We start from the raw sequence: 72,089 nt of genomic DNA, 5'->3' as shown, positions 1-72,089 counted from the left end.
ATAAAGAATTAAATATAGAAGCCATAGAAAACATAATTTGTCTTCAGGTAACTATTAAAATATCTAGAATGTGAACCTAATTAGACCTAATAGAGGATTAACTTGTAACTTGGCAAGCTTTACTTTCTGCTACCTTATCAGTTAAAAAAAAAAAGTTTTATGTTGATGTTGGTAATGAACTATGTTTGTAATATAGAATATTTTTTCATTACTAATATTTAATTCAAATGACTACATTTAAGGATTTTGCATATTCATTTATCAATTTCATTAATTTACTATGTTTGAGAATCCTTCTATATACAATATTAATAATCATATTCCATATTGTGTTGAATATTTACTTCTTTGAAAATGAAAATATTTACTTTGCACAAACTCAATTTACATCACTATCTTGTTTGTTGTTTCCAATCTCATTCAGTACAGGTTAAAGGTGTGCTTTCCATCCAACTTAAAATAGAATGCTGGAGGAAATTTAACATTTTGTGAGTAAAATGAGTCTTCATCATAAATGCCTCATGCCATAAAATATTTAGAAGTACCAGAATATACCATTTTAACTACAATCCACAAACACAGGATGTAGTATCTCAGAGGTCTTCTTGTTTAATATCAACAACTGAAAAGTGAACCACACATATGCTGTTTGTGAATTTTCTCTCTGTAATGTCTATTTCATTGTTCAAACTGGGTTGTGTGGGAGCTGGAATGTTTCTTTTAAGATGTAGACTCTTTCCTCCCTCTTATTTTGGGCTGGGTGATGCTATGAATTTATATTTGATTATTGGAAACTAGTGGAAGGAAAATGCTAACATCTACATTAAGAGGAGTTAATAATAGGCTTTTGTAAAACCTTTCACTAAGAGCCAAGTATTTTCCAATTGATTTAATACTTCTAGCAGCAATCCAACTCTATAGCATAGTGACTCAATTTCTGGAAGTGTTCCTAATTCAATTTTCACACACACATGCACAAAACCATTGGATCTTTTCTTTAAAAAGATATAAAAATATGTAGAAAAATAGGATAACAGGTACATAACTAAGAAATAAAAACATTCTGTCATAGTGGCATCTAGTTATTTTGTTCTTTGATAATATACTGATACCAATAATATTGAAATTATCCACATTTCCCCTCTCCTGCCCCAGAAGCAATAATCATGATTAAATTTGAGGCTAACCATGCTTTTATGTTTTAGTACATATATTTATCACATGTATCTGTATATGTATAATACTTATAACTTTAATTGACATACAATTATTTTATAACTGTATAAAATGTTCTATACTTTGCTAAATCAGTATTAGGTCTGTGAGTCCAATCAAAGTTGATATTTATAGTTCTGGTTTATTCATTTTGACAGCTGTATAATATTTCATTGTTCAGATATTCTTCCATTTTTCTCCTGGTAGTTATTGAGTTGCAATGTTCTAATAAAAACTGTTGCATATGTCTTTAGTGGGATATATAATAAATATTCTTATAATATTTCCTTTTGGTATATCCATAAGTTTAAATTTTGAGTCATAAGGCATACACATTTTCAAAAACAATACATAATAAAAAAATCCTTCCACAGGATAGTTGTAGCCATTCACCAGTTCTTCTTTTCATTATTTATCAACATCTTGCTATTTTTATCTGGATATTGCATTGTCCAATTTTGCCTGTTAAGCTTTCTTTATATAGATAAATCTGAAAGATATAAAAATAAGAAAGTAATAAAGACTGTGCTTAACTTTGTAATAAGGAATTATATATTCATCTTTGTCTAGACTCACTGAGTATACTCATCTGGCACAATTGTTTTAATACAATCAGTAAGCAAATGACTCCTAAATTTTTATCTTAACTCTAGGTTTCCACAATAGCTCCAAAATTATATAAATGATAGACTGTCATACCCTCAACCTGAATGTCTAATGGCCATCTCAAACTTAACTTATCCAAGTCAGAGTTTCAGAGTTTTTCTCCCCACACCCACTTTTATAACTGTCTCCTCCATAGAGTCAATAAGAATCCCATCCTTCTGACCTTCTTGCCATCATTAACTCTTCTTTTTCTCTTATATTCCATGTGAAATTGATCATCAAGCCCTGTGGGCTCTACTTTCCAAACAGATTAAATATTCAACCACTTTTTATTATTGTCACCATCACCACTGTCACAATCCACTGTGGAAGGAAATACCTCTTTCCTGATTGTGGCAAAGGACTCCTAAATTTTCTTGTTGCCTCCATCTCTGCCTACTTACAGTCTATTCTCAAAGTGGGAGTGGTCTGCCAACATACAGTTCACATTACGTCATTCATTTGCTCAAAATCCTCCAACTACTCTAGTTAGAAGCCAGTCTTTGCAAGGCATTCAAGGTCTTACCTAATCATGCCCCTGTTACCTCTCAGATCTCCTCTATGACATATTCCCCTCCCCCTTTTCATGCAACTGCAGCCACGTCACCATCTTCACTGTTCACAAAATACAGGAACATTTCCCCGTGAGTGCCTTAGGTTGGGACACTCTTCCTCTAGACACATGCAATGTCTGCTCCCGTGTGCAACTTAGTTCTTTATTCCAGAGCCACTTTGGGGGTGCTTTTCAGCCTCTATAACTGAAATTTCAACAACTTCTCCACACAACATACCCAAAATGTTATATTCCCCTTCTCTGAAATATTTTTCCTCCTTACCACTTATCAATAGCTATTATGCAATATATTTTACTGCCCGCTTTACCCTTACTGCAGTGCCTACCCCATGATAGGCTCAATCGGCAAATATTTCTTAATTTCATGAAAAATATAGCCTAGTGAATGTTATAGTTTAACTGTAAGCTGTACACTATACCACATTTCCTTTAAAATATGTAAATTAAAAATAATCTGCCAATTTATAAATGTTCCCATACATTGGGAGATGAGTTTCTGAAATGATATCTTTATGGTATCTCTGAAATATTATTTTTAATGCAATTGCCATTTACTTTAATAACTATCAGATGTTTTGTTACTTTGTATCAGTTTATAATGCTGCTAAAAAGAAGATGCCGCCATCTTCCTGTTTGGTTATAGTGAAATATCCTTAGTGCATACTAAAGTAAATATTTAACTAGGTAACCATTCATATCTTCCCAAAATGCTGTTAGACAATATCCAACAGTATCAAAAGTCTGCGATATATTAGGCAAAGGATATCTTTAATGATGTCAAAAGATATAAATTATTATAGCCCAAATTATTATAGTCCCTTTCTGAAAAATAATTCTTATTCAAAGACATTTTCTTTTATATACATTTACATGATACAAATTTAGCTATATATATATATATTTTCAAGTGTTTGCCTCACATAAATTCAGAACACATCACTGAGAGATACATGCAAGTTAAATTTATTTGAGAATAAAATCACTTAATATACCTGCTGTGAGACCATCATTAGAGCATAGTAAGTTGTGGTCATTGCTTCAGGTTTGCTCACAGTACCTAACTCATTATAAATTTACCCATATTTTCTCTAATTTAATAGCATTCACTTGTCTCCATCATCTCCTGCCTAAATAAGTGAACCACAAACTTTTGATTGTGATCTTGCAGCCATAGAAAACTTACAAAATATAATCACAATTTAAGATTAACTCTTTGTCTTTAGGTTGAAAAAAGAAGTGCTTTGAATTGCATACCTTTTCTTAACCACAGGTGATATTTCATAAGTTTAAAGTACAGTTTCAAAAAAAAAAGGGGGTACTTTCAAATAATTTTCCATGCCTTCATTCAGCAGGTAACCCAAACCTTCATAATCCCCAAATGCTGCACTTCAAAGTTATGCTCAGGAAAAAAATATTGAAAAGAACAGCCTCTCTTTCCAGTTGATTTAAAACATCACTAGCTTATTTTCAGTACACATATGGAGTTACTTTTAAAAAGAAATTTTGGAATATTGCCAGACTGCATACAGGAAAGGCTTTCCTCCAGAGAGAGCTAAAATTCATTATCTGAGCTTTGGGACACCCATGTTCCTTCAAAATTTGGACACAGCTTTGTTCCTCCATTATTAGTGATAGGAATTTGACTTAAAATAAGACTACTCAATAGGTAACTAGAGTCTGAAGAAACCAGTTGATTACCTTGTTGTGAATTGAAACTGACTAGTAATTATACACTTAAATAAGATATTAGCTACATAGTGGTAGCTTTTGAAAAAACTAGAGTATCTTTTATCTGAAATTATTTACAAAAATTAACACATTTGTATATAAGTAACATAAGGTTAAATTTTGGACCCTTTATCTTCTTTCTCTTGTTAAATGGTTGTCTTCCCTCATTTAAATCCATCTGAATATTTTTAGAAGAAAATTACTAAATCCTAAAAATCTAGGGCAGTATAACAATTTTGTTATTGTTGTTAGTGACCATTTCATGGTGATAAATGATTCAAGAAATTAAATCTGTTTGTGATACCTAAACTAAACCTAACAAAGTGGGCAACAGTGTTACAAATTAGGAGAAAAAAAGCAAAGTCAACATATTAATTTCAGTGATAATGTGTAACATTTCACTGTGAAATACCACACAGTGATACTTATTTTCTGGATTATTTACATATTTTTTTTCCAGTGCATGGAATAGAGTTTTTTTTGATGAAATGGCAAAATCAAATCCTCATAATCGATGATGAAGAGCTTATCAATACAAAACAAAATTAATATACATTGATACAGAACAAATGAATAAACACAGGCCATCCTCTCTCTAAGGTACACAATACCAACGTGTGCAATGCATCCGTAAGATAGAGAAGGTGTTAAGAAGAAGACTATTGTTAAAACATCAATCTTATACATAAGAAAAAAATAAGTGCATTTTGTTGCTTGCTGAATAAAGAAGCTAAGGAACTTATTTATCCCCAATTTAGTCATTCAGGAAAGAAATACGTCGAATTTCAGAAACTGCTTAAATGAAGGAAGAGAAAGGTTTGACATGTTGGGAGTGCATTTTATATCACAAATGAGCATTACATATCAGAGGAGTTTTTAGCCACTGCAGTTTTGTCCACACACACACACAAAAAGGCCTGGACACTTTCTGTATCTGCATAATTTGATAAAATCTGGTATTATGAACTTAATGATGAATTATTTCAAATGGCACCAAAGCGCAAGTTCTATTTAAAAGAGTAATGGTAGGGCTGGGCAGGATTACTTCTGTAAAATGAATTAGAGCTCTATGAACTGCAATATATCAGTGATAAGTCGAGCATATTTCAGGGCTGCAGCTATAGGAGAAATGAATCTGAATCACTTGAGCATCACAAATCCTAGGCCATATTTTTATTTCCAGCCTCACCCTTTGTGATGCTTCCAAGTACACAGCTCTAGTTGATTTCAAAGGCAGTAGATGAGAGATAAAGAAGAGTAAGGATTGTTCTACCTCAGCAATTCACGATCCCTCTAAGGCCACTGATTTTGAAAGAATATGGAGAACTTGGCGTCTCAGCAGAACAGAACCGGCTACTCTTTTCTGTTCCCCTCCCATGAGGCAGCACAAGCGTTTATCCAGTTTACCATAGCAAATGATTCTCCACGTCCAGAAAATTACAACACTCTTCCTCTATTCACTCCAAGGAGTCGTAAAACCTAAATTAAACATAACTGTCCAAAGAATTATTTTCAGCTTTGCTAACATTTCAACAGGGGAAATAAATGGAACTATGTGATGCAAATAATTTTATAATATTAAGTATAATAATAATTTATAACATTTACACACCTCTTATTAATTTTTAAATTGTGATTTAAAAAATATTTTATGGGTCTAGTGTAAAGCTATATAGTATATTACTGAAACGTGTGTTTTCAATTTTAAAATTGTTAATGCTTTCTAAGTAGTACTACTTTCATGTTCTTTATAGATAAATCCCCTTTTCTCCTTTGAATATATTCTTCATTTCCATTTAAATAGAGTGTGTATTTGTATACATTTAAAAGAGCTGTGTAATCATAATATTCCAGTAATGTGTTTTGGCATTCAAAATATTCATAACTGATCTATACAGTTATGCTAATATTTACCACTATGAATAAACATGAATACTTGTTTTATAAATCATAGTAATTAAAGCATCACTTCCTTCAAAAGCAGAGACTAAAAATTATTGAAAGGAAAAATTAGGTTAGGAAACATATATATGTACTAAAAATAGTTAATATTTATTGAAAACTTACCAAGTTTCAGTCATTTTACTCTTATTATATACATCATCTCATCCAATCATTACAGAACCCTGTGAGTTAGCAGGATTCTGCCCCATTTTACAGATATTAAAACAAAGCATTGCGGAGTGTAAGTACATTTCTCAAGTTGGAGATGGGGCCAAGCTGGAGACTGGACCCAGATCTATCTGAATTGAGAATCCTATTTTTTTTTTAATTGAAGTATGGTCAGTTACAATGTGTCAATTTCTGACGTACAGCATAATGTTTGAGTCACACATATACATACATATATTTGTTTTCATATAGAATCCTACTTTTGACTATACTTTCTCCTTTTTCTGATCTGGAGACACAATATCCAGGGTTAGAAAAATTCTAAGGTTTTCTAAGGTGTGGTTTCTAGGTAGAGAGGGTGGGTTTTAGGATTATGGTTGTTCCACAAACGCTTGTTAAATTGAAATTATGAAATATATTTTATTTTGAAATGATTGAGTCTCTTTTGTGTGTCAGGCTTGTGTTGAGTGCCAACTAAGATACCAAGTATATGATCATGGTCTTAGAAGAATGAACCACTAAAAGAGAGGTCACTACACTTTTTCTGGAAAGGGCCAGATGGTAAATATTTTAAGCCTTTGTGCTCAAACAGTTTCTCAAAACTAATTGACTTTGTCATCCTTAGCATGGAATTTGCTACAGAAAAATCTGTAAATGCAAAAGCATGGCTTTGGTCCAATAAATCTTTATTAAGAGTACTGAAATTTGAATTTCATATCATTTTTCAATTGTCAATAAACATGATTCTTATTCTCATTTTTTCCAACACTTTAAACATGTAAAAATGCAGCTTAACTCCTAGGCAATACTGAAACAGGCATTGGCTGCATTTGGCCCATGAACCAAGGCTGGCCAACTCCTGTTGCTGCTCTGTTAAGATATGGAAGCCACATGCCACATGTGGTCACTGGGCACTTAAATTTAAGTAGTCCAAACTGAGATGTGCTGTAAGTGAAAAATACACGTTGGATTTTAAAGATGTAGAATAATAACATTTAAATGTCTCATTTATAATTTTATATTGATTTTATTTTGAAATTAAAAACTTTAAATGAGTTAATTATGTTCTTAAAATTAGGTTCACCTGTTTTATTTCCCCCCCTTTTCATAACATAAGTCCTAGAAAATTTTGAATTACACATGTGGATCCCATGATATTTCTATGTATTTCTAAAATGCTACTTTAGAGGTAACAATATTTGTAAGTAAATAGATACCTACCTATGTTTGTGAGGTACGGATTTGCTAGCACTTGAAGTAGGATAAAGAAGTCATTGGAGAAAAATTTTTAAAACCTGATGAAATTTTGCAAATAAAATGAGTATTTTCCAGACAGAAAAGGAACCAAGGCATTCAAGACACAGATATGGATATTATTAGGATATGTTGGGGGAATTAAAAGCCATTGATTATTGCTGGAAAATAAATTAATTTTAATTTATTTCTATTAAGAGCAAAATGGCAAAAGATGATACTGTGCAAGTTTAACTAAGAACAGATCATGAAGGGTTCTGTTCTCCTGTTGAGGATCTTGAGCTTTATCTGAAAGATGAAGTCACTGACAAGTGTTAGGCAGGGATGAGCACTGTAAAACTTTCAGAAAATATAATCATTCAGATGGTCAGAGGGAGGAAGTAGGCACAGATCAGTCTCATGTTACCAGCTTGTGTCATTGGAGGAAACGTAGTGTCACCTGATCAGAAATGAAAAATATAGCACTAGGAAGTTATTTTGTCTTTGGCGTGTTTGTACGTTTATTCATCTACTTGTGTATTTTGTGGATGGTGGTGTTTGGGGGAGTTGAGACAGTGAAAAAACGTTCAAGTTCACTCACATGAAAACTTAGCAGTGAAATAGTAATAGTTTTTCTCTATATGTGGACATTTCATCTTTGAACCCAAATAGGACTAAGCCCTAGACCCACAGATACTGAAAACTGCAAAATAACCTACAAGTAGAGAGCCAATCACTTTCCAAATGCTTGAGTACCTTGACTAATATGAATGCCATAGAGGCACCCTTATTAAGACTGAACGATCCCAATAACAAGGAATTTTTCACCTCTTTGATATAAAGGCACTTATGACTATTAGAAAGTCATTCTTTATGCTTAAAATTAAAATCATGAACTATTCACTCTCCTGCCACAAGCAATGCCCCCACCACATTTAATTTCAGAAATCCTAATTAGCTATTATATTTTCCAATGATTGTACTATTGTGTGGATGAGGTGAATCGTTGGTGATTAGATGTCCCCAAGGACAGAATTCATTATTGGAGGAGTGATCAAAAACCTTAAAGTTACGTATGTGAATTTTTCATTATGGTAAGCAAATCAGAAGGCTAATGATTAAATGTCAGTGGAACATCTCTGCCTGGCGTATCTTATAAGCTCTTCAAGCCTAATAGGCCAACACAAGATTTTTCTTCTCCATCTGCAAAAAATGTTATTTCTTTCCCTTTTGTTGGTTAATGACACAATTAGATCCATCTGGCAAAACAAGTTAAAAGAAGCCTGTGTTCATAGATGGATGAATGGATAAAGAAATTGTAGCATATATGCTGTATAATGGCATGTGCCACAATTTCTTTATGTATGTATACATATATATAATGAAATAGTATTTGGCCATTAAAAAAATGGAATCTTGTCATTTGTGACAATGTGGGTGGACCTAAAGATACTTTGCTGAGTGAAATTAGTGAGACAGAGGAAGAGAAACACCACATAATCTCTGTTGTATGTGTAAACTTAAAAAATAAAAACCAAAAAGCTAAAATACAGAGAACAGATAGGTGGTTTCTCCGAGGATGGGGGAAATGGGTGAAGTGGGTCAAAAATTAAAAAGGAAAAAAATGCAGTTCATGTAAAGCAGACATAGAAACATTGAATCACTCAAAAAATGGACTTTATATGAACATATATGTTTATTAAAAAGAAAAAAATAGCTAATAAAAATGGTACATTTAGATTTATAAGAGAAATGGAAATACAATAGAGTCAGAGCTTCAGATGTTGCTATTTGAAAAGTCCCCGCAATCTTCCAAGCCTCATTCTTGTAAAAGAAATAATGATATTCTTTAGCAATTATTTTTCATCCAAAATTAAACAGGGAAAAAAATAAAAATTGGCAACACATTTGAAATTGGAGGAGATGACATGGTCAAATTTTAGTAACTGGATCCCACCATGAATGTGTCACTTCCCAAAAGCTGCATCAAATTTTCTGCCAACATGTAACATATTAATAGAATTACAATGTAACTAAATGTCTCCACGGGGAGAAAGGGAGGAGCAGAGGAAGAAGACATGAATTTGAGGCCCAGAAAGATCTAGACATAAAAGATTTCTCTACTTCTCACGAAGAAAGAACAAAAAAAAAAAAAAAGCAGCTTGTCATTTGTGTCATTTTGCTCTTCTTACTAATTAAATAGCTAACTAACTAACTAACTACACAATACCCTTTTAAATCTTTCTCAAATCCTTTCCTTCTGCCTTTTCTGCAGCAATTTTATTATTTGTAATAATTGTTTTTGTGGTCTCATTCTCCCTAGTGTGAACCTTCCAGTTGTCCATCACACACGGTCTCCAGGAGAGGTCCTTCAATATGTACTCTTTTTTTTTAATTGAAATATAGTCAGTTACAATGTGTCAGTTTCCGTTGCACAGCATAATGTCCCAGTCATGAATATATATACACATATATTCATTTTCATATTCTTTTTCACTTAAGGTTATTACATAATATTGAATATAGTTCCCTGTGCTATTTAGACGAAATTTGTTTTTTTATCTATTTTTATATATAGTGGTTAACATTTGAAATCTCAAACTCCCAAATGTGTCCCTTCCCACCCCCTTTCCACCAGTAATCATAAGATTGTTTACTATGTCTGCGAGTCTGTTTCTGTTTTATAGATGAGTTTCAGTATGTACTCTTTATATCGAGTGGCTTCTGTGGAGGGCAGTGGTTTCATAGGCAGGGAATTAGCATGAAGGACAGCCATCTACCATGCTTTCTTCTTTTTTTTTAATTAAAGTATAGTTCATTTACAATGTTGTGTTAGTTTCAGTTACACAGATATACATATATGTATAAATATATATATTCCTAGTCATAGTCTTTTTCATTATAGGCTATTACAAAGTATGGAATATAGTTCCCTGTGCTATACAGTAAGACCTTGTTGTTTACCTATTTTATATATGGTAGGTTGTATCTGTTAATCCCAAACTACTAATTTTTCTTTCCTCCATTCACTTTCCACTTTGGTAACCATAAGTTTGTTTTCTATGTTTGTGAGTCTGTTTCTGTTGTGTAAATAGTTCATTTGTCTCATTTTCTTTCGATTCCACATACAAGTGATAGCATTTGATACTTGTCTTTCTCTGTCTGACTTACTTCACTTAGTATGATAATGTCTGGGTCCATCCATGCTGCATTATTTCCTTTTCTTGAGGGGCTTTCTGACTCTACTTCAATGCATGCAATTCTTCTTCTTCTTATTTTTTTGGACATGTAAGTAAGATTTTTATTTCATGAAATAGTTCTACTATTTAGAAACAGGGACAAATATTTCATTTTGGCTTCAAAATATCAACTTAATTTTCCCCTCTCTCACATCTCTTGCAATAACATGATAAAACAGGATATTCTGTGAAGAAAACAAAAATGTAAATGATTTGAAAGGCATAATGTACTACTGAGACAATTATGAGTTTTGTAACTCTAGGATCACGGGCCAGATCAGGGGAATAAGGAAGGGCTATCATTGAGGGAATGTTGTAAAGCCACATCTTTGCAGAGAAATGAACACTGCTGCTAGTCCCCTCTCCACATCCTTTGCCTTATGTCTTCTGAGGGACTACCCACAGGCCCACAGAGAGTATCTGATATGTGCCCTCTAAACCTCAGTGGGGCCAGGGAGAGTGGACTAGGGCCTGAGTCACCCCCGAGAAAGCGGTAGAATGGAAATGGTAGTGCTGACAGACCTGCACTCCATCATTGTGTCCTACCTGAGAAGAAAGCCTGGGTCACAAAGCAACTGCAGAGTAAGCCAGGAGTGAGACTGGGCTGGAGTCAAGAGTGTTGCAGAATAGGGGGAGGGTATAGCTCAGTGGTAGAGCATGTGCTTAGCATGTAAGAGGTCCTGGGTTCAATCCCCAGTACCTCTGTTAAAATAAGTACATTAAATAAAAATCCTAATTACCTCCCCCATCCCCCCCAAAAAAGACTAATTAAAAAATTAATCTAATTTAATTCAAATAAAAGAGTGTTGCAGAATGTGTTCTCTGGTGATGGACTCTGAATTTCCCACCAATGCACTCATGAGGGAGAAGGTCAATTTAACCAACTCCAGGCTCGGGGAGTATGAGGCCACCTAGAAACTAAAAATTTCCCTTCTGTCCCCAACCTCTCCTGCCTCCTCCTGCCATATTTCCCACTCGGCAATGGGAAACAGAGGAAATGAATGGGGAGATTGGACACTGACGGATCCCCTCCTTCTTCTAGAAAAGACACATCCAATTGTAGACCTGTCACAATTTAGAGAGGGGGTTAGTTTTATGTTTGACTAAGAATAAAATGTTAATCACTATATTGGACTGGATACATTCTAATTAATAAATTGAGGCTTTAATTTGGAACTGAAAATCTTAGGACTTTCATTGACCAAGTAACAGCAATTTCAGAGAAACTTTTTAATTTTTATTACGGTCCACAAGCCATGTATTTAATATGCCATTTATGTGTTATTTGCTTCAAGTTACACACACACACACACACATTCATATCTCATTTACCTTTTGGAAAATACATTATGCATTTCTATTCTTTCTACCATGGCACTATCTACATGCTATTTACTCACTTCAGAGAAGATGTCAAAGTGCTGCTAAGACCAGCCATATCCTCACTTCCTGTATGAAGGACCCCAGTTCCCAGACTGAGTCTCCGTGTCAGCAGCATTCTCCTAAACTGGGAATGTGGTTATATAAACACCAATACTGTAGTTAGAATTCTGAAAGGAATGGTCCATGGTCTCGCCCCTCCAGAAGCTCACAATCTAGCGGGAGATGGTGATGAAATACAAAGAACAGACTCAGGAGAGAAAAGTTTCTGCCATTTATTTATTTTTATCATTTCCTTATTTCCCAAAAAATGAGTAGCAAAGAATGCCTACAAAAATAGTGAGGCCGTCATCAAGAAATCTACAAAAAATAAATGCTGGAGAGGGTGTGGAGAAAAGGGAATCCTCCTACACTGTTGGTAGGAATGTAATTTGGTGCAGCCACTATGAAGAACAGCATGGAGTTTCCTTTAAAAAGTAAAAATAGACTTACTATATGATCCAGCAATCCCACTCCTGGGCATATATAGAGAAAATGCAAAAATTCTACTTTGAAAAGATACATGTACCCCAGTGTTCATAGCAGCACCATTTACAATTACAATAGTCAAGACATGGAAGCCACCTAAATGTCCGTCCACAGATGACGGAATAAAGAAAATGGTATTTATATAACAATGGAATATTACTCAGCTATAAAAAAAGAATGAAATAATGCCATTTGCCACAACATAGATGGACCTAGAGATTATCATACTAAGTGAAGTAAGTCAGACAGAGAAAGACAAACATCATATGACATCACTTATATGTGGATACAAATTTTTTAAATGATACAAATGAATTTATTTACAAAACAAAATTTTTTATAAGACCTAGAAATATTTTTTTCTATGCCTGTGAGTCTGGACTCACAGGCATAGAAAACAAACTTATGGTTACCAAAGGTAAAAAGGGGAGAGAGGGATATATTAGAAGTTTGGAATTAACAGATATGCACTACTATATATAAAATAGATAAAACAACAACAACAACAACAACAAAAGACCTACTGTATAGCACAGGGAACTACATTCAATATCTTATAATAACCTATAATGGAAAAGAATCTGAAAAAGAATACATATAAATATATATATATATATATACATATATATAACTAAATGACTTTGCTGTACACCTGAAACTAATGCAACATTGTAAATCAATTATACTTCACTTAAAAAAATTAAATAAAATGTGCACTGAATTCAACTTTAGTTCATTACAGTTATTTTGACTGGAATGACTTTTTCCTTTTATTTCATCTGGATTGTTCAAAAAGAGAAAAAAAAATTGAACTTAATTTCCGACAAAAGGAGGGAAAAACAAATTAATACATTTCAAATATAGCCTATAAATCCCTATTAATACTCCACTTCATGAAAAAGCAGATATTCTTTAGCTCCAAACAATATAGAGTATGATTACAATAACAATCATAAGAACAATTTAAATTTTTATACAAACCTTTCTTCAAAGAGTTAAAACACATTGGTATCCAGTGATAAGCAAACTTTAAATCTAAAAGCAGTGTCACATGATCCTTAGTTTTGATTGCCTATACTTTAAAAATCTGTTTTCTTTTTTAATTTTACATACTTGCAAATTATTTCCTTGTAATTCCATGCATTTATCTCATTTGAACCCAGATTATTTTAGAAACTCATACAATGGTGGGCTGTCCCAATTAAGAATAATTGTTCTCTGTCCAGTATGATAACACATATTTATTAAGGCATTTTTCTATGCTAATTTTTATAAAAACAAAAAATGTGTTCACAGAGACAAGGATATCATGAAGCTAAAGAAGAGATTCCTTTATCAGTTTATCACAGGCTTTTTTGGCTTAAAAAATGCCAGAGTCTTTCTTGTTTTCACTGGGTATTGGGTATTTGCATGCCTTACAGTTCTGCTTTTTTTTGGGGGGGGGGTTGAATTCTCAGATTACTCTGATGTCTAATTTTGCTCCTGCGACAACAGGTGCTGAGATAGTCTAGAAAATTCTGAACAACAAAATAATCTGAGATGTCTAATTTTTCAAGCCAAATAACAAATTAGATATTAAAAAGTTGACTTCGAAGTATTTTATTGTTTTATTTACTAACAGGGCCTTAAACTCTGAGTCTTAAACTCAGAACATCTGTTTTCTAGTTTATAAAAACATTAAGTAAAATTTTTTAATAGTAACATAATTAAAATTACAAGGGAGATCATGTTTAGTTGGGTTTTTTTTGATAGCAAGGAATTTCATAAATATTCTTATTTACAAATATTATTAGGACTGAATTGCTTAAAATACTCTCTGCAAATGTTTTCAAAGACTTCTGAACAGTTCCACCCTTTTTGAATATGGCTAATATAAAATTATTAGAACTAATACAAAACATACTTTTACCCCAAAATGATATTTTCCTTTTTAATTCATTTGAGCAGTTTTTGTTTAAAAGATTATTCTGAAAAAGTATGGGTGTTTTTTCATATCACACTCACACATACCCCTACATTCCAAAATCTACTAAAAAGATGTTATATCATATTGCTTGTCAGGGAATTCAAAAAATTTTTGGAATATTACAGTAGTGTAAAGAATATCTTTGAATATATTGAAATATTGTTAATATATTCCTTAGTCTCTGAGTTCATTCAGTAAATACTGGTTAAGTATACAGTATACATCACACAAATCTTAGTTGTGATGGACTTAAGGACAATATTACCTGCCTTCACAGCTCTTATATTCCAGTAAAAGATTATAGTAACACCTTTTAAAAGAAAACATGTGGATAACTACACTAGAAGCATTCATTGTACATTTCATGATCAAATGTTCTCCGTGTTTTCAGTGTTCTCAGAGTCTTCTTAGAATATCAAAAGCAACTAACCAGTTTTAAGTCTTCACTTTTCAACAGGAATGTAAAGGAAATAACTTGAAAACAAATATCTGTGCCTTTGTACACAGATGCTACTCAAACTGCAATGAAAGAAAGTTTTAACAATCATTTTAAAGTACCTGAAAAGTCAGCTTTTCACTGGCTCAATAATGTATGTTGAAATACTCCTGTGCTTGCGGGCATTCCTGTAATATAATTTCTTTGACTTCTCTTTGAGAAAAAGAAACCTTTTTTTTTTCAAAGGCACTTCATGTAGCACGTTAATTCAGCATTAATTATAGAACATGTCAAACTGTATTTCAGTCAAAGCTCCCTGTAAGTCTCCAGAGCTTTCTTAATGACAGTAATTATAGGTCATAAAAAGAGTCGTCTAAAATTAACATTTCTCTCATGTCTTGATAGGAAAATGTAAATGGCTGCACCGTACAGATGTTTTGATTAGTAAAATTTACACTTCCTTTTTGGTTTCAATGCTTGTCAAACTTCACAGTGTTAAACGTTAAGGTGCTGCGTTTCTCACATCTCTGAGTAGATAAAGGTGCATCAAAGGCAGTTGTAGGAGTTCTTCACATGCTATACCTTATTATCTTGTGCTGCAATTACACAAAAATAAATCAACAGCTTCTTCTTCCACATAGGCAAGCATGCTTTTAAAAAGTGAGCAAAATGAATTCTTTGCTTCTAGAAAATTCCACCACACACATTAAAAAAAGACTTAAAGAACTGTATTTGATGCCAGCTTAAAAAAATGATTTATTCAAATGTAGAAAACCATCATGCCCACTTATAGATCTAAGTCTCCTGGTAAACCATATTTTATCATATCCTATCAGAAAGAACACATAACGCTGGCTCTATTCTGAACTGTCAAAATTTACTTACTAGAAAATAAGAATGGAAACATCCCGGTTTAAACAATGTTAATATCATCAAACATCCAGGGAAATATAACAAATTAAAAGAGAATCACTTCAAAGAAGAAAAGGCCTCCACCTTCAGTAATAATAAATCTAATACTTGACATTCATCTCCCTGGAAAATAAAATTAGATAAACTTTTGCAAGGGCATTCAGAACAGCCAATCCAGTTTATTAATAATTTCCTGTTTTCATATTGGAAGCTCATATTATCTGGTCACGGTCACAGTAGACCTCCACAGATATTTAATAAAGCTGCCGTCGGTAATCCTCTCTGATTACCTATAACCTTCCAGCTCTAACACACTGCACTCCAGCTCCACGGAAGGACAGCACACTGTCACCTGCTATGATGTTTGACAGCTTATTCTGCTACATCAAGCTGGCACAAAATTACTTTTTCCAAATCCATCCCTAGTTAATAACCAAAAGTCATAATGGTATTCAGCATGCGTGATACTCTGAGAAGGCAAAATGAGGCAACAGAGGGGGGGATAAAAGATTAAAGAGTGACTATTACGGAAGGGAGATCAAAAAGGGAATCTTGTAACATACAACAATGTTTCAATTACATTGCCACGCTGAGAGTTCTACAGTATCACCCTACAAAATCCATACCACAGGACCAAGAAACATGGGAGAAATTTCCTATTGTATTTACACTAGCTGTATGATTATTCTAGTTCATACAAAGCAACACTGGAGAATTTTTCTTTCTAAATTATTCTTAGACATTCTCCTGGGAATATAAAATGACTTACAATTAGTGAAAACTGTCTAGTTAATGGAATGTATTGCTTTGATCTCATCCTAAGGTTTGCAAGAATAATAAGATATTTTGTTTATAGGATAGATCAGACTAACCTTAATCCAAATTTACAAGCACACCAAATCCTATTCAATGTATTTTTTTGAAGATGAAATACCAAATTAAAAGTCTAAACTGTCAATTGAAAAAAAAAGATTTTTTTTTTTTTGTCATCTAGGCAGGATCCAGTACATTACATTTATCTTCATTACAAACAGGTGAATGACCTTGGTACAAGGTTGAATCTGACTGTGACAATTAATGGGAAAAAGAAAATAAAATCATGGTTCCTTCCTTCCTTCCCTTTTACCTTCCCTTCCTTATCCTTTTCTTTCTTCTTTCCCTCCATTAATTTATCTTCTTTGTTTTTCCCTTCTTTTTCTTGGTATGTCTTCCCCCATTCCTTTCTTCCTTCTTTCTTCCTACAGTATTTTTGAGAAAGGCTTCATATACTTCACATTTTCTAAGTGGCTAATAGTAACTATATACCATGTCTATACACCGAATGAACACAAATGTAAGAAAGTCATTAATCAAGTATCAAAGACTACCTACATGTGTTTATATTTCATTCATCTATACAGGTTAATGGTGTTTCTCACTGATAATATGTGTTTTATATATTGGACATAATTGGAATACATAATTGATAACTTGAGTGTCTGTTAAGACCTCCAGAGCAGCCTTCCTTCTCATGGCTACATCTCCTTGCGACATGAACTTATATTCATGTTTATGACAGATATGGGACCACGGTCTTTGACATCTCTCCCTTCTCTTCCCCCATATCTAATTCTTCACTATTTTGGATCCAGCCATTGGCTTCTCTCCACCTCCTCTGCCAACATCAGCCAAAGCCACCATCATAACTCTTAGACCATAGCTAGACACCCTAAAAAGACCTATTTCTGCTTCCCTCTGGACTAAATGAGACACTCCAACCAAAGCAATCTTTTGAAATGTAGATATCATGTCCCTTCTTTTTCTGAAACTCTTTGGGGCTTCCAATTGCTTTCAGGATAAAGCAGAAATCCTTAATGTGACTATGAGGAAATGTATGACTTGGCATCTATCCATCTCCCCAGCCTTATCCTACATCACTCACCAGTGCTCACTACACCAGGGCCTTGTTGGTTCTCTGTCCTGCTCCCAAACCTTTCTCATTGGCTATTTCCCCACCCTATTCATCTGGTTGTCTCCTAGTCATATACAGGATTCAGTTTAAATATCACTTCTCTGCAGGTATTTTCCCCAACAGTCCAGTCTAATTTACCCCACCCCCATGTCTGCATTCGTAGATCCTTATACTTAACCTTCACAGAATTAATGGCATCTCTAATTATGTATATTTTGCATTTAATGCTTGTGTCTGTCAGCAGAATTAGAGCAGGGAAAGATCTTGTTCTCTCCTGTGTCCGAGGTTCCTTCTCCAGGGCTCAGTACCTAGTAGTTTCTCAATAAATATATCTTTACTGAATTCATTGAATATATACATTTTCTCTCACCAAAGATGTTATTACATTGGACAGCTCTAAAATAAATTAACTATTGTACAGGAGTATTTTTGCATAGTATCTCCCTTAGATTGGATTCCCCAGAAATGGACCTAAGGAAAGGATTTGTATGTAGGTGATTAATTAAGAAGTGTTCCCAGGAGAGACCAGTAAGGAATTGCGAGGAATGGAATTAAGAAGGGGGGTGAGGAGAAGCAACTAAGGAAGTGATTTCATACCAAGTCACTCCCACAGAGGCTAGCTTCACTCTGATCTTGCAAAGCACCTATGAAGTACACACTATACCTCAGAGTTGTTCAGTCTTGAGGCAAGTGAGCTTGTGAGGAGTGTTGTGAACTCACTCACCTCCAGTTCTCTGCAACTGTACAGGAAGTGCCTCCAGTAGAAGGAGGGAAATTCTCCAAAGAAGAGTGGTGAGTGTGGGCTGCTGGTAGCAAAGACACTCAAGGCCAGGGAGAGGGGGCAGAGAGATGGCAAAGGGCATTTGAGCCACAGCATCACAGGCAGCTGCCATTGTGTATAAATCTTAAGAATCTTCTTAGACTCATTTTTTTAAAAAGATGTGAACTGAGATGTCATTCATCGCTTTGGTGAAAAATAAATCACATAAGCTCTAAAAAACATTCTTTAAGACATGTCCCATCATCTTGTCCCTTAAAATTTGTCTTTCCCCTCTCTTGGGGAAAATTATTCTGATTTTCTAGTCTTCTTTATGAACATTGAAGCATATTTTAATACAATATTCTTGTTGACTGTTATCTACAACCAAACCTTTTGTTTGTTTTTTTTTTTTTTAGTTTCAATGTTTTAATGCATGGTTTGAAAGAGAGGAAATAATAAAAGATAAAGCTGGCTACAGGTCTGAGGGAATCTAGGAAGAAGGGAAAACAGAGGGAAAATAAAAAGGGGGACAAGTTTGGGGAAAAGTTAGTGGCCCAAAATCCCAGGTTCCCTTGACAGCCCAGCCATTGGAGTAGAGAATTAGATTAGTTTCATATAAGAGTTTTTTTGTTTTTGTTTTTTTAATTGTTCAAGGTTTATTTGGTGTCCTAGCTGGTAGGACACTTGGATATTTGACTGAATTACTTATATGTAGATTTTTCCTTTTTACTTACATGACAATGTGCACTATTGTGATGCATATAGTGCATAGAATAAGGTTCTTTAGAACAGTTGTGCTAAAGACATGCAAGATTGGATTTCTGCATTGAATCTTAGGATGTGATTGCTTGAGGGAAAAAAAGAAATTGGACTAGGCATGTTGGCTAAAGGAACCAGACATTATATAACACACAGTAGACACATATCTGATTTGAAAGGCAAGTGCAGCAGGTGTGACGTTGACAGTGGTGCCTCTTGAGGAAGTGAGCTCAGAGCAACCCCAGGCCCTGATAATGCAGATTCAAAGTAATGCTAAATTATACTCGATTTCAATCATCATTTAGAGCTTTGGAGAACTCTAATGTCCCCTGGCTGCTGAGTTCCATGTCACTTTTAATTCAAGCAATCCCCAGAGGTTTTTGGAACTTGACCCCCTGTCCTAAGGATGACATGGCTTCTTTGGGATTAATGGGCTTTTTCTTATGGGTAAATTAATATCACCTAGGCCATGCCATTCTGGACCATTTAGCTCAAAGCAAGCTTTCTTAGCAGGGATCAACCATTAAGTTAAACAAAGGGCAACTTAAAGATTCCACATGTCCAAAACTTAATTTCTAATTAATATAAGTTAGAAGGTACTGTAACATCTGAAACCAGGGACCTCTAAGAGTTTTGCATATGTTCCAAACTTGATAACTTTCTATACCATGTTATGTTAGAACTGCTATATAGAAGGAGGTTGACTGGAGGTTCTTAACCTCATTCTTTGTATAACAAGTACAGGTCCCATTCCGGGATTTTAAAACATTATTAAAAACCACTACCACTGTTTTTTATTCATTAGACGTAGAAAACCAGGTTTGTAGATTGAGGAGAGAAGTGGCCTCGTATGTGTCTTCCTATAGATTGCTTCATCCAAAATAAATGCTAACAACTGAAAAATTGGATGAAATACAATTTTTGCATGACATCCACTTTTTAGTCTTTCATTTCTATCTCTTTCTTTTGTATCTTGACTGGGAACAAAGAGACTAACTTAGGTTCACTGAATTGAAGTCTCATAGCAAACCAGTTTGGGGAAAACAAACCAACGTTGGTCACACTCTTACAATGTGATAGATACTGTGTTAAAGTCTGAAGGTACAAAAAAAAGCAAGATATCACCGGTCTTCAAGGAGATCACAGCCTCCAAATGTAGATCATTTCAATATAATGTGCTGACATTCCTTAGGCTTCTTTCTGCCCATAGAAGAGACTTACTTCAGGGATTTAAAAATGATTTGAAAAGTTTTTAGAGCCACCCACAACTCCGTTCTTACCCACAAAATCTGTCAGGAAGACTAAGTATGTATCAATGTTGAAATAGCTTTCTAGTTCCAAGAGGCAGTTTCCCCTGCTGGGGTCTCCCATTAGCAGTCCTAAATTTAGGTAACTTTTTTGTTCCTGTAAATGCTCTAATTGACCAGAAACACAGTTTATCCAGATAATGAATCCCCAAATGCCAGGTCAACTCTGGGCCTCCTGACCCCAAACAAGGTTAAGCATGTGGCCACAGCCAATCAGATATTTTCTGTTTTTCTCTTCCTCATTCTTTATTCTTTATCCTATCTATACAAGCTCCCTGCCTTCTGTTCCTTCTTGCGTTTGACTGAAAGGAGACTGTCTGCTTCATGAAGTATTAAGTAAAGTTTGTTTATGTCATCTAAAATGGCTTCTTTAGTCATTTTTAACACACAATAGTTGAAAAGATGCAAAAAGTGAAGATCAGAAATGGTGTGACTGGCTGTCCTCTCTTTCTTGGCCAAGACTCCTGAGAAGTGTCCGTACCCGTCCTTCCTCACCCCCTGTATACCTTTCAACACAATAAAACATGAATGCTATGCTCAGAATTCCACCAGCTTCCTTCACTAAGAACTCCTACCCTCTCTGTGTTACTAAATTTGCATGTTTGTCTTATTGTCTACAGTGTTTCACTACATTCACTTCTCTTGCTTCTCTAAGCTTTTGTAGTTTAAAGCTCTTTTGGGTTTCCTCTTACCTCTAGTCCTATTTTCCCACATTAATGAATTAATTAATTATTGTGTGTGTTTATTTATTTTTCTTGTTGTTCTTTTGCCTGTCTTTAAAATGAACTTTGCAAGAGACTCCTCCTGACCTCCATCCGTCTGGCCCAGTATGTTATTGTACAACCATTGCAGGGTTGATTTAATCACTGTCCATTGTTTTAACAATTATTTGATGAGTTAAATAACTGTAATTTCTATCTAGATATTTATCCTGGGATAGAAGTTGAGGGTTTAATCATTTACATATAGATAAAAAAGAAAGAGGGGGAAAAAGAAAGAGACAAATATAGGAGTCTAGCACATCCCTGAATTGTTGACGGGAACATCTCAGTAGAAGTTAATGGAATTCATTCTAAAGAGAGAATATTGGACGAGAAGAAGGTGTGCAGATGAGGTTTATATATTGAGTTTAATTTACTAAGTATGATGGGCTAGTAGGTTACCCTAATGCTGATAACTAGACCTCATAGGAAATGTATGGGAGGGAGACCATAGATTTGAGAGTCATTAGTAAAGAATTAGTAAAGAAAAAGGAAGCCTGGGGAATGGATGGGATAAGTCTCAGAGAACACATCTTCTGAAAAAGGAAGAGACAATATGTGGAAAAACAGATTTGAAATATGATTATGATTTCAATTTGGGATGTAGCTAGAACACCCAAATGCAGAGGTCCAGGACACCAATTGTTTTTACACTGGCTCCTTGGATCCCAAGAGTTCCTCAGGGATCAGAGTGAGGCACAAGAAAGGCAATGTGATCCCAGTCTATCTCTTCCCACTTTCTGCCCCCTTGGCAACCACAAGTTTGTATTCTATGCCTATGAGTCTATTTCTGTTTTGTATTTATGTTTTGTTTGTTTGTTTGTTTTTAGATTCCACATATGAGCAATCTCATATGGTATTTTTCTTTCTCTTTCTGGCTTACTTCACTTAGAATGACATTCTCCAGGGACATCCATGTTGCTGCAAATGGCATTATGTTGTCATTTTTATGGCTGAATAGTATTCCATCGTATAAATATACCACATCTTCTTTATCCACTCATCTGTAGATGGACATTTAGGCTGCTTCCATGGGATTTCAAAATTGTAGAATAGATAAACAAGATTATACTGTATAGCACAGGGAAATATATACAAGATCTTATGGTAGCTCACAGAGAAAAAAATGTGACAATAAACATATGTTCATGTATAACTGAAAAATTGTGCTCTACACTGGAATTTGACACAAATGATTATAAATCAATAAAGAAAATGTTAAAACAAAAAAAAAAAAAAGAAGAAGAAAGGCAATGTGAGCAGCATTTGGGGACTTTCGGGCTTTAGAGCTTTGGACTCCCACTCTCTGATTCAATCAAAGAAGATCCAGCACTGCAGAAAGTTTTACTCATTATGTATTGCTGACATAAAAGTTTGAAAACTGCTAAAGAAAACACATATTTATTTGGCTGAGAAAACTGAGGCTTAAGAAATGTTAAGGCATTTAACTGAAGCCCCACACCTTCTAAGTGGCCAAGAATTAATGTGGGTGATTCTGCATTGTACTATCTGCTAATATCGTTTCTCCATTCAGTTTCTACTGAAAGCATCTTTCAGTTCTATGATTTTCTTTGGATTCTCACTCACACTTTGTTAATGAATACTATCTTCAGCTGTCTCCCAGATTACAGAAAGAATTTCTTCTAGACTGATCTAACACTATCTCACTCGACCTCATTCTCAATTCATTTTGCAAAATAAGTAATCTTTCTGAAAAGCACATCTGATTATATAAATCAACATCTCCCTTTGTGGCTTAAGCAATATATGATATAATATATACAAATATATAATTATAATATATATATATATATATATAATATATCCACTGTTGCCAAGATAAAATACAAACACATAACTTACAAAAACTCTCCCTTATTTACTTTTTTCCATTTTCACCTCATATGAACTACTCCATTGGTTAAATATTGTGTATTTATTGTGTACCAAGTATTTTTCATTAATCGATAGACTTTCGTTCAGTTTAACATGGGTAAGGCAGGTATTTTAAAATATAATATCCAAATTACTATATGATTACATATGGTGATCATTGTCTTAAATGAAAATAAAGAGGTGCTATGAAAGAGATTAACAAGGGTTTAATTGAAACTGGATTTTCAGGGATGCATCTTGGTAGAATCATTTAATTGGAGACACACAGGATGAATAGAAGTTAGCTAAACAAAGCTTCCAGAGAAGACATTTCAGGTAGGGGAAGTAACCAGAGCAGAAACGAGATTGGTATCTTTAGAGGACAGAGAGGCAGCTAATGTGGTTGGAGCCCAGTGAGCAAAGGGGAGCAGGAAGGAAGGAGATGTGAGGCATGCAGACACTGCACTTCACCATAGCTAAGCAAGTGTGCTAGCTTGTGTTCTCTCTCCTTCTCTCTCTGTTCCTCCCTCCCTCCCTCTCCCTCCTCCTGGCCTTTGCACTTGCTGTTTCCTCTATTTTAAAGTAAATACTCTACTTCCACAGAAGTCATGCATCTCTTTTCCATTATGAACTTCTCTTCATTCTCTAGGACACAGAGTAACTATCACCCATTTGGAAAGTGTATCAGTCACAGCAGGTTGAATGTGTAACAAATAACTTCAAAAATCTCAGTGCTTAACATGAAGAAGTTGATTATCTCCCTTGTAAAAATGCAATGTATATGTCCCTGAGTAGGCATTTCTTCTGATGACCTTTCTTCTTAGTGGTGAACCATGGACTTGACTCACTTCAAATTGTGTCTTCAGGACAGTAACCATTACAGTATACATTTGAAGGGTCTTGAAAGTATTTACAAGTTAAATAATAGTATTTAAACAATTTAAAAACAAAATCATTTAACTCTGAACCTAAGAATACATGAAATCTCAATTCATTCGGAGAATAATTTCCAATTTTCAAATTGTTAATAGCATAGATGACTTAGGCATCACTTTCCATTACTATAACCTCATTATGAAAATATATCTAGTCACTACCTAATTTTAAGATTTATTTTCTTGAGATATTGCTTATAATGAATGGGTTCCCCATAGTTTACCTCAACATCCTAAATAAAAGCATCCTTCTTCCATAATTTCCCCACAGAAATATGAATAGTATTTCTGACTTCATGTAATAGAAAGCTCCACAGTGCTCTCTATAAAAAATTATGAAAATTTCTATTCTTAAAATGAGAATTAAGGCAATGCATTGAAACAGGTGTACTACTTTGTTTTGTGCAGTCCTAGTTATGAAACAGTAAGGATGAGAATGGACTACTTAAAATGACTTTCTACCATGTATTTTTTGAAAAGAACACTTACATTGGCAAAATGCTTTTGATAGTGGGTGGATTTTTTAAATTGAAATGAAAAAAATATGCTTTAAATTGACCATTGTCAGAAAGCATTATGCTCCCTGTTTTGTGACATTTTTTACTCAGTAGAATGCATTCTTTTTTCAATAAGCAAAGACTTTTTCCTAGTGAACTTGCAGTGGTATCTGAAAAGCATAATTACAGTTCTATTATCACACATAATTTTCCTTTTTTTTTTCAAAATAATGCACACAGTTCCAATAATGTTTCTCATGGATATATGCTTTCTCTGTATTGCATTACTGCAATTGGCTAGCAGCTTTTTCTTGGACTTTGAATTTATGATTTTGAAAAGGCAAATATAGCAATTAAGAGCCCAGTAGAAATCCCTCATCAAATTAAAATCAGCTGGCAAATTTGGACCTTAGCTAATTAACTGTGCTCTTAAGAATTTTTCTGAGAAATGAACTCAATTTAAACTTTAATTAATTAAATTAAAATATATTCTAAAATCTGATAGATCAAAACCCATTAATTTCAGTTTAGCTGGTTCAATCCAGCCAAGTCATCAGGTGTTCTGACATGATGTACCTCTCAGCCAAGCAATTATGCAGTTAACATTACAGAGTGCAAGGATTATGCACTAAAACGTGTCAGATATTATTAACTTGGCCTAATAAAATTATATGTAGTGTTGTTATAACCTATGCATAAATAAATGTGAAAAAAAGCCAAAGTAGTTCTATTCCTTCTAAAGCAGTGTCATTAAACAGGTGTAGAAAAAAATATTTCTACTTTCTCCAACTGAGAATTGTTTCCCCTTCAAGTCTTCACTAAACCGACCCGTATAGAAATTTTACCACGGTATATACAACAAAGAACATTTGGGGGCTGTGTTTTTTTCCTTTATGCTACACACTTCCTCTCCACATATACACTTTTTTGTCAGATACTTTTCTCCCTGTGTACATTTTAGTCTTGCCACTGTCTAAAAGAAGAGGAAAAAACCCACAGCAACCTATTTTATTCAATTCTTTAAAAAATTTTTTTTGTTATTATATGAAAGATTTTAAAAGTTCAGAAGGAAGAAAATAGTCATAAAATGTCACAGACCAAATCTTTTTAATTTTTTTTAATTGAAATATGGTCAGCTTACAATGCTGTGTCAATTTCTGGTGTACAGCATAATGCTTCAGTCATCTTTTTAATGAGGAACTTCGAGGGAGCTAAAAGACAATGGTAGGCTAATTAATAAGACATTTAAACAGCTATATACAAGCAACTTTCAGAGACATAAACAGCTTCAGGTGAGACCTAGTGGGAGAACATTTATTCTACTTACTCTTCATAATGACTGTTATTGGTCTGATAAATATAAGCTGCCATTTTCCCAGGAAAGCGCTGTTTGTGCCTGTTATCCTGGCAAACTTAGTATTTATTAACAATGTCTTGGTTTGGACTTAAACTTATGTAGCGTCTTAATCATAGGAGTCCTTTGGTGGGATACTGGTGCCAAGATTTAGACAAGGCTGTTCAGTTGCATGAAAGTCACATGTTGTGAGTTTCAAGAAAAAAGGAGCAATCGTAGGACACTCAGAAATATAGAATTAAAATAAAAATAGATTAAACCGGACTAGAATGAGTAGCTCTTGAAAGATAAAGGGAATTGCACTTACTTACAGTTTAAAAAAAAAAAGTCTTTCAGTGGAGTAAGTGTAGGTTTGCGTAACACTTCTATGGACAGAACAGAGCGGCTTCAGTAATCTAGCATAGTGGTCTACAAAGTAAGTTTATGAGAGAAAAGTAGTTCTATCGATGTTCAACATTATTTTACCTTTTCCATTGCTCTTTTTGTGTATGTTTCATAATGCATATACTATAATAATTAAATAATATTTAGTAGGTTTTTAAATAAATAACTAAACATGCTGGAAGTATGATCACAAAATCTATAACGATGAGCTAGGCAAAAAAATTGCACATCTAATATATGATGAATCTTTGTTAGTCACTGGCCATATTACGACACTAACTGATCATAATCTTTCCATAATTGACAATTTAAAGGCCCTAGAACAGTATCTATAACATTTTGACCATGTTCCAGTCTCATCATGAATAGTATTATGTAAAAATAAGAACACCATCATACACACAATTTTTTTTTTATCATTTGTGTTTGGCATTGCATCTGATATTCTTAGTTAAAAGTCACCTAAATAGAGGCTCCTGTGCAACAAAAGACAAATTTTGTCTCATGATCTAGCAAAAGGCTTACATGAAAAAACTTGAAAGGGTAATCATTGCTCAGAATATTAAATTAAGTGCTGAAAAAGTCATTAGCGGAATAACTAAAATTATGCAAAAGATTAGAAAATAACGTTACATTCGCACGTGTAACAATGCCGATTACGTTTGGCATACTAGATTTTTAAAAATTAAAAATGTGGAAAATGTTACAACTTTAATTTTCAAACGTCCCCAACTCCTGGCCATCTCAAATTTAAAGTCAGATCATACAAGGTTTGCAGTGCATTTACTGATAGATCTTTCAGGATGATGGCTCTTCTCTCTTTGAAATAGATGTTCAGACTACAGGGTTTACATATGTTGAATTTCTGGCTCTCCTGATGGAGAAATTACAAATTGACTATGTTTGGTGCATGGCAATTTTTTTAGCATGTGAAGTTTCTATTTTTACTTATAGAGGAATATAAAGTGGAACCCTTGAACACTTTAACTACAGATACGGTTCTTACTTTCAATTTATCAGGGCTAAATTTCTTTTAACATCAGTGGAATACTAGCACATAGAAGAGAGGCCATAAGTGCATAATCATTCACTCTCTATTGCCAATTTCATATCAAATACTGAGAACAAAGCAAATAAAATCACATGAAACCAAACTTAAGAACCCATAATTTAGTGCCTACCATTACAGGATGGTTTTATATGGCTGCAAAATTAAGCCTAAGTACAATTTTCATAGCTATGTAGGAATTCCTTCTGTGAAAGTGGCAAAGCTCTGTGACAAGGATCTCTGTAAGAAAACTGAGGTGATACAAGTCAAATTCCTCGTGACATCACGTTACTGATCCACTGAGCATAAGAGTCCAAATCTCCATTTTAAAGGCTGAAGAAAAATATATTTGATTTCTCTTTCTTAAAGGAAAATTGAATAAAAATACTATGAATAATTTATATCCATTTTAAACCCATTTTACCTTTCTTTCAGTGGTCTAAATGGATGAAAAGATCATAAGCACTTTGCCCAAGAAAATATAAATCCATGCAAAATTCTTTGAATTGCAATCAAATAAATTATTTATTTTACTCACAATGCTATTATTATGATTAAAGTACAAAAAAATGATAATGCAATTAATAGTATACAGTACCACTGTAAATACGTTCTTTTAAAAGCAAAGATATTTACAGTCTGAGGGAAAAAAAGAATGATTTTTTTTCTGTTTTCCTGAAACTGTGTTTTGCTGTGACCAGCGCTTGTCAATATAAAATGGTTTAATCATGCATTAAGAATGTAAATTGGGTAGTGAGTCTGAAGTCTATGATGTAAACACTGAGTTAAATATTCAGAGACAAATTGATAAACATTAATTTCCTGGATTTTAAGATATTGTTACTTAAAATTTTTGTTTAGAAAAAAACAAATAAGCAAAAAGTGCTATGATTGTACATATATTTACAGTAGTAAGCCTCAAAAAATTAAATAATCTTTTTCTTTGAATTATGGAAATAGCGTATATCTTTATATTTGTACTTGAGTCTCTACTTGTTAGAAGGTTCTTATATATAATGCTGTAGATTTGCATAGGGAATAGTAGACTATCCTTTCTTGGTGTGCACTGTGTATTTTATGATTTATTATTATTCTATTCAAGTATAACCAAGAGATGCGAGATTCTGATTCTGAGCTGCTACTGTCTGAGTGCGTGACCTCATGTGGTGGGTCTCTTGCTTTTTCTGAGTTACAGTCCCTAGTCTGCACTGAAGGAGCTGTAAAATTCTAACCTTACCTTCAGAGCAGGGAAAGAGTGGAGGTGACAGAATTTAGGGCTAGATTTGCTCCTTTGGGGAAGGAATCGATGTAATTTGTTGAGGGAGTCATGGCAGGCAAAGCACTGTGTCAGGCAATAAAAGAGCTCCTGGTCCAGGTGAGCAGTGCGTGCTGAGCGCCTGTGGCCAAGCTTTCAGAGCAGGGAACTGGCGCCCAGAGGAGGAGCTTGGCATAGAAGAGTGTAGAAGGGATGATGTGTACACTCTAAACCAAGCAAACACTCAGCCAGCATCAAGGATGGGTAAATAATAGCAGGATCCAAGCCACAGTCTGTTTCCTGCTATTGGGAGAATAGGAAATGTGATAGAATTGCAAGGACCCTCTTGCCTGGAAGCAACCCCTAACTCTAAACTACATCCTCTCCACAGTGATGAATGAAAATATAATTGCCACATACATAATTTGTGATATGATTTCAAATGAACAAAGCAAAAGCTAGGTATGCCTCATTTCATTTTAAATTGTCTCCTGCCCTGTTGTGAGATGATTCTCCATGGGTCTCCTTTGCTTCTGCAGGTCTCGTGGGTAAGGCACGACGTTTGTTCAGGAACATCTTTTGAAGGATGAATGTATAGCAGATAGTCTAGGAAGAGAGATAACAGTTTCTCACTTTGCAGAATAGGACAAGTTTTCTTATCTTGGGAGATATAGTGTCTATCTTTGGAGCCAAGGGCTGTTGTGCATACTTCTTAGTATAATAAACACACTGTCTCCCTCAATGTCAAAAGTTAGATGTGTTTACCAACCATCGCAAAAAGATAGTCTCTTAAACTCAAAGTCCCCTTCTATATCAAAAGTCTGCAGTTCAAATGTCATCTGTCCCTCTTTGCATTGCACTGTGGGAATGGGGATTTGAGGAATCAGTGCAAAACACTGAAGCTTTTGGCTGTTATTAACTATTCTTCATTTCTGACCCAAGAACCTCCTATATAATGACTGTATCTGGGTAATTTTGGCAAGTTAGCTGGTAAACTTGCAAGTAGGGTCATAGCTCAGACCATTCACAGTTCTCAATACCCCTTTCCATCAAAGTAGATGCAATTTCTTTAAAAATGGGAGGGCATTTTATGTATCAGTTTATAATGATCCCCATTAGAGGTAAGTCTCCCACAAATGTCTTCATGATAGATTCCTCTCTATATTGGAATTTCTAGGAAGATGCTGTGGAATTTTGCCATTACAATTCTTAATAGAGAATTTCTGTGAGGCATGCTCTTAAAATATTTAGAAAGCCTTTTTCTTCCTGTCTGAAGGAAAAAAAAATCTGCCTTAAATATTGACCTCTTAAGAAAGGATCTTACAGATCCAGAATAACCTGGTCTTTGACCTAAGGCTTTTTCTTATTTTAAAACCCATTGCTAGATGAAAAGGCAGTTTTGACACCTTTACAGGTACTTCCAATTTCACTTGAAAAGTGAGTAGCTCATTCTTTAATATAATTGTCCCTTATTTTATTGTACATAATAGAGGAAGCCAGAATTCACCCTCAATACTCTGCCTGAATCTCTTAGTTAGAGCGCTGGTTCATTACATGTTTTATATGTGTCATATTACTACAGGTAACATTTTACTAGGCTGTGCACAGTCAAATGACAAGGGTCTTACTTATCCCCAATTCTTCCAGTCATCTTGTTGTCTTTTTGACTTTTTCAGTTTCAGCTCATTGCCCAATCTCAAAGCCAATACGATATACTTTGGTTGCATGTTATAGCAGCCCTTGATTTTCCAGGTATAAAATAATTGTTTATCTTTCACTTTAGAGACATAACATAATAACTATTTTATTACACAACTTTAGTGGGACAGAATCTTGGAAAGGACACCATGGGGAACCAGCTTTTCTCTCTTTCATGGTGATCAGAGTTTCAGTTTTGAAAGTCTTGAAGATTATGGGTGATTTGACATGTTGGAACTGGAAACACATGAAGTTCCATTCAGTCACATGTCTGGGGCCTTGACTGGAAAGACACATTAGAACTGCTGACCAGAGCACCTACAGTGGCCTTTCTACGTGCTTTCACTGCTGACAGCATAGTGACTTCCAGGCCATTAGACTCCTCAGTGGGTGGTGGCTGAGGGCTCCAGAACTAAGTATTCCAGGGAATAAGACAGAAACAACCACTTTCTACTTCAACTTTGTAAGTCATGTAGTATCATTTCCACAGAATTCTTTTGGGTATAAGGAAATCACAAGTTCACCGTGTTCAAGAGAAAAAGATACAGATCCCACTTCTTAATAGTAAAAAATATGATGGTCACATAGTAAATTATGTGGGATGGAAACTATTGTGTGGCTATCTTTGGAAAATGCAACCTGTCACAGGGAGCGTGCTACCATTTGTCTCCTGAAGAGAGAGGCAGTACCACGTATGAGTGCATGCACTGTATTTACTAAAACTGATCAAAATCTGTCTTATTAAATGGATCTCCTTACATTTCAGCAGACTGAAAATGTACTGACTATCTGACCACAACAGTCAAATTAGAAATCAAAACAGAAAGATAAACAAAAAATTCCAAATATTTGGAAATTAAAAACATGCTACTAAGGAACTCATAAAGATTATTACACATTACCTGAAATGAATAGTAATGAAGATACATCATATCGAACAGGATTCTTAAAGAAATACGTAGTGCATATTAGAAAATCCTGCAGATTTTTCTAGATATTGGCAAACTAATTCCAAAATATACATGGAAATGTAGAGGAGCTAGAACATAGAGCAGGAAAGACAATCCTTAAAAGAACAAAACTGGAGCATTTACCAGCTATAGAACTTATTTTCAAACTACAGCAGTTTATACAGTATGATGTTTGTACAAAGATAAGTGTTTCAGTGGCTGAGAATACAGATTCCAGAAACAGACTCACATATATACGGTAACCTGATTTATGACAAAGCCACCTCCACAATTCAGTGGGGGAAATAATTGTCTTTTCAATAAATGGTGGTGGGTCAATTGAATATCCATATGGGAAAAAAAGGACCCTGACCCTATACAAACCATATACAAAAATTAATTCCAGATGGATCATAGAAATAAATATAGAATCTAAAATAATAAAGCTTAAAGAAGAAATCATAGGAGAATTTTTTTTGTGAACTTAGAGTTAACATCAAATAGTATGCTATAACATCACTAACAGTAAAAGAAATATTTTTAAAAATGTACCTCATGAAAATTTAGAACTTATTTTCATCAAATGCACAGTAAGAGGGGAAAGTTAAGCCACAGAGTTAGTACAGATTTTTGTAATACATATATTCAACAAATGATTCGTTACAGACTACGTAATAGGTCTTATAAATCAAAAATAAAAAGACAAAAAAGAGAACAAAATGATGGGTAAATGTCACAAAAAGGCACTTCATAAAAAATATTCAGATGATAATAATCACATGAAAAGTTACTTTCAAATATTAGTTATCAGTGAAATAAAAGCACAACCATAATGTGTGATCACAACAAACCTATGTAAATGGCAACCAGAATTGCAAATATTGTAGAGGATGTGGGCCAACTGAAACTCTCAAAAATTTCTGGTAAGAATATAGGTTGGTAATCCACTTTGAAAAATGATGTGGAGAGTATTTACTGTAGCTAAAAATGTGTTTACCCTGTGAGCTAGCCATTTCATTCTTAGGAATAACCTGAACAGAAATGAGTGTGTTATGTCCATTCCATGAAAATTTTATTCTTAATAACAAGAAAGTGGAAATAATTCAAATACAGGTCAGATAAATAAGTCATGTGGTTTTTATATAATAGTTAACAGCAATGGGTGAGGAAGAAAAACTGAAGTTACATGCGAGACATAGATGAATCTTTTAAATGTAATATTTAGGACTAGAGGCTAGATGTGAAAGAGTGCATTGTTATACATGAAGTTGCAGAACATGAATATAGAGTAATAGAACTCAGAATTGCATTCCTGGGGACAGGAGGTACTAATGACCTTCTGGGGTATTGGAACTATTCTGTATCTTGATTTGGACGGTGGTTACAGAGGGGTATACATATGGAAAATTCAATGAGCTGTACTCTTAGTAAAGCGTTCATCTTATTGCATGTAATAGGTGTATGCCCTAGAAAAATGTTTGTACATGTTCATTAGCAAAAATATACTATAATGTTCAAAGCAGCCTGAAATGTTTATCAACAGAAAAGTGACTAAATTGTCACTTATTTTTTACATGTACTGTAAATATAAAAATTAAAAAATGAGAGTTATGTATAACTAAAATTATAACTGTGGACTCCAAAGATGCAAATAAGAGGGTTACAGAAGGATACTTGTAGTATGCTACACTTGTGGTACCACTTACTTTATAAAAATTAGAACCCTGCAATGCAGAATTACATACTTATGTAATAAAATTATAAAGAAATAAACAATGAGTGACAAGATCGGATCTATGTTTTGGAAAGCGATTTTGTAGAAATTTAGGGTATGGGTTGGATAAAAGGAAGCGATATTACTAAAAGAGAACTGGGGAAGAGGTATTGAGTAAGAGGCTATTCTACTGGAAAAATTTGATGAGGAAAATAATAAGAACATATTCAATGGGAATGAAAAAGGTGAGACTCATAAAATATTTCAACAGGAGATCAATAGAATTTGTTAATCCATTTGAAATGGGAGGCAAGAAAAAAGGTAATATATATTTATGAAATATATACATTTTATATGCTCAGCCACTGTGCCAGGTGTTTTACATATGCTATGCCATTTAATCCTGATAATAACCTCGTGTGATACATATATTTATTTCCATTTTACAGATAAAAAAAAAAGTGAGTCTCTTGCAGGTTATTTAATTTGCCCAAGGTCAAATGGCAAGGAAATGGAGATGCCCTATTCGAAGCCAGGTGTGTTTGATTCAAAGGTCATGCTCTTTTCATTTCAGAATGAATCCTAATACATCACATAGATTTCGAACATTGTTGCCTTGGTGAATGGTGATGCCATTAACTGAAATAGGAAATTCAGAAAAGTAGCATGTTCTATAATATATAGAAGGGAAAGTTGATTGTTAAGCGTGTTTTAACTTTGCAAACTTAATGTCTTGCAAGAAGTTAAAAAGTGAAAGTCTAGGGCTGTTTTGTCCAATATACCAGTCCCTGGTCACATGTGGTTATTTAAGTTTACATTAATTAAGATTAAGTAGAATGAAAAACTTCAGCTCCTCCTTCACAATAACCATGTTGAAAATGCTTTGGAAGTCACATGTGGATGATGGCTGCCATATTGGATTGCAGAGTTGTACAGTGTTTTCATCATCACAGAAAATTTTATTGGATAATGAAGGGACCTATAGTGCTAACAGAGCTTGGATTCAGCGGTCATCACTATGTTAGACTAGGATGTAATACTGTGAACAATGATTATAATAATATCTCCCATTTATTAATTAAAGTTTCTTGGTCTATGTCAATAATTTTGTACACATTCTGTTATTCGATCCTCATTGAAAGTTTCTGAAGTCAACACACCTTTTTATATGTGAAGAATGTGAAAGAAACAGGTTACACAAACTTTTAAGAAAAAAATTTAGAAAGAAGAACCTACATGATAAGTTTAAATAAATAATTAAAAGAGAATATTGCAGATGAAGCTAAAAGAAAAGTTCTTTCTCAGCGAGGGATGGTCCTCAAGGTCAAAGGTTTTACAGATACTAAGGATTCAAGTAGGTTCTAGCTCGAGAAGGAGCTGTTGGATTTAGTACTGGGGGTCTCCACTGATCTTAGACAGGCTCTTTCAGAAGGAACTTGAGCAAGTGAGTGGGAGTAGGTTACATCTTTAAGAAGTTTTCCCATGATTACAAAACATATAGTGGCTAAGGTAAAGGGACAGTTGGGAGACAGTTTTGTTTTGTTTTGTTTTGTTTTGCTTTTTTAATGTATGGACATCACTGAAAATAGCTGTAGTTGGAAAGATAAAAACTTAGTGGAAAATGGGAGGATTAGCTATTCATGGTACAAGATTTTGGCAGAAGTAAAAACTGCAACAAGAGACCAGCTGTATGTAGAACAGAGTGGATCCATCTTCGCATGAGAAAGGGTGGGAAATGAGAGATGAAAGTATGGGTACATTGAGAAGGAGATGGTCTTGCTTTTTATTAGTGTTATTTTCACAGACAAAAAAAAAGTGTCTTTATTGGAAGTTTAGCAACTGTCTCCTCATTATATAATCTTCTCTAAGAAATCCCAAAACAACATTGACATTCTTCCTGGTTATTGCTGTGGCATTCAAATGCCCTGAATTGTATGGATAGCACCCCAATGACTCTCATTATGCCCAGCAGTAAGGATTAATTGAATGAAGGGAAGAATGAGTTCTCATGGAGACAGAATGAACTTTATTATTGTTGTCACCTCTAGGACGTAAAGTAGATAATGAAGAACTGCCTTCATCTCCCAGACACTCCAAGAAATAAAATGGAATGAGAAAGAACACAGTTTAAGTAGGGTATTATTCATTTGGCCAAAGAAAAAGAGTCTGAAATTTTTATCTTGGCTTGCTCTATTACCCAGGTTAAAACCAAATAATACTTTTTTTAAAAAATAGGAAAAAAAAAAAAAAGATGGCCAGTATTTGGTGGCATTTCTATTATATTGACCTCAATTTTCTTTTCTAAGAAACTTACTATTTTTGTTTCTTGTCCTTTTATCTTCCTTGCAGAGAAGGGTTAAAAGCAATAAAGCATAATTCTTCCTTTATGGACTCCAAGTAAAATAACACATCCATGTCTAAATCTTGATTTCTTGTTTAGATTTTAAAATCCTAGTTCTCTAACACATTAACATTTCTAAAGCAAACGTACTTGCTTCCAAAGTAAAATATGTTTTTAATAGTCTATGTACTTCATGTCAAAAATCATGTATTAGACCTAAAGTAAGGTGAGACATGGCTTTTTATTCCATTGTTTTATTGTATAAAGTGCTTTAATCAAAATAGTTCCTTTTACTTAATATTTTTGTGCATATGTTTTGTTATCAAATTAGACATTTTGGTAGAAATTTGTGTGTCCACCATTATATCCCTAGCCACCTATCTAATGAACCGTTTTATTTCAGTGAATATAGATTTTCATTATCACTTTTTTTCACTTTCTTAAAGAATTAGCATTAATCTATTATTCAATGTGACTTCACTGATGCAAAATAAAATAATACCAACTAGCCTACCTGTTCAACCACTTGCTTCATTGTCTTCTTCAATATTCTCTCTCATTAGTTTTAGAAAGTATGACTTACACTTTTTTAAAAAAAATTAATATTTTTAATATAAAAGCAAATTCACTGCCATAAACATGGGAGAGCAAATACCTCTTTAAAATCCAATTTTCAATTATTTTGGATAAATGCCCAGAAATGAGATTGCTGGATCATATGGTAATTCTAATTTTAATTTTTTGAGGAATCCCCATACTACTCTCCATGGTGACTACACCATTTTACATTCCCACTAACAGTGCACAAGGGTTCCAATTTCTCCACATCCTTGCCCACTCTGTTATTTTTTGCTTTTGTTGTTGTTGTTGTTGTTGTTGTTGTTTATGGCCAATCAATACTCTTCACCAGCAGTGCAAGACTTCTCATCTTCCTCCCTTTTCTTCTTGCCTGCCACATGCACCACTCGCCACCAACACCACTCAAGTCCAGAAATTGATCAGGATTGAGTGGAGGAAATAACACCTTCCAAGAATGAAGTTTATTGAAGTTCAGCGAAACCGACTGATCACATTTTGTGTAGGAGGTAAATTTTCAAGTGAGTGAAAACTCAGTGCAAAGAATCTGGAACCATCTTTCTCTCCCACTAGTCTAGTCAGAATGGGGACCCTCTGTCAACTTTTACTTGTCAGACTCATTACTTTGTCTTTTTGTACCTTCTTCCTTCAGCACAACAGTGGGGTGCAAAACAACAGTCCCAGCCTGGAAATTCACACAGCAGGCAGCTGAGACCAGATCGGCAAAAACCCTAAGGGCAGAGCCTAATTCTGTTCTTTTCTCTCTCTGTTTCCATTTCCTGTGATACTGGTGTTGCATTTTTTTCTCATTGGAGTGGTGAATTCTAGATGCAGAGTTAGCTTAACAGAAAGACTAGACTCCTAGCCTTGAAAAAATTGTGCTCTCCTGACTCAATTTTAGCCTCTTTAAGTATACACAACAGTTGCCTAGATAATACTAAAGCATTATTTTACTTCTTTTGCTTACATCTGAAGAAAGAAGTGCCCAGAACAAGGGTAGGTAGGGTCTGGTATTCTGATGTAGCCTGATCAGAATAAAAATCATATTATTATTCTTTAATAAAACTCCTTCATTGTGTGAGTGGACAAAGTAGGAAAACCACACTTGACTTAATTATACAACAGTTCTTATCATATTCACCTAACGTGTGCAGGATGTTCTTAAAGCATTTCATTCCACTTTGGAATGCCCTGCTTTAGTGAAGTTTGAAGTAGAAAGTGAATGAGTAACTACAGCTGACACTTGAAAAACACAGGTTTCCAATGCATGGGCTCACTTGTATGTGGATTTTTTTCAGCAGTAAATAGTATAATGCTGGTCCTACAGGATCTGTGATTGGTTGAATCTCCAGATGCAAAGCCGTGGATAAGAAGGACCAATTATAAGTTATGGATTTTTGATTGCCTGGAAGGTTAGTGCCCCTAAGACCCATGTTGTTCAAGGGCCAACTGTATATTACTACAATTATAGGAAATATAAACTTGAGGTAAATGTTTGTTATTAAACAGTTACCCAATTATATTGTCAGGAATCTATTTTGACATACTTCTCAATGTGGAGAGTTAAGTCAAAATTACTCTAAAAACTGATGGCTCTTTAATATATGTTGTGGGAAAAGATGAAGGGCATGTGGATAAAGTTTGAGATGTGAGTTTAAGATTAATAATTAATAAATTAGGTCTAATCAGCCTTCATAGATGTCACTGTCCAAAGCATAAGTGAAAATGAGGAAATATGGATTATATATTGGAAGTTCTCAAAGGGTGAAATTCATTTCTATCCCCCTTGATCTTTCAGGATGCACATTTACATAATTTTTGTGGGTTGGCATACACACACACTCATATGCACACACACACTGTATCATTTCCAAATGTGATTTGGTGGTTAGTTTTCATAACACCGCATCAAATGTTCTAGTAGGTAAATAATAACAAGGGAGTGTGAGTACATGCAATTAGCATATGAAAACCCTTACCTTAATGACATAGAGCCCAGTAATATCCCAGAGATTAAATGTTTAGAAATTATCTTGTTATGTCACTTTAGTCCATACATGAGGCATAAGATTTAGAGAAGTATGTAACCTTTTGAAAAATCATACAGATAGTGGTTAATTTTTAAGCCTGGGTCCCCGCGTGACATGTGTAAGCAGAGTTCCATCCAGACATAAGGAAGAGTGAATGACAGCTGTGCTCTAGAAGAGGAATTGGCTGAACTATTTATTATATGATTGTTTCTAATAAACATTATGTTTTATTTTTCTAATATGGTCCAAAACATGCCCTAACAAAAGATGGAATAATCTATCATCCTTGATTTAATTGAAATTCTTTTTTTTTTCATTTAAAAGTATGAAATATGTGGTATAATTCCCATGCTTTCTTTGAAATAATCTTGATAAACTCGTCATTATACCTATATTTTTAACTTTAAAAAAGTTATTAGTTTTAATTAGAAGCATTTAAATGCATTTCTGGTATACTTTACAATTATGCAGGAATTATAAACAAAAGAAAATAAATAGAAATCAGTAAAATAATTGTTTAATTTAATTGTCCCCTGTATTAAAGAAAGATACTAGCATAACTTTGTGTTTCTGTAATCTCAGTCTTCAATCACAGTAAATAATGTATGAATTTCTAAATTATATCCATAATGGGGCTTACAAATATTTCAGAAAACTTTCAGTAATTTTAAAACTGTATAGACACAATACTACAAAGGAATTTTTTTTTGATACTTAGAGTTTTTTTAATTCTACATTAAAAGTCCTCCCTATTAAAAATAAATTTGTGTAAATGATCATTTCTGCATAAAGTTTTTAGTACTTCTGACTTTAATATTGTTAGTGATAAACCAGTGTTGTTGCAAATCATGTAAGACATGCTACCATAAGCCTGACAACATGCCTTATTCAAAACAATTTTAATTATTTGCACTTAAGTATTCATGAGTATTTGAAAGTTTGTCACATGATCTCATCTCTTCAATGACAATAACACTGAAGAAATGACTGTAATTAATAGAGTTTCTGATGTTTATACAATGATATTACACAGTTTACGAAGAGCTATATTTTTCTATCAATATTTCAACCTTTTTAAATGAGTGTTTTGAGGAGATACTGATCTGCTTTCCAATATGCTGAAACATGTTGGTCTTTAACTATTCCAAATTTTCAAATTGCAAGCCATAGGAATCCACTCATCAATTTACAAATTAAAAGCATTTTTTTCCTTCCTTTTTGGACTTAATTGTGTGAAGGTTTGTTGACTAAATGTTGAAATTGCAGTGATTGTCCATCCCTGCAGGCAAGAAAGCAGAAATTCAAGTTGAGGGCTTCTGCTGGTGGGGACAGAGAAAACAGCAAAGCCTTTGGCAATTTTAGAATTTAAAAAAACCAAAAAGCAAAAAACCTCAAGACTTGATGAATTTCAAGTTAATAGCTCGATTCCCCATCAAAACAGTTGCCCTAATTCCGAAACTCTGTGGTGTGGAAGGTTAAAAAATCCAAGCCAAAACCTCTGAAAAGCAAAGCAGATTATCTGACATTCTCAAAATGTTGAGAAATAAGCATTAAAGCTTACGTCACACTGGCAGAGCAGCCATAGGGAAAACAATGGGTTCTCAGCTGGAATCCGTGGGGAGCTTTGCTTCAAAAATGGAGCAAACCAAAGGTCGAGAGAGCCATACCAAAACTGTAGTCCAGTTTCAAGTCAACATAATCCCTGATTTGATTAGGCTGGTAGCTCCCACGTCTGTCTGCCGACTACAGAAAAGGACAGCTCCTTTTGGCAGGAAGTTAGCACCATTTGGAGCCTAAACTCTTTGTTTTAAACAAACTATATCCCTTTCAATGAAAATTATAACTCACTTACAAGTCTTGCCATTCAATAAAAAAGACAAGAAAAGAGACCAAATCACCAAAGACGATGAAAAGTAAACAGAGATAAAGGTATTGGGCTTATCTGAAAGGATTTTAAAATAATGATTCATATATTCAAAAAATAGAGATAATGAGACAGAAAAAAAACTTAAAAGATATATAATTTCACTAAATAAGTAGAATTTATACAAGTAATCCAAAGGAATTCTAGAATTGAAAATCAAATTAAGGAAATTAAAACCTCAACATATGGGTTTAACAGCAATTAGAATAAAATGGAAGACAGGATTGTTAGATTTGAAGATGGGTCAATTACAAATATATACACTGAAAACAGAGAGAAAAAGTGAAAAATAAACATGAGAGCATAAAAGCTATAAATGATTCAGTCAGTTGGTCTAGCATGCATGTTGACAATGTCTCAGAAAGAGAGGAAAGAGAGAATGAGGCAAAATGAGTATTTGAAAAGTTGATCTAAGATTTTCAAAACTGAGGAAAGATATATGTATTCATAACTAAGCAGGATGAATACAAGGATCATACCTGCCCCAGTCAAATTCCTTAACCACAAAGACAAAAAGGAGATAAAGCCAAAGAGAAGTGAGAAATAGTAAGACTGGGAGCTGCCCTCTCATCAAACCCAATGGAAGCCAAAATAAAATGATATCTTTAAAGTACTGAATTCAATAACCACCAATATAGCATTATATATCCAGAGGAAATAGTTTTAAAATTAGAGCAAAATAAAGACATGTTCAGACAAATCAGAGATAAGAGAAATCACCAGTAGTTTTTCTTTAAAAGAAATACTAACGGAACGTCTTTAGGCTAGAGAGCAATGATCTCAGAGGGAAGCACTGCATTATGGGGCATGACAAGCATTGACTGTTCAAGGCAGTAATGGTACCATCTCCTGGAGTTTCAAATGTATGAGAAAACAAAAGCCCAAAAACCTTCTGATCTCAGTAATGCAAAACATAGAAAGGAAGCACATAGAGTTAAAGTATTCTGAGATACTAGCATTATCGGCCAAGCAGGAGAAAAAAAAATTTTGCAAACTTTAACGAGTCATAAATGTATATCTTAATGTTTAGGGTAAACATTACAATAATAAGAAAGAAAAATGTAATTAACATGTTAATCGAGGAAAAAGCAAAATGTTATAATACCTGGTGTTATACAAATAAAGATAAGGAACCAGAAAAGAAAGAGAATAAAATAGAGAAGGAAAATAGAAAACAAACAGTAGGATGACTGTTATAAATGCAAATACACGGATGATTTTTGGAAAATGGATTAAATACTCCAAATGAAAGGCCAACATTGTCATAACAGATAAAATAACACTGAAGGCTGAGATGCTTATAAAAGACATGTTAATTATAAAGGTACAGATTGATTGGCAAGATGGGAAAGATGGTAAACACTGGTGAGCAGAACATTTAGAGTAATTTTAGAAAAAGAAAACTTACAGGAAGGAAATACAGAGACAAAAAGGGACTTTTCACAAGAATTTATAATCTTCCATGAAGAGATCAAAATTTTAAATTTGTACACATCCCATAACATAAACACAGTCACTCTAAGTTCAAAGCCTGGCATACAAGAATTATGCAATAAAAGGTAACTGATGTTGAGATTTAATGATAAAGACAAATACCCATTATTGCTCTGTTAGCCCCCATTTCATTTTATGATATATTCACTCATTTATTTATTCACCGGAGAGTAATTGAAGGTATACAATCTTCCAAGTATGACACACTAGGTGGACAAACAGATCCGCACTTCGCATTCGCAGAATTTACTGTCAGCACAAGATGGGTATTTTAAAAGCACAGTTAAATTCATAGAGAAATTTCTCGTGGTGTATGATTTATAGATAAATATTATAAGAGAGAACAATGGCAAATATCTATTAACCTTAATATGTCAGGTCTCATCATAAGAGTTGCAGTTGGTTATTGACAATTGTGAAACTAAAGAGTCATTAACACACTTTAACATTCAATAAGCAGCATTATTATTTTACAAATTTTTTTGTCTTGTTTATGAAGTGATCATAAATACACCCCAACACCTCCCATTAAATTCCATGCATATGAAACATGGGAGCATGGAAATCTTCTCCAGCAGAACTTCCACGGGGTGTGTTTATGCTTAATTAATGATGTACTGTAATTAATTAAGTGCTGTACAATGTACTTTTCTCTTGCAAAATTCATCACAAGTGGAAATAAATAATTTTATTTTATGCCTGTCTCCAGTTTGATGTAAGCTCCATTAGAAACGTTTTTTTTTTTTTTGTCTGTTTGGTTTCCTGCCTTACCTCTCTAGGGTCTTAAACTGTACCTGGCACATAGCAAATGACAATATATATTTGTTGGGAAAAGCAAAATAAGTGAATGAATGTATGAATGAAAATTAAGTTTATATAATAATTTTATTTGGATATCTCACATAAATATGAATATATATTTTTGAAAATTATGTAACAAAATCATAGTATGAATGAAAGATTGTGGGGACAGTAACAAATTCAGAAATATTGGAGGCTGTAAGTGAATGGTAATTACTAAGTGAATGATTTCTTAAAAGTAGAGTGCAAAGTTCATATAATGGAACATAATATAAACAAAAGACACTACATGACCATGGAGATCATATTTTAGGGAGCCTACTTATTGCCAATATATACATTTCTGGTATTTTTGAGTAGGGTGTTATGGTTTCTTTGATGATGTCATTAACTTAGCATATGCATATATATGAGTATATGCAGGTAAACAGATACAATCATTTTTAAAAATATGGGCAACACCCATGAGAAGATAATAATTGTGAATGAGCTACATTTAAGAACATATCTCATTTTTCTGAATTTACAGAAAAAAAAAATCTGATCTCCACACACCACCAGTAAGATTTTCCACTGTTGCTCAAACAAAATGGAACTTTTGTGTGTCTAACAGTTCATGCATGAACTAAATTCTTTTCTAATTATCAGGAGCTATGATATGTTCGGGTAAATGTTAGACTAACCTGTGTTAAAGGCTTCTTAGTGATTTATTAGTATTAATCCAAAGTAATATTTTAGAGGATTTCTATCATGAAGATATTTTGTAAAAGTAAAGATTACCTTGTCAATTATTGACCTTAGACTTTTCTCTGTAAAAGTTATTGTGAGTTTTAATCTTCTAATGTTCCACCGTGTAGACTTCAGGACACAGAATACCACACTGTATAAAATTGTACTGTACAAAGAATAAACATTCTTGATTAGTCATAGTGCTGCTACAAGTTTTACTATGGCTTTTTTAATATTTTCTTATTTATGTATTTATCTATTAATATTTTCTTAATTCAACCTCCAAATGTAAAGGAAGAAATGCAATATTGTAAAGGGACCACAGGAAAATTTTCCTGGTTAGTATCTATTTTCCTTAGAGGAAGCCCAGTGTATTTTGCCAAAAAAAGTTCTTGGTGTGATAGTTAAAAAAAAAAAGAAACCTAACACATTAAAATAGAATAGAAACTGGAAACTTGCAGTAGATTGAATGAGCATTTCTATTTCTGGGAAAATTAGACATGTCCTGTGTGGACAGGGGTCTGAGGTTTGGCATGTATTTGATTTAAAGAATGATCTCTGTCTGTCTGAGGCCACTCTAATTGGATGCCTACTCATGCAAAACCCTGCACTAACGTTGAGAGTATGCAGAGGGGCAGAAGGATGGGTCCTTCTCTTGAGGGAGCTCAATAAATAAACACATCATTGGTTTTAACCACTGGGCAGGGGGAAGGACCAACACAAATAAAGAAAACACAATTTTTTTTCTATTAAATCTTACAGTATTATAAGTGTCAAATATAGCATAACTGAATAAATGTTGGCCTTGAAGTTAGAAGTCCTAGATTTAAAATTCTAACCTGCAGCTCATCAGCTACATGCCCTCAACAGAGTTAAATCCTCTCTCTGAACCCTCCTGTTCAGTTACAAAATTACAGCATTGGGGCTGTATTTCTGATATATGAGAGTTTCCAATAACATTCTTGTAGGACATGTTAGGTACGTATTTTAATAGATGTTCAGTGTTTGCATACTTGGTATATTACCAATGATTCTAGAAGTATCAGAGATTAGATCAGCATTTGGAAGAGAGCACTTGACAAGATGGGTCTGAATAGTTTTGCCCTCTGTAATGTTTGTGTTGATGAATCTGTTATGAGGTAGGATTTGTCTCTCACGCTAAACTTTGCAATAAGGTTTTCCTATGCTAAGCAGAAGAAGTGATCAGGTTAAGTTCCTAATTAAAGATTTGATATCTAGAGAGAAAGAAACAGAAACTCAAGGCTTCAGCCACAGGAATCAAGCTTAAATACACAGATGCATGGAAAAGTTCAACCTCTCAAAACCTGCTCACTCCAATGATGATTTTCTAGGGAAAAGATAACTTAAATCCAGGAAGTTAATGTGGAGAAGAGGGGATCATAATTTGAATTTAGCTTTTACATAAACAATATTTGCTTTAAATTGTATCTCATTTAGTATTAGAGTTTCATGAATACTAATTTCAATACTACCCAATGATATTTTAGTAGTTAATCTTAATAGAGGCCGGATGATTTCTTTTCTTCAAATTCTCCATTTATATATCAGAGCAAAATATTCTAACTGTATAGCCCAAGACCCAATGAAAGAAACAAAGTTAAGTTTGAAGCCAAAGTCCTTTAAATCATTCAACCACTTATCATCCGATGACAAATATCACACCTCGTAATATGGAGACAATAATTCTGACCTATCTCAAGAAATTGTGAGGACAAGCCTAAAGCATAGAACTGCATGCTTACACAATACGAAGCAGCTCTACTGGTGCATGTAGTGAGAGTAATGTGTTTGTGTAGCCTTCAATTTCCAGTTCTTCTCTTCCTGAACTCTCTGATCACTGGCCTCAAATGTGGGCTCAGACTCAGAGAATAAGCACAGGGTAGGGTAGCACAATTAGATTGTAAGTAGAACCATGTTCAGAATAGGAAGCAGATGCATCCTCTGAGAAAAACAAAAAAGAATGTGAACTCTTGTCAGCAGCAAATTAATCAATCTCTTTCTTCTTGCAAGGGTTATATGTTAAGACTATACCTAACATAGTTTGCAAAATACTAAATTTGAAGAGACTGCAAGTTTAAAGGGAATACTTCTAGACAATTCTAAGAGAACCAGATTTTTCTTTTCTCTAAAGAGATTAATAATATTGCAAATATGAAGCTGCTGGGCTTTGGAGAAAAAGCTTTTGTTTTCTTGAGAGCTGATATCAGCCAGTAACCCACATGCGGTTGAAATGCATCGAAAAAAATCTTTATTTGGGGGTTGCCAGAGGCTACTTTATGTCCATTTATCAACACATAAATAAGGGCAATGTCCTCTAAATACGTTAATCTTGTTAATCTTGTATCCATCACAACCCAAAGCAGAGGTTAACGGTGGAATTTTTGTTTTTTGAAAACAAGTAGCATCTTTTATCTGACAAAAAGAACCTTTATTTCTAGCTTGATAATGTCTACACATAATTGAGAACCATGACTATATCAGGCATTGTGCATAACTTCTACAAAATTGTCTACTTTCTCATAGCAGCCCTGTTAGGAGATTTTATTATTTCCAAATTACAGATGAAAATACTGTTGTGGGAGAGTAGTCTCTTGCCTCTTGCAGGAAAGAATTCAAGAGCAAGGCATGGTAAACTGAAAGCAAGTTTATTTAGAGAGATATACACTACCTGGACTGAGTGCGGTCTGTCTCACTCAGAAGGGAAAACAGCTCAGGAGATACACACTCCATAGGCAGAATGTGGGCCATCTCAGAAAGGTGAGAGGGAGAGAAGCTGAGAGGTGGAGAGGTATTCAGTTTAAACTAAAAGCAGATACGCACTCCATAGGCAGAGTGTGAGCCGTCTCAGATGGCAAAAGAGGGAGTGACCGCAAGGTGTGGAGTTGTTAGGTTTTATGCGCTCAGTAATTTCATATGCTAATGAGTAGGAGGATTATTCTGACTACTTTGGAGAAGGGGCAAGGACTTCCAGAAAATGCCCCCCACCCACTTTTTGACCTTTTATGGTCAGCCTAGGAACTGTCATGGCACCTATGGATGTGCCATGAGGCTCAAGGTCTACTGGAAGTCTAATCTTCCACCATCTTGGTTCTATCCAGTTTGTCCTGTCCTCAATTGCTGTGTCATTCCTTCAGTGGTTGGGCCCTGCCCCCTTTCCTCCCACTTCAATACTGAGTCTTAGAAATAAAGTAATTGGTTCAAAGTGGTGATAGCTTATCAGGATTCAAACACAGGTGTATCTGAGTCCATTGTCCATGATAAGATTCTACTCTACTACTGGAGTTTTTACTCTATTGTTTTTAAAGAAAAACAAGTCATTCAATATATTAATTTAAAATATTTTTATAAACAAAACTGAATTTTATATGGAGTTAACCATACATGTTGTTTACGATCACATCTAATAAAAGATCCTTGAAAAACAGCTCCTGTATTATTACTGAAAAGAGTGTATTTGTTCAACTTTTATCTACTTCCTGTACGAGCCGTTGCATGCTCTCTTCCTTTATCTGCAGCAGTCAAATCTAACTAAGAACATTTGAGTCCAGGCATGCAATTCTCTAGTGTAAAACATTTCTCCTGAGTGCAGCCAAATTCAGCTTTGAGTGTTACTGTGTAATTTACATGGTCTAATATCTAAAGATGGGGGTAGGAGGGAGAGATTGACTATGTGACACAATTGAGGTTTTCATTTCAGAAAAAACCCCAAATACTTCTCTGGGTAAAGGCATCTCCATTAATAAGTGCTTTATCGTACTACTCAGCGATTTTGATTCCTCAAGGCCACTTAATTATAAGAAAAAATAATACACTGCTATTTACCTAAGTGGAATTTATTTCTTGCATGAGCAAAATTTTACTTTGACCTCAAGCACAGACTAACATGTTTGAAATACTCACCTAAGGGTAAGAATTGCTTTGCACTTTACCTTCTTGCTGCTTATCTACAGAACCTCAATTCTTGGACTCATACTAAGACGTATGAGGCAGAAATATAGTCTTTTGGTAAAGACATTTTTATAAAACTCAGATTTCATTTAATGGGACTCCTAATTAGAAGATTATTGAGGTTTGTGAGAACATCAGTCTTCCAGTCTCAGATCCACCACTAGACTGGGGGTAGTTCACAGACTTTCTCTATTTTTGTTTCTTCATAATTAAAAAAAAAAATGGATGGAATATCCTGCCAACCTAAGTCTTTGATAATTAATTAATATAATTTTATAAATTACATATTATATAATTTATAAAATTAATACATTTTCTGCTGAGATACTATAAATTAAAATTCATATGTATATCTGAGGCTAAAAATGCAGGGCAAGTTCAAGTTGGCATTTTTATTTCATTTGTTCAACCTTGTTCTTTCCTTTTCTTCCTTTGGTGCCTGTTTATTTTTTAAATGTTAGTATAAGTTCTCTTTAACTATGGGCAGAGTTGTTGTGGTACTGTGGCTTGTCTGGAAGTACACAGTTGAATTTAAAAGTAGAGTTAAGACTTCTGGATGCATTAGGGAAAAAAATAAAAACTGTTCCTTAGGAAGTCATGCTCTCCCAAAAGGTCTCTTCTTCGCCAAAGAAGCTAACTTACATGCTCACAGGAAGGTCAAAGTGCAAGGGACTTGTCCCAAATAGTGACTAATCCATTCATTCATTCCTATAGGGGGATTTCACAAATTCCTCCTTGTTTCTCAAAAAAAAAAAAAAAAAAATACTGTTTACAATAAGACATTAGACCAGAAAATCCTGACTAATTTGTTAGGAGGAAAAGAAATCTAGGCAAAGCGATGTATATTTATTCAAGGGCATGACTTGAGAATAAGAGCAAATTTTCCTGAAAAGGCTTTTAGACAAGCAAACAAACCCAGCCTTGTCAAGTCATAAACATAGCACAGACTTCAAGAAAATAGGGCCCTGCCTCCTTGTTTTCTCTAAAATAATGAAGGTTGATGACTTGACACCACCATTCTGGCTTTTTACAATTTGTCTCTATTCTCCTTTTGCCAGTGAAGTTATCACCCTTTTTTCCAAAATAGGTTGTGTCCCCATTGCAACTTCAAAAGCTTTTGACAGCAGGGTGGAATGAGATGAGTCCCCCTTCTTTTCTTACAGTCTTCCATCCATCTCAATATTACAGGTGTGCCCTGAGTGTCTTCTTTCATGGAAAATTCCAGCATCAGACACACTGGATTCTAGGCTAAGAGTTAATTTGTTGATGTCAGGTGCACATATGCAGTGATTTTCATAGCTAGATACCTCCTGTAACTATTATGCTGTTGCCTTGTTCTTTTCCTTGTGTTGTCCTTAATTTGGGGGGGGGGGGCGGGGAGAGTGTTTTAGTTTCAGATTTTCCCAGATCCTTTTTGGACTTAGCAAGCAAATTCATTAATATATATGTTCTATTTTGAAAACATATTTGTGAATGCCATTTTGCCCCTTAAGAAAATTAAAGAAATCTAAGGAGAGTGAATATTCAGAATTTTTCTCAAAGTATAGAATCTTAGTTATTAAATGTCAGGTAAGTATATATAGAGCACTATTTCCATTGTCAAGGTAAAATGCATATTCCTCAGTTTCTACAATGGCCTTAGTTCCATGACTAATTTTTTTATTTTTTACTAATTTTTTACATTATTGTGGTTGTATGTGGTATGTATGTCCATGTAATAAAAAAAAATTATTGTTTGGAAATATCTCAAGCAAGCAGAACTTCTCCATCATTATGTTTCAAAACATCTAAAATTGCATCATATCTGGTTCACTGGCCAAGACTGGTTAATCTGTTGTTAAGGTTTTTGTCTAGAATATTATATTTCAAGAATATTATAATAGACATGCTAGAATTTCCTATTGGTGTTTAAAGTTTATTTTTATAGTATTTTCACTGTTTCTCATCACATTTTAAGTGGTAATTGTAGCAATATCATCTGCTTATTGGTGTAATCCACAGATGCCAAAATGAATTCTCTGACACTAGTATTTAAATAGATACTCTACATCTTCTTTGCCTATCAACTAAATTTTTCTTCATTGTGTATTTGTATTCTTAAATTGATTTATTTTATTTAATGGTCAAAAATATAAAATTCATAATCTAATTCCCGACAAACGAAACCACATTTCTTCCAGTCATCCGTAAGTATATTAGCAACTAAACACAAGACTTCAAAGAGTTAGGTAGATTAGACACTGTGTCATAGAAATATTGGCTATTGACTATGATAGGAAAGTCCAAAGCCTTTCTAAGTTCTGTATATGTCATTGTTTTATTCTTTTACAATTTTGTTTTAAATTAGTAAGTGAATTGTTTTCTGAGTGGAGTCTTCTGGGTTCTCTTGAGATGTCTGGCTAGCAATGATATACCAGCCTTGGCTTATCTGTTGCTTTAATTCAAATCAAGACTAATCCAGATACAGTGTGGTCACCACTAGTTTGACTCTATCTCTGGTTAAGTGTTTTACCAACAGAGTATAAGGAAGATGCTTCAGGCCTCCAGGAAAGTAGAAAGATTCAGTGGCAACAATGATAAAGAATAGAATAATTTTACCATGAAAATTAAATTAACTTTACCAGGGGCAGAAGAAGCATGGGGAATGGGGGGGTCCTTGAAACTTCTATGTGATAGCCCAGAGGCTCCAATACTTTGGATTTAGCTCTGTAAGTAAAGCTGTGCAATCAACAGTGAAGAGGAGAGCCAAAAGAGGAAAAAACTGGGACAGATTTTAGATTGTATCAAAATTAAAAGAAGCAAAAAGTGCAAGATGTCTCCAAATAAAACTGAAAATGTGACTTTGACACATAATGTTACACTTTGGCAGTCATTGCTATCAAGTTTTCAGGGGTTTTATCACAAATCAGCCTTAAAATGTTCCCTTTTCCAATCTTCAGAAAGCAGGTAAATCATAAAACCCAAAAGGATGGATCCTGGGGGGGAAAAAAAACTGTTCCCAGAATTGGAGGAACTGATGCCATTCAAATACTTCCACATCCCTAATAACCAAGTCTCTTTTAATATGATGAAGAAAAGTATAAAATCCATAGAAGATACAATCTTTACTACATAATTTTATCTAACACTTTTTTTTTCCTTTTTTGCTATATGACTCCCCACTAGAATATAACCTTTTTGAGGGCAGAGATTTCATTGTTTTTGTTCACTCTTTATATCTAGAAACAGCCTTAGGTACGAAGCAAGACCTAAGAAAACAGTGGTTGAATAAATTAACTTGGAATTTTCAAATTCACTTTAACCCCCTTAAAATCTCAATATCTCACTCACAGTCTAATTTTCCATATGCACACATCATTATGCCGTCTTCTCATTTTCCCACTCAATGCTCAGAGGTTTTACAAGTTTTGACAGTACAGCTCACAGTTCTGTAAACTCATCCTATACTCATCCTATTGGATAATTTTATTTCAAAAACTATTTTCCTGACATGCCCCCAAGAGTTCCCCACATCTTTACCTACCACCCACCTGTATCTTTTCTCAGCTGTAAAGGAGACCCCTGTCAGTGTCTGTCTTTACACTTTGTAAACATCAGCTGTAGCTTTTGATTCCTTGCCCTATCAGTTACTCACTTCCATTTTTGTCCCCTCCTTGTCTGTTTTCTCCTTATTTTCTGTCTATCCTCCAATTCAAGTCTATATTGCGTGAGGATGGAGTCCTTCCTCACTCCTTTCTTTTTCCTTGCTTGTCTTAGTGTGTTTGGGCTGCTGTAACAAAATGCTATAAACTCAGTGATTTATAAAGAACAGAAATGTATTTCTCAAAATTCTAGAGGCTTGGGAATCAAAGATGAACTCACTGGCAGATTTCATGTCTGCTGAGAGCCTGCTTCTTGCTTTCCACATGGCCATCTTTTCACTGCATTCCTCACAGGGTGGGAGGAACAAGGGAGCTTTCTTGGCCTCTTTTATAAGGATACTAATTCATTCACAAAGGCTCTACCCCCATGACAATCACCCCAAAGCCCCACTTATTAATACCATCACTTTTTGGTTTAGTATTTCAAAATATAAATTTGGGAAGACACATATAGTCAGACCATAGTACTACCAAATATTTAAAACAATAATGTGGACACCACTCACTTACTATATAATTTATATATATGTATATATATATATATATATAGAAAAATATAATTTATTAATATTTTGCAATTAAGCATCTCCCTCAGCCCCTATCTACTTCAATAAAACTTCCACTTTCCAAACTCACTTCTTTCAGCCTTGAATAAGTTGTCTGAAGCCATACCATACATAAGTTGGGGGTTAGAGACGTACCTTTGATAAAAATCAAGTTTTCCTTTAATAATTTCAATATATGCTAGGGGTCAGGCCAGCAATATATGCTAGGTGATGGATGATACATTGGACCAGGCACATAGCTAAGTCTATTCCCTTTACTCACTACTAATTTAACCAAAATTAATTAAAAGATGGCAGTGCCTATAACGGTCCAGGGAGACAGTGATGAACACAGAGCTATCCAGTGGGGTAAATGGGCCTTTACTATTAGATCAGTGAGAGGCTCACTCTAGCAGAGTATGCATTGGGTACCACAGAGGCAAGGGGTAAGGAACTTAATTCAGTCTGGAAGGAAGGAAGAGGCAGTCATCAGGAGGAGGTGGCCTAAGACATCAATATTCAAGGATGAGTAAAAATTAGCTAGGTGAAATGTTAAGAGTGAAGGTGAGAGATTCAGCCCATTGCTTCTCTAACACCAGTGCGATCACATACACTTGAACTTCACAACCCTTCTAATTTCCTCACTCCTTCTAAGCAAATTATAAATTCCCAAAACTAGTGGAGAGATCACCCACAATGTGGTTTCAACCTGACCTTCTAGGCATTGAAATAGTCACTACAAAATAAATTATTCATCATTTTCTAAGACCCCAAATATCCTTTCTCATTGGCTTTTTGCTTCTTGGCTTTTTGCCCACATAAAACACCCTGTCAAATATTTACCCATTTTGAAAAGATAGTTCCCAATGATTGCCTCTTTAATTACCCCTTCTCAGGCAATTATTTCTGTCCTATGATAATTTTCCTTTCAATTTAAAGAACAAATGTCTATTTTCATGAATTTTTCCCTTCCTAGCTTATGAGCACTTCATGGTAAAGAACCCTGTCTTAGCTACTTTTTGTGTCCCTCACAACCTAAAGAAACAGTGCCTTTAAAACATTAGCTTTTCAATAAATTATGGATCAATATATAGCTTGATCAATAACTTTTCCTCAGAAATACAGTTCTGGGCATTTTGTTTTAGTTAAGAAGGTAGTTCAAAACTTTAGCCCTAGATCTCCACGACTGTATAAAATTCGTAGTCAGTTACCTCATTATTGATCTCACACAGCATTATCCTGAAAACAAACTGGAAAGGCTAGATTCACTACAGAAGCCAAAGACTTGCAATGAATCTCAGTATCATTACCTCACATAATTTTGCAACAGAATTCAAAATGTGCCTTGGCGGAAAATATTGCTTATCACTCTGGAAAGGCAAAGTTCCATGTTACTCAAGATAAAAATTCCTTTCTCTTGAAGGGGCCCTGAGCATTTGAAGTGAAGCAGCAAACAATAAAATGTTTACTCAATTTATATTCTACAAGGTACATTACGGAATAGACCCTTATGGGCAGAGCTTAGAAAAACTATGTTAAAAGTTTTAGAGCAGGAAGTAATGTATTTTCAATCCTAGTCATTAGCTTTCTTAGACAATATTTAGTCTCTAAAATGTGGGGAAAAGGCCTGTGTTTGTATTCAGTTCTGCTGCTGATCTCTGCTTCTTTCATAAAATCTAGAACTTTCGGTCACATGAATGGATTTAATACTGTGCTTTGGTTTTTGATTTTATAGGGTCATCAAAAGACCTTTCTTTGATTTTGTTTTTCCCTAAATGCTGATGCTCTGCCTGTGTTCCCCCACAGGCCAGGCAGTTGATTTCTCTTAAAACGTGACACATCTAAAAGACAATAGCTGAGTTAATAAAATTTTCAAGTTAGAAATGTCACCATAAGCATGTGTTTCCATTCATAAGCTATGTCTTGAACACACACAAACTATCTTTTGTCATCTGGTTCTGTCCCATTTCAAAATTAGTCTCTGCTGTTAATTAGAAGTGACTACAATTTGATTAATCTCAAACATGTGTCACATATAAACAATGTGGAGGAGTGAATTCAGTATTTTTCCACTTAGAGTATGCATGATGTTCATGGAAAGAAGCTGAATGTATTTTTAAAAAAATCTGAAATCTAATGTTAGCACCCTGAGAATATTGTCAGTGTAATACAGTCTGATTTATTTGAAGTATTAAACTCAGAGAAAAACCTAAGTATAAACAGTTTCTTTGGCTGAAAATGTAGACATTAAGAGACTTTCTCTCTCGCTGTTATACTTTTAAAACTCATTTCTTTACCTTAAGAGTCTGTTTCTTCACTTTGAGAATTCACTTGATCTTGGTCTTTGTTTGGTTTTTGCTGTTAACTCTTTTGGCAAAAACTTCCAAATACCTGCAGACTCACAGGAGACAAACCCATATTGACTTAGCTTAGAGAAAGGAAAGTTTCAATTAACAAGGGGAAAATGTCTCTTTGGCTTAATTTGAATGATCATTATCATTATAGGATATGTACTAAAACACTCATTTTTCCAAGTGCTAATTAAATTTCCATAAAGGCACTCAGCCTTTAACCAGATTATACTAGAAAAATTATATGATAAAGTAGTTGTGATTTAAGAAACAGTGATTCCGATTAGGTTTTTCTGTTGAGCTTTCTAACAACAACAACAACAAAATGTTTTTCTTTCTTATTACACAGCCTGCAGTAATAAGTGAAATATAATCCTAATTAATTTTTCCTACAGCTGTGTATAAATCAATGGCTGCAGCATCCCGAAGGAAACACACACTGCGGTCATCCAGGTTCCTAATGAATGCAAATAGAATGACCTTTTTCTGACAACTATGAATACCATTCCACAATTTTACCATGAAAATCGCTGCTATCAGCAATTCATACAATAAACATGGAGACTACAATAGCTGTAAATAACTATTCATTATGGTAAGAAAGGAATGGGAGAAAAAAACCTAAGCCTAAGTTATGCAACTTCTAAGCCCTTGCCTGATTTTTATATTTCATTTTGATATGGAAATTCTGTCACACAGGTAACCAGTCATCACTTTAATTCTTTCTCCTCTATTCCAGAAGAAAATAGACTAAAATAATTCAATGTTTTGTATTATTGAATTGAGAGATTCAAAGTTAAAATACTTTTGTAAGGGAAATAAAATCTCTCAATCAAGAATATAGTAAAGCTCTAAACACTATATTCAGATAATTAGAAGACCATTATTAGAATTCCACCAGGGGAACGAGCATGCGGATGAATTTAAAAGCTATGAAAACAGATAATGACATAAGGATGACACCTATGGGAACCTGAGGAAAGATAAGGAGTCATTCAACTGCATTATTGTCCATTTTGACTGAAGAACCACTTTATTTCAAAATGCAATAAAACTACATGCCCATACACAGTTTCCCACAAAACTCCATTATAGCCATGAAGATGTCTCATTAAGTAGACGTTAAACTCAAATTTTATAAGAAAAGTAGTTAAATTTGTTAAACCTAATTTTGCTGCTCTCTATGTATCCGTATACTGAACACTCCCGTTGTTTGCTAGAGCCAAGAATATAATTAGCCTCTAGAATTCAAATACTTTTTAAAAAGAAGACTCCCAAACTGCAACAAGTTTCAAAAAAGGACTCGCATCAAGATTACTCCATTTCCACAAAATTCCAAAAATATTTACTCCCTTTCCCTTATTCTATGATTAATTGTTATACCTCCATCCAGGACTGGAGATTATGATCACATAATTATTTGCTATCCCAAATAGGTATTAATGACATGATTTAATGTAGAATATATTAATAGAGCAATCTGAATTTACTGTGGTAAATAGTTGGACTATTTTTTTTATAAAGCCAACTTCCTTTCAAATCATGAGCTATTTTAAACTCCATTCAAACAATTTCTTGAAACAGTTAAGAGAGCATTTCTGTGACTGGGGTCAGGCCATATCAGGCATAGATGGTATTTTTTACCTGTATTAAACAATCTCCACTTGATGACATCTCCTGAAGATGTCTATGCTCTCACACCTGTAATGCTTTCATGTTCAGAATGAATCCCTGCTACCGCTCACTCAGTATTGATCTCAAAGGCATTTCTCCCAATCCTCTTCCCAGTGTGGTCACTGAACAGTATCAGAGTTCAATAGGAAGATCAGCTGCTCATCCACTTTTTTGCTAAAGCAATTTGTATTATGGATTTATTTGAGCAGTCTACAGTGGCAGTTGCTGTTTTTACTATTTAAATGCTTTGATTATCTGACCTTGCTTACTTTATCTTTCTAAGTGCTATGCATGGGCTTTAAAATTGATCAATAAGTGGGGATTCCTCTACAGGATTATGTTGAAATCAATCTCAATTCAGACTTTTTGTATTTTATGTTTATTACTAGATCTGTCGTAATTGCATTCCTCATTTTGGTAAATAATTTTAAAACACATCCTTGATTACATAGGTAAGAGTCTTCTAAGACCCATACATTATAAAAATAACTTGTATTCTTTATACATTGTTTTATTCATTCTTTTAATGTGAAGCAGGAGAGCATTGATTCCTAGATATTTTATTCAAATATCTTTGCATTATAAATAAAAGAGCTATTCCATTAGAAGGAAAAAAATAGTTACATATATGCGAGCAACTGAAAAATCTTGAAATTCATTAATGGGCTATATTAATTGTGATACCTGTGGAATTTCAACAAGCATTACCTATACAAATATTTTGCATATATAAGTGTTTATAAGACTTTTAACAAAATAACATTCCATGGAAGAAGAATCAAAGCAAATTCTCAATATTTATATCTTTGAAAATCAATTGAAAATGAGCTGTAAACTTGTTGAATATCAAAAAGATTAATATTCAATATAATAAGAAAAATTTATCAGTTTCACACTCTCACTACTAAAATGGGATGTTTTACTCAATTTTTTATTTTGGATTGAAAGAGAATTAAATTAGAAGCTTAAAATGCTTTGAATACTTCTTAAATAAAATCTATGAATTTTAAAGCTAAATTCCCGTATTATTTATTAATGATTTTGAATAAAAATAAACTCCTAAAATTAACTATATAAAGCATAAACATTATGAATTATCTTACATAACTATTAAAACTTGCGCTAAATATTTGGTCTAATTTAATCATATTTCTGCATGTAGTCCCATGAAGCTCCTGAATTTTATCTTTGGATCAATTTATCCTAACATTAGATTTTTCAAAGTCATAAATAAAAGAAATACATATATGAGTCAGAAAAAGGAATTGATGTCATCTGTTTTAATCCTATTTCAAATCCAATCTGATGTCTAAATACCTCTGTCATCAACACTTACATAAAATTACAATGAAGTATTTTCCACATAAGTAAACAGGAGTATAAAATCTGTGATTTGCTCCAGTAGCCAAAAATGCAAGCAGTAAAGCACCTAAGGTAATCAAACATATGATTAAACACAGAAAATGTGCAATATCTTCACCTGTGCAAATAAAACATGTTTTTGCTTAAATAATTTTAAAATCTTTCACAGGACTAGAGAAATATCACATACGTCTAACAGGTATATATTCACATTTTCATACTTTGAAATTATTGGCCAAAATAACTTAGCATTTAACAGCTTTCATTTCAGAGTACATTATAGCTGATTATTACAATAAGTTTTCTTCTGCTGCTCCAATTAAATAAGATGTGATGTATGAATGAATAAAAACAAAACCATCACAAGATAGTTCACTTTAATAGTCACATGCATGAAATTAGGTAGGAATATTAAGATTCCTAAACATGAAAAGAATGAGAAAAAGATGAAGAAGTTTAATTACCAAATATTTTGCCATAATGATGTTTCCAAACACTCTTATAACCTGTGAGTTCCTTTCTACTGTTTCTGGTAGAATAACACTTGAGGGAAATCATTTTCCAGAAAGTTTTGCATCTTTGTAGATCACAACCTTGGCAAGACATGTCCATACTTTTTTCCTCAAGTGGGTAAATATTAAGAGAGAAGAATCCAAGTTTCATGATGCAGCAACACAAAGCTGGGAAGTGAAAATTATGTTGCAGCAGAGTCTTGAAAATATGACTGTAAAAGTTAATCAATAAAATGTCTATTCCTGTCTATTCACCGGAGGCCCCAGCTGCATAGCTGCACTCAATCGATACTACAAATTATTACGATTTCCAGGTTCCCACTGGACATTCAGAACAAATCTTTCAAGTGTAACAGGCTTATACTGAGTATATGGTGTGTGTTCTCCACATTTAGGTCAAAAAGAGGAGGGGAAAAATAAAATCTAAATCCTATGTGTTCTTTAAAAATTCAGCTTTATGGAACCAATAACTTACAGGTCAAGTTTTAATGTTAAAAACATCTTTTCAATTGCCAAATTCTTTGCATGCTTCTTTTTTTTAATTGTTCCATATTTAGTTCAGAAATGACTTAACCTAGTAATAGATTTTGGTGATATAGGAACCTGGCTAATTCTGAATGACTCTTCCAAAGTAAATGAATGAGAAAAATAGTTATTTATCAAAAAATCACTTGGATATATTACCGCTATTAGAAAGGTAATTGTAGGACTCTGACAAATGTTTCACATTGTAGCAGATCCCTTAAAGCACACATTCTAGTTACTGCTTTTATGACTTATTCCAACACATTTTAAAAATCATGTTTGAGGTTTTCCATTTTTTCTATTTTTGTAAAACAAAGTCATAATTTCAGAAATGAGTTTCTCTTTTTCTGAAAAAAAAATAAAAAGCCCCAGAGTGTTTTGTTCTAGTGAGATCCTCTGCTCTCTGCAGGAAAATTTGACTGAGATTACAAACTCTAGCAACTACTCAAGTCTTTGGCCTTAGCATTATGATCTGTACATTTCATTCCCGCATCTCTTAGTCAAAATCCAAAGACATTTCCAAATAAAAGGATGACTGGTTAAGGGAAATAACTAAAATGCTTTCATGACTTAAGGCTCCTAAATTGGCCTTTCTTTCTACTGATTGGTGAACACTATGGTGTCTGGCACCCCCCCAAGACCAAATCAATTGGTAAACTTGATCAATTCATGCCACCTGTCGATCAAGTGGGAAAAAATAACAATAAACAGAATTTTTTGTTTGCTAGGCCAAAAAGAGTTTGATTTTTATTTGACATTTAAACAATAGCATATTTTTTCACATATCACAGAAAACATATAGACACATATACCTAGCATGTAGGCATATCCTGTGAGTGTACATTGAGGCTACATTTTAAAAGAAAGACAAACTTCTCTTAAGAAACCATCATTGTTTTGATTATGATCACTTATCAGTCTCTTTAAAATTTAACAACATCTTCTTATGTCTTAGTAATATTTCTGTTTTGTGACTTTTAAGATAGCTAATTGCTAAAAACAGTTGCAAACAGTTAGACTTCAAAAAAATTTTGTTACAGTTTTAACTACTCTCTTAGATGGCATTTGTAGCCCTTGCCAGCATTTTCACATTGAGAGAGAATATCCTACTTAATACATGATCAAGCTGTATTGGAAAATAAAATAGATAAAGATAGATCAAATGTATAGGACCTTGATTTTTTTTTTATTGTAATTTAACTCAGTGAATCACTGTCTGGTTTATTTACTCATAAAATTCAAGATTGAAAGCAGATTTTTGCATGCCAGTTTTCAGAGCAGAAATGATATTTTTTGTAGGTATACTGAAAAAAATGTGCCTTTATAGTAATGTTTAACTGTAGGAAAAAAATGTTAGCATTATTTTAACAAAAATAAGTTAACATAAATACTATCATTAGTTTTAGATTAATGCTCACTATAATTTTATATATTCCTATTTAAATATCTCTTAAGCATTTGATTCCCCTAATATAATTTTGCTTTTTAAAAGACCATAATATTTATAACAATAGTACATTACTATAGCCATTCCCAAAGAAACTTTGCCCAATATGCTTTAATCCTTGGTACCGATTTCTGCTCTTTAATATTTGTTAAATGTGGCTTTTTTGTTGTCTGAGTTCTGGCATCTGACTAAAGGTACATTAATGGCAAACACGGTTTATCTGACTGTTCAATTTTATTTAGGAAACACATAAAATTTCATCCTCTGTTTTATAATTATTTTTAATACCTTGTAATATTAAACCATTGGATTAAAACTGAAATACATTACTCGTGAATAAACTTCAAAACTTTTACTTTTACATTTGTATATTACTAGCTATAAACTATAAATCCAAAAAGAATTCTGTTTACCATTTGCAATATTTTGAAATCCTCTTGATAGACATATCAAGAGTCACAGTAGTGGAAGTTTAGATTTGTACTTCCAAAGATCAAATCAAATATTTGTTAATAGAAATACACATTTTCATTTTGGCCTCAGGACTGTGTTCAAAGTTATGAGTGACAAGGGAAAAAAAAGAGTTTAGAGGTGTGTGCTTTATCTTACTGCGATTACTCAATGTAAGCAAAGTTCAGTGAGTAAAGTGTAATTCATAACAAATAGAGAAAGAGACAGAGAGAGAAAGAGAAAGATTCACTTGGGCTATGATACTCTCATCATTATTTTTTAAAACAGACTAAGAAAATCAAGCAAAAGACAGAGAAGATAGAATACTTAATTATCAGAACACACACACAAAAAGAAACTATTTAATGTGTATTTGAAAAGTAAATGACAAAACACTGCATGGATATAGTAATTATATAAAGATTTAGATAATAAAAACAGAAATCAAATACTAGATGTTTCACTAAGAAACACTTGCAGGAATGTTTCAAAACAACCCAGGTCTGTATGACTTTTCTTCATAGTTCCTTACATGCCTCAATGGCTTGAACAAAAATTTCTACTCTAAATGTCTCTCAATTTAATAGTGTCTTGCTTAGAGCTACTACTTTAACAAAAAAGAAAGGCAACAAGAGCCATATGTAACCTTTGGACTCCAAAAGGAGAAAGAAGAGAATGCCATTGGCAGATAGGTGCTACAGAAACACAGTGTATTCTTTCCCTTGAACCCTACCTTGAACATTTCTTCATAGTTAACAAGAAGGTTGCCCACCACATCATTATTTAGATTCTGGACTAGGACAGTCACCGTTTTCAACACATTCTATCTCAGTTCAGAAATGCTGCAAAGTTAACGTTTATCTATTTTGGAAGCAACGATTGATTGAACAAGGTAGCATATTTACACATCCCCTTTTGCAAGACAGAGAGAATGAAACATTTAGCAACTAAAGTCAAAAGGACTGACTTGATTTTGGTTTGTAAAGTAAAACTTTCTGAAATACTAAAAAAAAAAAAAAAGGACTCACTTGTAATCATTTTTTTCTTCTTCAGAAGCAATAATCCCTTCTGTCACTGTCTTCAGCTCTGCCTGGGTTTTCTACTGTTCTGTTCTTGGCGAACTGTTTCTGTTATTTGCTCAGTTTAGCTGCTCTTGAGTAGCTTTCAAGCTGGATTCCATTAGAAGAAGTTTTTCATCTTGACTGGCAAGTTCTTGGGCTGAAAGATAAAACAAGAACATTGCCTTTTAAAAAACCATGCTAATGTGTGTGTGTGTGTGTGTGTGTTTTTCTTTTGTTTTTGGTTTAAATGTTATGCAATGCAACTTTGAGAAAGATTTAAACAGATCCTTCTTGTCCAAATACAAGCTCCTGCATTCAAATTTTCAGATTCCTCTATCGAAAGCACAAGAAAACAAAGGTATGAATGAAGAAATACAAGGTGCGTGTCAGTAATCTCAAGTTTATAAAACGTTTGAATCCAAAAGTTAGATGTCTTAATCGGAACAGTTCCCTGAGTTTATTTGTGAGAATTTTGCTGCTACATAATGTATTATAAAAGAAAAACGTTAATATGTAGTATTCTTGTTCTTTCTTTAGTCTAGGTCTCTGGCATATGTAAATATATTCACATAGACAAAGACTGGTATATTATAAATTATGCCAAAATGTTGGCTCTCCACTGATGTATTTTCATGTATATTATTTATGAAATTTAAACACTTTTTCAAGGTCATCCAATAGATGGCACTCTTTCATTAGACCAAAGCGGACTCAGACCGTATGCTTCAAGCTCTCAAAAAATAAGTGATTTAAGACAAAGACATTTTTCCTTTGTTCTTTGTTGACTGTATTCCTAGAGATATATATCTGTATATTTTGTTTGAATATTTCCGCTTTATAAAAGTGTTTATCTGTTTTTTTTTTTCCAATTGCCTCAATAACATGTCATAAGCTGTAAATGTTATCAGGCTTTTAATTTTATTTTTAATCATAGGTTTGGGTATATATTTATATACATTATGTTGTATAGTACATTTTGGAGGTATTCTTAAATATAACTAGATTTTATATAATCCATTGCATTGAAGATCATATTTTATGAAAATCAGTCATTTCAATCTGGCAGTCCAAATGAATTAAAAAAGAAGTACTTTTAGGATCTTCAAATCAATCTAAATAGAAATGGAGAAGGCCATATTTTTATTAAAAAGTCATCTTCCCTTTTAATGAGTCTCTTTTTATGTCCAAAAAATGGTGTTTATATTAAGCTTCAATAAAGTTGGAAACCAAGGTATTAATTAGTCTTACATCAGATGTATCTTTTACAGGCAATCCCATAAAGAAGAAACTCTATATAAATATTCTGCATTTATCACTCATCTTTGAAGTTGAATGATATCTCCCTTATAAATTAGATCTAAGAATATCTGATTCTCCGTTTCTCGTTTATAGATTTTGAGCAGCTGAGTGCTTATCTTTTAATAAATATGTGCATACATGTTTGCTTTGTTTCCTTGCAAGTATTCAAAATGACCAGTTTTGCCTCAGAAGAAATTACAGCATCTACTATTTTTATAGCTTAAACCTGCTATATATTAACAGTTTAAATTTGTGCCTCAGGAAACCACAGAGCTAAGGCAAACAGCTAAATATTTAACAAGGAAAAATGCATCACCCAGAGCTCATCTTTATTAAATTCCAAATACATCGAAATCTCACTGAACAAATGAGTTAAATGTTTAATAATTTCAACACATGTTAAAATGTGTTGGGGGGAAATCCAATAAAGAACTTACAAGTTTGCTTTCAGAATTAAAAAAGAAATTCTTCAAGCTTAAAATATGTAAAGGTGCTGTAGCCTTTCCCGGCTGACCAGTAAGAAATGTAATGAAGTGAAAACCATCAATATTTTTATAGTGATATGTTTTTAGCATGGTTAATGTAGTTGCATAAATAAAGTGCAATTTTTCATTTTATCTGCTTTTTCGCTTTTCCCAATTTATCTATTTCTTATGGAAAAATACCTAATACCAAAACTTTTTAAATGAGATTAAGGAGAATTTTCAGACATTGACATGGAGAGGTTAATGGTCTTCAAGTTAAAAGAAGGGATTTTGACAATCAGACAGCATATGAACGACTATGGATATCAGAAAGTTTCGGGAAGTTTCTTTTTTGAAGAACCTACTTGTACCAATAGACTGACTTTGAGATTACTTGAGTCCACTTGTGGCCCATACACAAAAAAGCCCTTTTATCAACGCTGTATGATGTGAATTTTCTATGAAGTTTGCCATTTCAAAATGACTAAAAGATTTATGCCTCGCGGTTCTCCTAAGAGTCTCCTCTAATTCATTATGTGCTGGTTAAAGAAGGGTAAATTATTTTAAGTTTACCTATGCCTTGGACTTGAGCCTGAGTTGATCCCAAGCCAGAGGCACTCACAGCTGCATGCTTTATTTACAATCCCTTTGTCAGACTTACAACTGCCCCAGGCTATAACATAGTGTACCTAATGTTCAAACTGGCAGGTAATCTTATGTCAAACATACTTCTTTGATTTAAAGTGATCAATAGATTCTTGTAAAGAGGTAATTTCTCTGATGTTTCCACCTTGCCTTTTTTACAGGTGATTCACACAAAAGCCTGCTTATATGATGTACGAACAATAAACAGAAAGCTATAATCATGTTTTTTCAGATGTTTCCGGTGCACAACGATTTTGGATCGATACACTGTGTAATACAATTATCTGCAATGATCTGGTTGTATTGAAAAAGAATTTGCAGGAGACCTCTAGGGGCTTTTATCCAGAAACACGTATCTGGCAACGTTGTGAATAGTGGAAGGAAAAATTAAGGGGCTGTCTATTATGTACCCAATGACTTCATTCATATTTTATTTCATAAAAGTATTAGACTACAAAGTTTAGTCAAACAATAGCTTAAAGGTAATAATAATGATGATAATGCTCATAGCCTCATACTATTTATTTATATAGGAAAAAAAAAGCCTCACAAACATACAGACTTTTAACTATAGAGATTCAGTGTTGTGTGAGTATTATGTACCACAGATTATAAGAAATATTGATTACTTATTTACATTATGAGTTTATTTCTGTCTTATCTAAGTTATGGAAATCCTAGCATCTGTGAAACACTTTGCTATCCAATTATTACTTTTTTTTTTTCTGCTATAATGGTAAGATTCTAGACTACAATTTGAACTGTTTAAGAACACTGTACCACAAGCCTTTTATTTCAAACTTTTTTCCAAATGAAGATTTGCAACATCAGGAAAAATGCTAAACTATAAAGTCTGTATCCAAAAGACATTACACATTTTCTGCCGAGAAACAACTCAGTTTTGTTTTTTATGGTTCTCCGGAAGAGGCTGACTCTTCGCAGCGTCTACCTCAAAGCCTGAAAAGAGCTACATTTTCTATTTTGAGCCTCTAATCATATACCCAGAACATGAAATTCTCTCTTGTCAGGCTAGAAGTGATTCCCATTCTGGTGAAGCTCACAATTTGGGGTACACTAGTTCACCTCACAAAGCCCTGCTCGACGCAGTTTCTGCAGGTCCCCATGTGGCTGCTGCAGACTGGCTCAGACTGGGGAGATTGCTCTTTCCAATGCTTCTCTCCCTGTAGATCCTGGATTTTCTTTCAGTCTCTTGACCACACTGTCCAGGCACCTCATCTTACCCACTTTGACTTTGATGGCTTCATGCACCTGCAGGAGACCAGCTTCTGACTTTCTTAGAAAGTCCTATTTTTTGTGTGTATTGCCTGTGAAGACAAAAAGCATTCCAATAGTGCCTTTTATGATGGACTTTTTATATTGCATCCTGCTATTTTGAGCTATAGGATACTGGAGATTATGAAACCCCTCATTAGCAACTGGGTCAAGTATCCACATCTTTTCTAGGATTAAAACCTTAAAAGGGTTTTTGTTTAAAAAAAGAAAAGAAAAGAAAAGAAAAGAAAAAGAAAGAGAAAAAGTCAGTTGGAAGGAAGATTCACCCACGGTTAGCCTAATGCAGTGTTAATCAGTACATAAAGTTCAAAGACTAAAAGAATAATATTTCCCATAATTCTTAAGGAATTAAAAAGGAAGCTAGTTAGATCAAAATGAATTCTTTCTCTTTAAACTGTGAAGAAGAATTTAATGAATACTAAAAGTGCATTTAATCTCTTGGCGTTAACACCTATATGTATAGCTGTTTCATTTAGCTCTAAAGCAAACTACACTAATGTGACACACAGGGAAATCCCTTCACCATAAAGACAATGATGGTAACTGCTAATGACTTCTCCACACCACTTAAACTAATTAGCTTTATAAGAACACAATGTTTGTCACTTTCTTTTTTGGTTTTACTATCTTTCTAACACACCATGTCTCAGCTTTAAATTTGAGTGAGGAGAGACATGAAATATAAGTGAAGACTACGATGATAAATGAATGTACCTCCTTAAAAGAAAATTCACCAAACTTTCCTGGTGCTCTTCTCATATCCATCGATATGGTATTCCTGGCTGCTTTTTTTTTTTTTTTTTTTTTAATTGGCTCCCTGCCACACCTTGACTCTCTATCATGCTCCATCATGCTTTCTTTTAATCTGAATATTTAGTGTTCTTTCATGTCTTAATTACAGCAAATTGCAGCACTGTTGGCACCATTTCTTGAAATTAATCCCAGAGTACTTTGTTTCTGTCAAGCAGTCAAAGCCTTGGAGAATAATAGTAAATGTTATTGCAGATCTAAATTTAAATGACTGTCTATGTATTTAACTTAAGCCTTTAATTATTCGTGCCGAACTGTTTTTGGTTCAAATGTTAAACATTATTCATTGAGAATGTAGAATTACTTTAGACAGCTTAAAACCTGCAGACATGTTTGGCTGTGATTTTAGCACAACAATTATTTATATTAACATATTTTCTCAGGTGTATAAAGCTTAGCAAATGGCGTGTGATATCTTCTTATGGATAGTTATGTCAGCATTCCATTAGTTCTGTCATTATTAATAAAAGGTGTGGATTTAGGTTCATTTGATTCTAAATGGCTTTTTCCTAACCGATTGTTAAATTATAAACCCAACACAAGAATGATTTGGTATTATTATTGCTAATACTCTTTAAGCAATTCAGTATAATGAAACACTTTGAAAGTTCTCACAAACGTAAGAGTGATATTGGTTGGTTTGTTTGTTTTTCTATGGAAAATTTACAAGTCCTGGAACTCTCAATGGCCAATTATTTCATAACCCCATTCTGAGCGGACTGTACAAATATTCAGATTAAAGAAAACATATTATAAAAGTTATAAAATAATATTAGCTTTAAAAATCCTAAGTAGTAGAATTCATTATTCATGTTTTATGTATACATATTTAAAGATTCAGAAATAAGGAAATTCTGGGATGTAGAGAATGGATATTTCTTGATTAGATTTCAGATAATTGACTTTCATGCTAATTTTTTAAAAGGAAACCAACTCTTAATGAATAATTAGAACTGCATACTTTGTAAAGTGAATATACTTTTCAGTGAAGTGCATAGTAGGTGCCTGTGTATCACAGTGTGCACTCAATGAACTCCCACCAGGAAATGAGCTCCATAGACATCAGGACCTTGCTCTATGTATCTATCTGTGCGTTGCCAGCATCTAAGCCCAGAGTCCTATATTTAGTTGTCTATACAATAAGCGTTTAGTGAATTGAATTGGATAGATGGTGTTAATTTCACCTGTCAGACATGTGTCATTTTCCCCACTAGGAAAAATGTGTCCTTTGCTTTGCCTCTGAAATACAAAGTGAATAGGGAAGGATTTACACTTACAGTTTTGGCAGATTTATCTTCAAGCCATCTACAGGCATAAGTTAATAAATACTACATTTTTATTTTGTTTTAATCTCTATCTAAATGAAGCTTGATGGCATTTCTATTACCGACCCTTACAGTATATAATGAATTTAGAGACAAACAACAAGAGAAAGATGGATTCACAAAATTGATGGTAAAAGAGATATTTCTCAATAATTCAGAAAAAATGTACAAAGTAATACGTTTCTAGTTTCCTCTCCTTATCAATAGCAATGTGATTTTTTTTTTTACCAGATATCTGTTTCTCTGTGTCTCACAATCTCAAGGGTGTAGCTGATTTTTCTAACAACAAAGTTTCCTGGCAGCTGTAAAGTCATTTTCAAGCTGTGTTATCTGCTGTTCTAACCGAGCAAGTTCCACTTTGTGTTTCTGTTAGGTAGCTATTACACCCAAATGCAGTGACTGCAAGGTCTTTTTGATCTTTTCAGTTCCAAGAACGGCTTTCTCCCCCACATATTGGTCAAGTATATTAGCCATTTCAGCTTTTTCTTCCTCTGTGATCTACTCACATTCTCAAACTTCGAGAGATGTTTGCATTGCATTTAAAAATCATGGTTAAAATGAGAAATTAAGGTTCATGATACCAGATATAGTCTGTTCATTATAATCTCTAAACATTATTATAGACTTAGAAAAAAATAAACAGGCATGTCTGTCTGTTAGTACAGCCAGTGTAACTTAGAAACTGAGGAATATCAGAGTGAAACCAATTATCTCAGCCCTGGGGTAGTTCCACATATACTGTTTAGACATCTTACGGAATCAAGGAGCAATCAAATTTTTTCAACAAGTCTAAAAGCAGGACTTCTACACACTTGTTTTATATAATTAAGATATTTCTCTTCTCATAAGAATTATTCCAAAATAGTCTATTTGATGTCTAATTTTTGTAATTAATTACCAGCTACATACCTAAGTTAAAACTGTTATTGCATTTTAAAAATCATTTTATATGAATTTTCCTAATTTTGTCCTTACTGTAAATTGTAAAGTATTGTCACTCATTTTATAGATAAAGAAAGTAAACTCTAAGTCTTTTGCTCTTCCTCCAATATCATGCTATTTTCTTGAGTGACTGGGTTTTAGGTAACCATTAATGGGTTAATAAGCTTATTTTTAATTAAAATGTGTTTATATTACAGTAATCATATAATCCTGAGAATGATAACACTGTATTTAATGTAAATCACAAATCAGTACAAACCATACATCTAAATAAGTCACCTCTAAAATTTTGGCATTGTGATGTAAATTCTCTACTATCCACTTATTTTATGTGATAATTATAATTCCTTCTTAGCAATAGAAAACAAAATCTCCAAAAGGAACCCCCCTACACCACTGGTGGGAATGTGTATTGGTGCAGCCACTATGGAGAACAGTATGGAGGTTCCTTAAAAAACTAAAAATAGAGTTACTGTATAATCCAGCAATCCTACTCCTGGGGACATATCCAGAAAAAAAAAGCAACACTAATTCAAAAGATACATGTCCTTCAATGTTCATAGAAGAACTATTTCAATAGCCAAGACATGGAAGCGTCCTAAGTGTCCATTGACAGATAAATGGATAAAGAAATAAAGAAGATGTGGTAGATAGATAGATAGATAGATAGATAGATAGATAGACAGACAGACAGACAGACTATGCAATATTACTCAGCCATAAAAAAGAGTGAAATAATACCATTTGCAGCAACATGGATGGACCTAGAAATTATCATATTAAGTGAAGTCAAAGATAAATATCATATGAAATCACTTATATGTGGAATTTTAAATACAAATGAACTTATTTACAAAACAGAAATAGACTCACATTGACCAAAAAAAGAAAAACCTTACAGTTACCAAAGGGGAAAGGGGGAGAAAGGATAAATTAGAAGTTTGGGATTAACATATACACACTATTATATATAAAATAAACAACAAACAAGGACCTACTATATAACTCAAGGATCTACATTCAATATCTTGTAATAACTTATACTGGAAGAGAATCTGAAAAATAATATGTCTATATATAATAATATATATATATGTCAGTGAATCACTTTGCTGTACACCTGAAACTAGCAAAGTGTTGTAAATCAGCTATACATCAATATAAATAAATAAATAAGAAAATCTCTCCTTTTTTTTTTTTAAATGGAACTGGATTTTTCCCATTTGCATGGAGAGAAGACAATTGTGCACAGTGGAGGATTTCCTAAGAACCAAAAATGCAATCACTATCAAAAACCAGATAACACTGTTAGCTATTAATATTTAGTGTGACCGTATTGTGATTGGAATTTTGGGCAGAAGATGAATAGACATGGAAATGTGCTTAATGACAAAGAATGATTCGAAGAGTCCCGAGGCACAGGGAATACTGCACTCTAGGCAGCTGGCTCTGTGTACTGTAAAGCAGAATCAGGGAAACTAGACTATAGGCAGATAGCAAAAAGATTGCAAGGTGGAATACTAGACTGTCAGCAGAAGACACTGAAGGTAATAAGGTAAAAGCAAGAGATACTAGACTGTATGTGGGCGGAAAGTACCTACCATCATAAGTATGGAGCGAAGTGGTGTTTCTTCTAAATCTCATTTTACAAAGGGCCCTAGCTGGAAGCTGCTGCTGCTTAATGTGTTAAAAAAAAAAAAAATCAGAAGAGTAGAATTTTGGCCAGTCTTATTATTGGGAGCTTAGCTGATCATTTTTGGTTTTTGAGATTCAAAAGTGTCCTTCTGTACTTGCTACTCCATACAATGTACTAGAATTAGGCCATTATTTTATTGAGGACTGGGACTCTGTCATTTGTTTTTTATTTCATGGCCCTTGCTCTGCCACATAGGAGTTGCTCACAAAGGCATGTTAGATTGTACTGAAGTCTTCAGCAGCAGTAACAACTGTGATAGTGATGTGTTAAATCCACACCCCACCCCCACATTTGGAGGACAACCTCTGCAAAGAGACTGTACCATAAAAACTGATAAACTCACTAATTTGGAATTTTACATAATAAAAATGTAGCAATAAATTACCAAAGTTTGGAAAATGAGTAGGTTAAGCGAGTAACTGTAGTTACAGTTGCGATCTACAATATTCTCTTGTAAGCACACAGTGAATTTCGGGAGAATCAATGTCTACTTTAATTTTAAGGAACAATCATGATGATTGATCATATTTAATCACAAAGAACATACAAGTCCTTTAAAAGCAAAATTTAAAAAATCGCATAGTCTGGCTTGATTAGAGATTCAAAAGTGATATTCTTTGTGTTTTTTCAAAAAACAGTCTTTGTTATTTATATGCAGAGTACGTGACTGAAGCTACAGTAGCACTAATTCTCTCTGGCATTTCTGTGTTGGTGGCTTTTTTCTCATTATATAACGTAGTCAAAATATTATGTATGCCAAAAGCTAACATAGTGTCACGTTGAACTGGAACCCAGGACAGGATTTCCAAGCTGATTTCAGTTTCCATCAAAGCTTCATTACTTATTAGCATAGTAAACTTAATTAAACCATTAAGCCTCTTTGAGTCCCAATTTGCTCACCTCAAAATAAGGATATAATATGGATCTCATAGAGATGCTATTATGATTAAAACTACGTCTGTTACATTTCTGATATTGTAAGCACTTAATAAAATCTATTAATTTTATTGCTGTGATTATTTTTACATTAAAATATATTTAAATTTAAGAAATTTAAAAAATTTTTAAAGAGCTAGCATGTATAAAACTTACTATATATTTTAATCTCATTGTTCCCAAAAAGTGACTTTCTCCTTATGCTCTTGTATTAGTATCTTTGGAAAGATTTTCTCTGAAATCATGTGTTTATGTCTCCTTAATATGCTTTTTTATAATATAAAATAAGTCTATTAAGGGAAGTCTATGGACTATTCTAAAACAGTCTCCTTTTCAATTGTTAAGAAAGAAATCATAATTCAAGAAAAATTACTTTTGACAGAGTAAAGTGCTATTGTTATATTTTTACTTATTTTCAGTTGGAAGAGTCTGGGGCAGAGTTGACACTAAGGTTGCCATCTTCTCAGCCATCATCCTACTCGGGGAAGACTATAATCCATACCATGTCTTTATCAGTCTTAGAAAATGGCAAATTCTGCCCCCTCTGTGACAATTCTTCCCTCGTCTCATATATCAAGAAGCATCCTGCTTTTTCAAGTTCTTAGGAAAAAAGCTCACTGCCCATCTACCTACCTCTATTTATTTACACATTTATTTCTTAGTAAAAGTAGATTTCTTTAATAATGTGAATGGGTTCACACCATAAGCTGGCAGGGACCAAGATTTTCATTGTAGACATTAAAGAAATCCTGAGACTTGAGACCCAAAAGGATTATACCAAGTGATGTCATTCCTGGTGTAGTATGATTTTTACAGCACCCTCTTTCTGGATGGGATTGGAACAGCCAAGCCAGTAAGTGAAGGTGGCTATAGTCAGTGGCTCAAAGGAAATAGGGGATAACCATATGTCCCTAAGTTACATCTTTAAGCACTAGCTAGATATTAACCCTGTCTGTATGCATGCATGTATGCACGCATATATCTTTACATATATTTATTTATATATAAAGCTATATGTAGCCATATCTATCTATCAATTTATATCTGGATGGATAGATAGAAAATAGATGGATACGCCCCTATATATACAATATGTATATAGTGGCATTATATTTTTTTTTATATCCTCATAAAGAATGTGCCAGTACCTGTGGGCTATATCCATAAGCAGTTTCTGTTTCTTCTTTTTAGTCTTTAAAAAACTTGTGTTCCTGCAAGCTTAAAGTGGCGACCCACTAGTTATGGTGGATGTTTTGAAAAATGGAACAAAGTAGAAGTTTTATTTAGCAAATACACCCTTTATTAGCAGAAAGACTGTATATTGCATAATGAAAGTAAGTCTGTGCCAAGAATCAGCAATGTGCATATTAATTCTTTCATTACCGCTCATGACGCTAGGCAAGTTAGAGAATCTCCCTGAGTATCACATTTCTCTTCTGGAAGTGGATTTTGTGGGTATGTGATGGAATATATTATCTCTACAGTCCTTTCTAGCTCTCAAGTTTTTGAAAACACAAACTTTAAAATTTGCATGTGAAGTCTTTAGTGATACTAGAAACAGGGTATTACTCAAATCAGTCAAAACCAAACTCATTAAATGTTTAGGAATAGGAAGAATGAGCATTTAACACCATCTCATCCAGTAAATTTTGCTTTTCTTGGAGAGTCTGTCATTTATAATAAAATTTCTCCTCAGCCCTAGCCTTGCATGGTGGCCGCAGCCGTGCCGTCTCTGAGCCCTCTCCACTGCGGTGGGGGCCCTGCTGTTTTGCTTTGGGAAGCCTCAAATAGGCTCTTGCTAATACTTAAGGCCTATCTTTGCACCTTGAGCCTTATCTCTCTAATGAATGCCTGTTCACCCTCAGAGCAGAGCGCCCAGGGAGAGCCCAACCTCTTGGTCCTTGCTTTATGAACATCTACTTACTGGCTCTCAGGGTCAGAAGCTCTGTGATGCAGTCACTCTGGTATTGTAGTCTCTCCAGGAACCTAGGGTTCAAACAGCCCCTGCGGCCGCTAACCACTATGGTGATA

At 33.9% G+C, this 72,089-nt stretch overlaps 1 long non-coding RNA gene across 1 annotated transcript; it reads right to left on the bottom strand.

Annotated features, from left to right (window-relative positions):
• Positions 1-23,943: 23,943 nt before the first annotated feature.
• On the bottom strand, positions 23,944-60,872 carry LOC123615978 (uncharacterized). The gene is made up of 3 exons (XR_006723836.2): positions 60,616-60,872; positions 53,564-53,657; positions 23,944-29,460 (listed from the first exon to the last, which is right to left on the bottom strand). It is a non-coding gene; the product is annotated as an uncharacterized LOC123615978 (long non-coding RNA).
• Between the last annotated feature and the right edge of the window lie 11,217 nt (positions 60,873-72,089).

Source organism: Camelus bactrianus, chromosome 29 (assembly GCF_048773025.1).
Source record: "Camelus bactrianus isolate YW-2024 breed Bactrian camel chromosome 29, ASM4877302v1, whole genome shotgun sequence".
Lineage (NCBI taxonomy): Eukaryota > Metazoa > Chordata > Mammalia > Artiodactyla > Camelidae > Camelus > Camelus bactrianus.
Note: the sequence above shows the minus strand (reverse complement) of the source record. Positions and strands in the feature narration are given on the sequence as shown.